Source organism: Salmo salar, chromosome 11, assembly GCF_965601325.2.
Source record: "Salmo salar chromosome 11, fSalSal1, whole genome shotgun sequence".
NCBI classification, from domain to species: Eukaryota; Metazoa; Chordata; class Actinopteri; order Salmoniformes; family Salmonidae; genus Salmo; species Salmo salar.
Genome location: NC_138301.1, coordinates 2,031,940 through 2,092,887, shown reverse-complemented (window position 1 = coordinate 2,092,887; position 60,948 = coordinate 2,031,940). Strand labels below are relative to the sequence as shown.

The following is a 60,948-nucleotide window of genomic DNA, read 5'->3' as shown; positions in this document are numbered from 1 at the left end:
GTACTAGGTACCGGTATGTTAGCAAGCTACCTAACGTCAGTTGGTACTAATACATCGAACTTGCCAGTATATTAACTATATGATATCTAACTATGTACCCAACGTTTATTAACTTGATTATTCAAGTCATTCTTAGCTAAGTGGTTTCTAGCTAAGAGGTATAGTGCGTTCTCAATGGACATAAATCGCTGTGTGCCAGAGCGCAGCATAACTGACGAATTTACGAATGCTCAACACAAGTTGAATATGTCCGGTGTCAGTAAATTTAGGGGGAAAAAAACAAATTACGTTTTTGCCAGCAGCACCGTTACAGTCACCAACGCTCTGGATAACATGAAAACAGCCTAAGCAGCTCTGATAGGGCCAGTAAAATTGTCATTGAGATGTTCTATCATTTGTGTCGAAGTAGCTAACCATTTAGCTTGTGATGGTCAGAATGCTCGGATCAATCCTACTCCTCCGCCAGAGCGTCCAGTGTGGGCTCTGAACGCTCCAAGGGGGAAACGCTCTGAATTTATGAACGGACAATCTGACAACGCTGTGAATTTACGAACGCCCAGATCGCACTCTGGCACTCAAGATTAAATTTACAAACACATGTAAAATGTCTAGCTAGTAATTTCTTACGCTAACAAGCTAGCAAGAGGTTGCATAGCAACAGCATCAATTTCCGGTAGAAAGGCTTAACGCTAGTATGCTCAACTGAAAGGATACTGTTATTTTATAGTATACTAAAATGAACTCATTAAGTATGTCGTATACAGTATGTTATTATGGGTATTCGCACACATTTTGTACTCTTTATTCGTCATTGAATACATACATCCGCCCATTTTCCACAATTTTAATTATAACCACGCCCCAAAAATCTCACAGTAACCAATGAAAAGTCTCAAACTGATGCCCCAACGCGCCTGCTCTGTGGGCAATAAACACGTGGTTCTTGGCAACCCACGCAGACATTGGTTCAATAATGGCGGCTGATGGAGGTAGTTTTTCGTTGGGGCTACCCTGTGTTTTTTCTCCAAAATCACGTCAATACCTTGCTTTATGTGCTCAGGATGGCAGACTTCGTATTTGGAACACAGATATTAAAACACTTAATCAAGAATACGTGCCTTCAGCCCACTTGAGTGCCACTTGTACCTGCATATCTTGGGGACCATGCCGAAAGGCCAAGGTATGTGTCGGGGGAGGCATAGGCCCAGGCGTTCCTGCTAAAACAACTTTCTGATAACTTAATAAAATAAATGCTTTTAGACTTACGTTATTATATCTACTTGTGATGGAATTAAACTTTAAGTCGTTTACATTCCTGCTGTGTGGTGTGCTGTATTTGCCACGTTTAGCTTGTTGAAACTAACGTTAGCTACCTCCTGTCCTGCAGGACGCACATGTTTGTTGCACATGGTGGTAGTCCCAAATTGCCACGAGTTCCTTGAATGTGTCTTGATTCAGACTAAGAACGACTAATAAATCAAACAAATGCATATAGTAAGACCAGTTCATTTCAAATACTAACACAAATGTAATTAGCGAACCGTAAAGGGTTAGCTAGCTAGATTAGAACAGCTAGCTAACGTTAGCTAGCTATTACCATGTGACGCAGATTTTGATTTTCAAATCCAATTTTGTAATGTTATTTTCCGTACACCTCTAACGTATAAGAACAATACGACTGCGGAGTTGTTTGCGTAGTCTAACTTTTTTTATATCACTGAATTTGACCACAGTAATGCGTTTGTCTCGACCACGTTTTACCACCTTTAACTAGCTATCGTTTCCTATACGTGTCAGATGGGGAAACGCACTTCACGCCACTTCGATACCGAAGTGACTTTTTCGTAGTAGGTTAGGGTAAGTAACGTAGCAGGTTGGGAAGCCGCTTTGTTTGGAAAGAGGGTAGGGTTATCGAAAACGCTCGCCTTACCTGCTACGAAAATCACTTTAAATCGAAGACTTCTGACAAGGGACACTTTTCACGACAATCTGTAACCTTACTCCCTTTAATATGAATCTAGATAACACCCTTTTTACTTTAAACGTGTAGCTAAGTAGGGGGATGGCTACTCAAGTGACATGGTTTGAAGTGTCACAATAAGAAACAGTTTTGACAACTTAGTGATTTTGCAGTTGCCTTTCTTGTGGTCTAGTTACTATGATTTCGGCTTCCTGTCAATGCAAGGGTTACCTGTAAGCGATGTCGACGATAACACCCATGAAGGTCCGACTCAAACTTCCATTTGACAGCTCTGCAAGCCTTCATTGTCAAAATAAGTTTGATACTAACCAAATATGGAATTTCCCCGAGCAACTATTATAATTTACTCCTGTTACAACTGACATGTACTTTAAAAAAAGTCTAGATACAAATTTACAAGCAACCGAAAAAGGACGTTTCGGCACATCCCAATGGAAATCACTCACCATGCACAGGTCAAATCAAATTTTATTGGTCCTATGCAGGTGTTAATGCTAGTGTAGCGAAATGCTTGTGCTTCTAGTTCTGACATTGCAGTAATATCTAACAATTCCCTAACAACTATCTAATACAGACAAATATAAATGGGTGAATGAGAATATGTACGTATAGGGTTGAGCGATGACCAAGTAGCATAGGCAAGGTGCAGTAGATGGTATAAAATACAGTATATACATCTAATGTAAGATATGTAAACATTATTGTGTAATTGTTTAAAGTGACTAGTGATCCATTTTTATTAAAGTGTCCAGTGATTGTCTCAATGTAGGCAGCATCCTCTGAGTTACTGATTGTTGTTTAGAAGTCTGATGGCCTTGCAATAGAAGCCGTTTTTCAGTCTCTCTGTCCCAGCTTTGATGCACCTGTACTGACCTGGCCATTTGAATGGTAGCGGAGTGAACAGGCAGTGGCTCGGGTGGTTGATGACCTTGATCTTTTTGGTCTTCCTGTGACATCGGGTGCTGTAGGTGTCAGGGTTTTTAAATGTAACATTTTTTTTATTAAACCTTTATTTAACTTGGCAAATCAGTTAAGATTAAATTCTTATTTACAGTGATGGCCTATGAACAGTGGCTTTAACTGCCTTGTTCAGGGGCAGAACTAGAGATTTTTACGTTGTCAGCTCGGGGATTCGATCTAGCTACCTTTCGGTTACTGGCCAACACTCTAACCATTAGGCTACCTGCTGGCCCATTTTGGGTGACAAATTCCTTAAGCATCCCGAGTTTGAGGCGATTTTGCGCCTTCTTTACGATAACATCTGTGTGGGTGGACCATTTCAGTTTGTCCGTGATGTGTACGCTGAGGAACTTAAAATGTTCCACCTTTTCCACTGCTGTCTCTTTGATAGGGAGGTGCTCCCTCTGCTGTTTCCTGAAGTCCACGATCATCTTTGTTTTGTTGACGTTGAGTGCGAGGTTGGTCAGAAGTCTACAATGGCTCAATACATTGGAAGCACCGAATGCTTTTTATTTTCTTAGTTGCGTGTACATTTATATTTGGACCTTTTTTGGAAGTACATATGGGTAGTAACAGGAGTAAATTTAGGTAGTTGCTAGGTGAAATTCTATATTCTGAGTAACTAATGTATTTTGTTTAATGGGAGTTAGAACCAGAGCTTCTCACATACTCATCAACATTTCTAATGCACAGATACTGGGGTAGCTTCTACCCAAAGTCACTCAACAATCTATACCCCTCTGGTTACATGACCAGCAAAACAGCTCAAGTGTTGCACCAAGGAAAATGGTGTCCTCCTTAGTTTTATCAAGTCAGTTGAAAATGTGAATTTAATAGTTAATATTGACTAATGAGTATTTGTACTACAGGAGGGACCTCAACGGAAGAAGAGGAAATCGGAGGCAGGACAGGTGGAGAATCAGGTGGACCTTTTGGCTCTGGGCACGGCTGCGGGCAGCGTTATCATCTACAGCACAGTGAAGGGAGCACTGCACTGTACACTGGTAAGGAGTGGGATGTCGCGCCTCTGTCTCTGACCATTTGGGCAGTACCAAAAATCATACAATTGGGAACTTCTATTAGACCATATTGACTAGTAAAATAAAAAATGTTGCTTGCGTAATAGAACAAAATGGTTGCCTTATGGTTGGAAGTGTTACTTTTAGGTTTGGGCGGTGACCAGATTGTCGTAACTTCATACTGACCTTATCGACCTTGTTCCATACTGCGATATTTGGTAACACCGCCACTGAACACAAGGGGTGCTGTTTTCAACCCATACTTATACTCTGTAATCAGACATGTTAGCAATGCTAAAATCCCATAGAGAATGTTAAATAAATGCCAATGAATGCATTGCTAACATTTTGTATGGTTTCTGACCTAAATTATAAAAGTAACAAAAATGCTTGTTTCCTGCATGCACAAAACAAATATTAGCCAGTATGGCTGTTAATCCAGCAAGGTATTCTCTGCTGTTACCTAGCGAATGCTTGATTTTGGAAGAAGCTAACCCCATAGCTTGGTAACTATCTACAAAATTGGCTAATCAAATGCACAACTGCAGAGCATTTAGCACATTTTAGACAATTAGCTTAGTAGTTATAAGATATGTAGCTTGCAAACATTTAGTTGGGAATTCCATGCTGTAATTAGATCACCTGGTGCTGTACAACAGTGAGTGACTCACAAGTCACCCAACTGTCGTAGTTGTGTGATTGTAAACAAACACCACTTGACTGGATTACCTTAATCTTCATGTGACAGGTGAAATAAAGAAAATGTGTTTATGTCCTAACGTATTGCACTGCAGGTATTTACTTAAAAAGTAGCTACAAATATTCACATTTATTAAACTTAAACCATCCTCTGGGTTTTCCTAAATACCTGTATGCTACCCAAGCCTAGTACTTTACTCTATGTACTATAATATGCTGCAGTGACATGTCATTTCACAATAATGTTTTTACCCTCAATCGTGCATATCGGATACCATGAAATTAGTGAAACATCTGGTACTGTTTTTATTCCAATTGTGAACCGGATGAATAATTTTTCTTAATGTTCAATCACAGTATCAAAGATCATAGTTGACCTCTGCTCTTTCCCAGGACGGAGGTCACAGTGGCGGGGTGAACTGTGTGCAGTGGCACCCTGAGGACTGCCTGCTATACAGTGGCTCAGACGACACACACATCGTAGAGTGGGACCTACAGACGGGCAAGGCGCGCTGGTGGGTACCGGTGGTGGGGAAATCGAATGTCCCTTTAAAACTGTGGTTTAACCTCTTGGGGCTAGGTGGGACGCTAGCGTGCCACCTGTGGTGCACTCCATCAACAGCAGGTGCATTTCAAGAGCGGCAAATTTGAATCCAAATAAATGTCAAAATTCAAATTTTTCAAAAATACAACTATGTTACACCATTTGAAAGATAAACATCTCCTTAATCTAACCACGTTTTACGATTTCAAAAAGGTTTTACGGCGAAAGCATAAATTTAGAGTATGTTAGGACAGTACATTTACAAGAGTTGTGTGTAATGTTTTGTCAAGTCAAAGACAGGGTCACCAAAACCATAAAACCAGCTAAAATGATACACTAACCTTTTACAATCTCCATCAGATGACACTCCTAGGACATTATGTTAGACAATGCATGCATTTTTAGTTCTATCAAGTTCATATTTATATACAAAAACAGCGTTTTACTATGGCATTGATGTTGAGGAAATCGTTTCCCTCCAATAACCGGCAGTCAAGTCAGCGTCACAAATTAAATAATTAAAATTAGAAAACATTGGTAAAATATTATATTGTCATTTAAAGAATTATAGATTTACATCTTTTGAACGCAATCAACTTGCCAGATTTAAAAATAACCTTACTGGGAAATCACACTTTGCAATAATCTGAGCACTGTGCCCAGAAAAATACGCGTTGCGATACAGACTAGACGTCATGTTGGGGAGATCTAAAATCGAAAATACTATGTAAATAATCCATTACCTTTGATTCTCTTCATCAGATGTCACTTCCAGGTATCACAGGTCCATAACGAATGTAGTTTTGTTCAAAAAAGCTCATCATTTATGTCCAAAAATCTCCGTCTCGTTAGCACATGATGTAAGCCAGCCGGACTTCTCGTCATGAACGAGGGGAAAAAATATATTTCCGTTCGTTCAAACATGTCAAACGTTGTATAGCATAAATCATTAGGGCCTTTTTTAACCAGAACATGAATAATATTCAAGGTGGACGAATGCATAGCCTTTTATAACGTATTGGAACGAGGGTACCCAACATGAAGTAGCGCGCCAGGTGTCTAATGGGACATCACCGTTCCATGGCTCTTGTTCGGTCAGATCTCCCTCCAGAAGACTCAAAACACTTTGTAAAGGCTGGTGACATCTAGTGGAAGCAATAGGAAGTGCCAAAATATTCCTAAACCCCTGTGTTTTTCAATGGGATAGGTTTAAAGTCAATACAACACATCAGGTATCCACTTCCTGTCAGAAAATGTCCTCAGGGTTTTGCCTGCCAAATGAGTTCTGTTATACTCACAGACACCATTCAAACAGTTTTGGAAACTTTAGAGTGTTTTCTATCCATATATAATAAGTATATGCATATTCTAGTTACTGGGTAGGATTAGTAACCAGATTAAATCGGGTACATTTTTTTTATCCAGACGTGCAAATGCTGCCCCCTAGACCCAACAGGTTAAACCAAAAAGGGTTTACTCTGCGACAGTCCTCCATGGCTCAGCAGTAACACCTTTTCTGGTGATGAAAGGTCGGTTTTGCACCACGGATTTCTCTCGCTGTAGGAATGTTACATTCACAATCCAATGTGCATTTCAAGTCTGATGGCGCTTCAACCTGATTTACAGATAAGTAGGTAGCCAGACTTGCATGAGCCTTGGCATAACGGCTCATAGGCGCAGGATAATTTCGATAGAAAATGGTGGTCCTACCACAAGCTTTTTGACCTGGTTAAAACTTAAATTCACTGGTTGTTGATTGAAGTCTCAGCAGTATTGTCAGGAATAAGTATTGTTGACCAATTAGGCCACTCATTGCTATATAGTGGCTTTTGGCAGATGTGGTCCTACTCATGCTCACACACTTGTCAGATGGAATTTGGTGGAAAGTATAGAGGTCAGTGTATATCTGCAATACAAATCTCGGGGGGGGGGGGGGGGGGCGGGTGGAATTACATGCATCCTACAACAGAAGCATGTCCTAATTATATTCCCAAATAAATGCTTTTTTTTTTTGTGTGTATTGTTGTGTGCACTGAACTGACATGCACAATTGCTGACACGCCAATGTTCAGATGAAGGGAATTAACGTTTCTGGGAAGGGGGTTCTGCTAGCGGAACACCTGGCATACAGCCAGTGAAATTGCAGGGCGCCAAATTCAAACAACAAAAATCTCATAATTAAAATTCCTCAAACATACAAGTATTATACACCATTTTAAAGGATAATGTTCTCGTGTTAACTCCAACCACACTGTCCGATTTCAAAAAGGCTTTACGCCGAAAGCATAGCATTAGATTATGTTAGGACGGCACCTAGACAAGAAAAACCACACAGCCATTTTCCAAGCAGGGAGAGGCGTCACAACCAGAAATACAGCTAAAGTTAATCACTAACCTTTGATCTTCAACAGATGGCACTCATAGGACTTCATGTTACACAATGCATGCATGTTTTGTTCGATAAAGTTCATATTTATATCCAAAAACCCCATTTTACATTGGCGTGTAATGTTCAGAAATGTTTGGCCTCCAACTTCCGGTGAATGAGCACATCAATTTACAGAAATACTAATCATAAACGTTGATAAAATATACAACTGTTATTCAAAGAATTATAGATACACTTCTCTTTAACCTCTTACATCTAGACGTTATGCTATCGGAACACCGCTCCAATATCCAATGAGGGGGCGTGGCGCGAAATACTAAAATCCGGAAACTTCCATTTTTCAAACATATGACTATTTTACACCATTTTAAAGACAAGACTCTCCTTTATCTAACCACAAAACATTAGATTATGTCAGCAGAGTACCCAGCCAGAAATAATCACACCAGTTTTTCAAGCAAGCATATAATGTCACAAAAAACAAAACCACAGCTAAATGCAGCACTAACCTTTGATCTTCATCAGATGACACTCCTAGGACATTATGTTATACAATACATGCATGTTTTGTTCAATCAAGTTCATATTTATATCTAAAAACAGCTTTTTACATTAGCATGTGACGTTCAGAACTAGCATTCCCCCCACAACACTTCCGGGGAATGTACTAACAATTTACTAAATTACTCACGATAAACGTTCACAAAAAACATAACAATTATTGTAAGAATTATAGATGCAGAACTCCTTCAAGCAATCGCGGTGTCCGATTTTAAAATGGCTTTTCGGTGAAAGCACATTTTGCAATATTCTGAGTAGATAGCCCGGCCATCACAGGCTAGCTATTTTGACACCCACCAAGTTTGGTACTCGCCAAAGTCAGATTTACTATAAGAAAAATTGGATTACCTTTTGCTGTTCTTCGTCAGAATGCACTCCCAGGACTTCTACTTCAATAACAAATGTTGGTTTGGTTCCAAATAATCCATAGTTATATCCAAATAGCGGCGTTTTGTTCGTGCGTTCAAGACACTATCCGAAGGGTGACGCGCCGGCGCTTTTCGTTACAAAAAAATTCTAAATATTCAATTTCCGTACTTCGAAGCATGTCAAACGCTATTTAAAATCAATTTTTATGCGTTTTTTTCTCGTAAAATAGCAATAATATTCCGACCGGGAGTCGTTGTTTTCGTTCAGACTGAAAATGTAAAATGGACTCTTCACGTGCATGTGCCCGTCTCATTGTTCTCAGATCGACCACCATCCAAATGCGCTACTGTTTTTCAGCCAGAGACTGCAGAGTAATCATTCAACATTCTGGCGCCTTCTGAGACCCTTAGAAAGTGTCACGTTACAGCAGAGATCCTCTGTTTTGGATAGAGATGACAAAGAAGGCCAAGAAATGGTCAGACGGGGTACTTCCTGTACAGAATCTTCTCAGGTTTTGGCCTGCCATTTGAGTTCTGTTATACAGACACCATTCAAACAGTTTAACCTGTTAGGGCTAGGGGGCAGTATTTGCACGGCTGGATAAAAAAAATGTACCCGATTTAATCTGGTTACTAATCCTACCCAGTAACTAGAATATGCATATACTTATTATATATGGATAGAAAATACCCTAAAGTTTCTAAAACTGTTTGAATGGTGTCTGTGTATAACAGACCTCATTTGGCAGGCAAAACCCTGAGACAGATTCTGACAGGAAGTGGATACCTGATGTGTTGTATTACCTTTAAGCCTATGCCATTGAAAAACACAGGGGCTGAGGAATATTTTGGCACTTCCTATTGCTTCCACTAGATGTCACCAGCCTTTACAAAGTGTTTTGAGTCTTCTGGAGGGAGATCTGACCGAACAAGAGCCATGGAACGATGATGGCCCATTAGACACCTGGCGCGCGAGTTCATGTTGGGTACCCTCGTTCCAATACGTTATAAAAGAGAATGCATTCGTCCACCTTGAATATTATTCATGTTCTGGTTAAAAAAGGCCCTAATGATTTATGCTATACAACGTTTGACATGTTTGAACGAACGTAAATATATTTTTTCCCCTCGTTCATGAAGTGAAGTCCGGCGGGCTTAGATCATGTGCTAACAAGACGGAGATTTTTGGACATAAATGATGAGCTTTTTTGAACAGAACTACATTCGTTATGGACCTGTGATACCTGGAGGTGACATCTGATGAAGAGAATCAAAGGTAATGGATTATTTACATAGTATTTTCGATTTTAGATCTCCCCAACATGGCGGCTAGTCTATATCGCAACGCGTATTTTTCTGGGCGCAGTGCTCAGATTATTGCAAAGTGTGATTTCCCAGTAAGGTTATTTTTAAATCTGGCAAGTTGATTGCGTTCAAGAGATGTAAATCTATAATTCTTTAAATGACAATATAATATTTTACCAATGTTTTCTAATTTTAATTATTTAATTTGTGGTGCTGACTTGAATGCCGGTTATTGGAGGGAAACGATTTCCTGAACATCAACGCCACAGTAAAACGCTGTTTTTGGATATAAATATGAACTTGATAGAACTAAAAATGCATGCATTGTCTAACATAATGTCCTAGGAGTGTCATCTGTTGGAGATTGTAAAAGGTTAGTGCATAATTTTAGCTGATTTTATGGTTTTGGTGACGCCTGTCTTTGAATTGGCACAACATTACACACAACTCTTGTAAATGTACTGTCCTAACATACTCTAAATTTATGCTTTCGCCGTAAAACCTTTTTGAAATCGGAAAATGTGGTTAGATTAAGGAGATGTTTATCTTTCAAAGGCTGTAAAATAGTTGTATGTTTGAAAAATTTGAATTTTGACATTTATTTGGATTCAAATTTGCCGCTCTTGAAATGCACCTGCTGTTGATGGAGTGCACCACGGGTGGGACGTTTGCGTCCCACCTAGCCCATAGAGGTTAAGAAACTTGAGTGTTTTCTATCCAAAGCTACTAATTATATGCATATTTTAGTTTCTGGGCAGGAGTAATAACCAGATTAAATCGGGTACGTTTTTTTATTTGGCTGTGAAAATACTGCCCCCTATCCATAACAAGTTAATGCAACCGCTGTGTCAGATTTCAAAAGCTTTTCGGTTAAAGCACACTTTGCAATAATCTGAGTACAGCGCTCAGTCACAAAACCAAACCCGCCATTTTGTGGAAGTCAACAAAACTCAGAAATAGCATTATAAATATTCACAAAACTTTGATCTTCATCGGAATGCACTCCCAGGTATCCCAGCTCCACAATAAATGTTTTGTTTCGATAAGTCCATATTTATGTCCAAATACCTCCTTTTTGTTTGCGTTTAGTCCAGTAATCCAAATGCACAAAGCGCGGGCACAAAGTCTGGACGAAAAGTCAAAAAAGTTCCATTTGAGTTTGTAGAAACATGTCAAACGATGTTTCTAATAAATCCTTAGGGTGTTTTTATCATAAATATTCAATAATGTTTCAACCGCACAATATTGTTTTCATTAGAAAGGAAAGGGAACGGAGCTCGCGCTCATGGCCACGCACGTGACTAAACTAAAGGCTTTCAGCCAAGCCATCTGCTCTGAGTGCTATCTGCTCTGAGTGCTCTTATTCGCTCCCCTTTCACAATAGAAGCCTGACACAACTTCTAAAGACTGTTGACATCTAGTGGAAGCCTTAGGGAGTGCATTCTGACCCCACAGACACTGGATATTCGATAGGCTTAAACTACAAACCTCAGAATTCCCACTTCCTGGTTGGATTTTTCTCAGGCGTTCGCCTGCCATATCAGTTCTGTTATACTTACAGACATTATTTTAACAGTTTTGGAAACTTTGGAGTGTTTTCTATCCAAATCTACTAATGATATGCATATTCTAGCTTCTGGGCCTGAGTAACAGGCAGTTTACTCTGGGCATGCTTTTCATCCAAACTTCCCAATGCTGCCCTTATCCCTAAAAGGTTAAAATGCCCACCACCGTGGCGATCAACTCGGTGTGTAGCCTACTCTAGCAACTGGCAAAGTAATTCAAAGCCTATAGTTAGATGCAACTTTCCAGTGTTGCCTTTTTTGCCATGTAATGTTAAAACAAAATCCGACAATCCCATAGTTGAACAGTTTAACTATTTGCCTTATTGTGTGTTCTGTGAGAAATATTCTTCTCTAGGCGCATTCAAGTTTCAAGAGCTGTAGGGAGGGAAACATGTATTACATTTAAGTTTAATTATTCATGTATAGTAATAACAATCAGGATGTGTCAATGGGAAAATGCAGTAGATTTTATAGCCACTATGCTGCATCATTTGGGTTACAGCTGATGATTCTTATTGCTTATAGAACATTTATTAATATAGACCAGTGCTCTCCAACACTGTTCCTGGAGCACTACCATCCTGTAGGTTTTCATTCCAACCCTAATCTAGTGCACATGGTTCTATTAATTAGCTATGGTTGGAGTGAACCTACAGGAGGGTAGCTCTCCAGTAACAGGGTTGGAGAGCCCTGCTGTAGACCCTCATATTCAACTCTGGACCCTGAAGCCAGTTCCACAGCTTTTTTTCATCCCAACTCTTTAATCAGGGACTGATTTTTAGACCTGGGATACCAGGTGGATGCAATTAATTCAGGTAGAACCGAAAATCAGAAGGTTCCGGGCCTCGTAGGGTAAGCGTTAAATACCCCTGATATAGACTTCATAGGCTATATGCATGGTCCAATATGTTAAAAGCCATTGTTATTGGTCTCATTTTTGGAGGTGGAAATTGTATTTTACATGGTGTCAGAAACTCTGTTAAATGTACATATGATCCTCTTCCTGAAAAGCAAAATGGTGATCTTGCATGAAAGGGGTGGTCAACTTGGCCCCAGACAATCGATCTGAGATTGATCTAAGTTTCAGTCATCAGATATTTTTTTCCCCCGCACTGTAAATGTTTAGGATAATGTTTGGAGGTGAGTGAAAGTGTTGGAATTTAGGATTTCAACCTCTATTTTAAAGAAGGCCCATAATTTCTTCTTCTCCACAGTAAGTGGAAGGCTGATCGTGCCTCCGTAACCAGTCTGTGTGTGAGTCCGGATGGCAAGCTGCTGCTCTCAGCGGGACATACCATCAAGATGTGGGACCTCGAGACCAAGGAGGTGTACCGGGTAAAAGGCACTGCTTGGTCAATCTGATGTCTGCATTGGCCGTACATCATTTACGGTCATACGGCCTCGGCAGAAGTCAGGGCGTTCATACTACTACTTCTTGTGAAGGAAGCGTGTTTGTACAGGACCTCTCGTCCACACCTGCTGTCAACCAATCATGTCGATATGGAGCCCTCTGCATTGTTACTAAATTTGAGGCACTCAGCCATGGGGTATGGAGCTTGATTTGACCTCACACCCTCCATACAAAACCTCAGACCACATTTTATGATCAAGCATCAATTTCGCTTTTAGTAAGTGGGTCCTTCCCAGACTACATACGCAGCAGTTACGTGGCTGACATTCACATGCATTTGTCTCGGTATTATGCAGGGTAGCTGACAGGCCTAAGGTCCTTACACTTATGTTTCCATGTAGCTGATGCATTTACACCCTCCTAACAGTCAAATTCAAACTGAGATCCATAAGCATGATTAATTGGGTCGTGTTCAGTTGTCACCAAATGGAAGAAAAAAGTAAGCAGCTCAGGTGTAGTTCCTGGACATTGCCAATAAGAGGACCACCTCTTCGTCAGCCTTTTTCATTGTGTCCCCTAATGAACGTGAGCCAGTTCAGTGATAAACTCAGACTCCCCTGTCTTTGGATCAAGATGTTTTCTCCAAACTCACACCTGTTTTCTCCCTCCTCCATCAGAAGTTCACAGGTCACTCCACGGCTGTGACTACCCTGCGCTTCGCCACCACGCGCCCCCCGGATAGTAACGGCCTCTACTTCATCTCCGGCGCAGCCCACGACAGACTCCTCAGCGTGTGGTGAGTACGGAACGCCACAGCTCTTCTCTCAATAGACCCACAATACACAGGGATTGTTTTATTGTTGCATGTGATATGAACTGTCATGTCAAAGTTTCTTACAAAATACTCCCTTACAAAAAAATAAACACCTGTCATCTGTCTTGACAGCCTGATTGAATAAAGAACAAATGTTTTATTTCTAGTGTTCACTTGCTATCAAGAACTCAAGGTTAAATGAACAAAGCAAAGCCAACTGGTTTGTCTTTGGGCTGACTCGTGTGCTGTCTATATGCTACATATGCATGTCCGTCTATCCACCCCTCAGGCAAGTTCGGGAGGACGGCAAGGACAAGAACTCGGTGGTGTCCTTCAACCTGACTGACGAGCCTCACCACATAGACCTCTTCACCTCCAACAGCAAGGAAGAGGTGAGACGACTGCTTCACTGGAGGTTATTTGGAGTAGGGTGCCAGTTTTGCCTAAACAAGTGCCAGCTGAAGTTAGCCAAACATTCCCCAGTGATAAACAGTATCGCGCTTAGGAGCACTGGCTGTGGAAGGCTCTCGTTTTATCTCACTGTCTGAATCTCTCCACTCATCTTAATCCTCCCATCGTCAGCACGGTGTGACCTGGCCAAATGACTAAGATAAGACCTAAGGGGACCAATGACCCTATGAATTGTTAGAGGGGAGGTAGTGGTTTACCAAGCTTGGTCTCTTGTGCCTCCCTTGGTTCAAGACATTCCTGAATAACTGGGTGTGCAGGTTGTCTAAGACAATGGTGTGGGGGCTGATTTGGGACTGGACCTCTAAGAAACATGCCTAATCCAATTTCTCCTTCTCTTAGGCGGTGAGGCTAGCGGTGGTGTGTAGAGACGGCCAGCTTCATCTCTTTGAGCATTTTTTGAACGGGTGAGTCTAAAAACCCTCATCCTCGTGTTCAAAGTTGATTTACTGGCACATATTACCCTGTCACTGGGCAAGGCGCTGTCTGTCTTATGGCACTGAGTCTTATATCTGGCAGGGGAAGAGTGAACAAGTCCATGTTCATCCCAGTCATCTCTATTCAGTGAGGATAAAGGCTGGTTCATGCTATGGGCACAGACTTATGACAATTGGCTACTTTAGTGATGTAGGGTGAAGAGAACAATCTATCACTCTTGAATCCCATCAATTGGCGACATACCATTACTTAAATACACCTTATTTTTTTCATTTAACCTTTATTTAACCTCTCTGGTGTAGGTGGGGCGCAAGCGTCGCACTCGCCAACAGTCAGTGAAATAGCAGGGCGCCAAGTTCAAAACAACAAATCTCATAATTCAAATTTCTCAAACATACAACTATTATACACCGTTTTAAAGATATTCTTCTCGTTAATCCAACCACATTTCCGATTTCAAAAAGGCTTTACTGCGAAAGCATAGCATTAGATTATGTTAGGACAGCACCTAGACAAGAAAAACCACAGCCATTTTCCAAGCAAGGAGAGGCGTCACAAAAACCCGAAATGCAGCTAAAATTAATCACTAACCTTTGATGATCTTCATCAGATGGCACTCAAAGGACTTCATGTTACACAATACATGTATGTTTTGTTCGATAAATTTCATATTTATATTCGTAAACAGCATTTTACGTTGGCGTGTAATGTTAAGAAATGTTTTGCCTCCAAAACGTCCGGTGAATGAGCACATCAATTTACAGAAGTACTCATCATAAACGTTGATAAAATATACAACTGTCATTCAAAGAATTATAGATACACTTCTCCTTAACCTCTATGGGCTAGGCGGGACGAATTCGTCCCACCTACGTAACAGCCACTTGAAGCCTGTGGCGCGATTTTCAAAACGTTAAAAATCCTATTACTTCAATTTCTCAAACATATGACTATTTTACAGCTATTTAAAGACAAGACTCTCGTTAATCTAACCACACTGTCCGATTTCAAAAAGGCTTTACAACGAAAGCAAAACATTAGATTATGTCAGCAGAGTACCAAGCCAGAAATAATCAGACACCCATTTTTCAAGCTAGCATATGTCACCAAAACCCAGAAGACAGCTAAATGCAGCACTCACCTTTGATGATCTTCATCAGATGACAACCCTAGGACATTATGTTATACAATACATGCATGTTTTGTTCAATCAAGTTCATATTTATATCAAAAACCAGCTTTTTACATTAGCATGTGACGTTCAGAACTAGCATACCCCCCGCAAACTTCCGGGGAATTCGCTAACATTTTACTAAATTACTCACGATAAACGTTCACAAAAAGCATAACAATTATTTTAAGAATTAAAGATACAGAACTCCTCTATGCACTCGATATGTCCGATTTTAAATAGCTTTTTGGTGAAAGCACATTTTGCAATATTCTAAGTACATAGCCCAGGCATCACGGGCTAGCTATTTAGACACCCGGCAAGTTTAGCACTCACCATAATCATATTTACTATTATAAAAGTTTCATTACCTTTTGTTGTCTTCGTCAGAATGCACTCCCAGGACTGCTACTTCAATAACAAATGTTGGTTTGGTCCAAAATAATCCATCGTTATATCCGAATAGCGGCGTTTTGTTTGTGCGTTCCAGACACTATCCGAAATGGTAAAGAAGGGTCGTGCGCATGGCGCAATTCGTGACAAAAAAATTCTAAATATTCCATTACCGTACTTCGAAGCATGTCAACCGCTGTTTAAAATAAATTTTTACGCCATTTTTCTCGTAGAAAAGCGATAATATTCCGACAGGGAATCTCCTTTTCGGCAAACAGAGGAAAAAATCACAAAGGCGGGGGGTGGTCGGGTCACGCGCCTAAGCCCAGAGTCCCTTGATCGGCCACTTGAGAAAGGCGATAATGTGTTTCAGCCTGGGGCTGGGATGACGACATTCTGTTTTTTCCCGGGCTCTGAGCGCCTATGGACGACGTAGGAAGTGTCACGTTAGAGCAGAGATTCTTAGTAAAAGATAGAGATGGAAAAGAAGTTAGAGAAATGGTCAGTAAAGGAAAGGAAAGGATTCCTGTAAAGGAATCTCTCAGGTTTTGACCTGCCATTTGAGTTCTGTTATACTCACAGACACCATTCAAACAGTTTTAGAAACTTTAGGGTATTTTCTATCCATATGTAATAAGTATATGCATATTCTAGTTACTGGGTAGGAGTGGTAACCAGATTAAATCGGGTATGTTTTTTATCCAGCCGTGTCAATACTGCCCCCTAGCCCTAACAGGTTAACCTCTCTCAGGCAGGTGGGAAGCAATCGTCCCACCCACGGTTCACACTATTCAACAGCCAGTGAAAAATCTGAGCGCCAAATTCAAAACCACAAAATGTCATAATTCAAAGTTCTCAAACAGGACTATTTTACACCATTTTATAGATACACTTCTCCTGAATCAAACCATGTTGTCCGATTTCAAAAAGGCTTTTCAGCGAAAGCAAAACATTAGATTATGTTAGGAGAGTACATAGACACAAATAACCACACAGCCATTTTCCTAGCAACTGGATGCATCATAAATACCCAAAACACAGCTAAATGAAGCACTAACCTTTGACGATCTTAATCAGATGACACTCCTAGGACATCATGTTACACAATACATGCATTTTTTTTGTTCAATCAATTTCATATTTATATCCAAAAACAGCCATTTTACATTGGCGCGTGATGTTCAGAAAATATTTTGCCTCCAATACTGCCGGTGAATCAGCACTACAATTTACAAAAATACTCTTCATAAATGTTGATAAAATATTAAATTAATTCAAAGAATTATAGATGAAGATCTCCTATATGCTAACGCTGTGAAAGATTTCAAATTAACTTTACTGGGAAAGCATACTTTGCAATAATCTGAGTACTGCGTGCAGGAAAATACACTAGGCAATACATATACCTGTCATTTTGGAGTCATCTAAAATATTTAAAAGCATTATAAATATTCACTTACCTTTGATCTCCATCAGAAGGCACTTCCAGGGATCCCAGGTCCACAATAAATGTTCTTTTGTTCGATAAAGTTTATAATTTATGTCCAAATAGCTGCCTGTTTTTCGCGTTCAGTTCAGCTACTCCAAATGTAGGAAGCGTGCAAAAAATGTCACGAAGAAAAGTACAAAAGAAAGTTACTATTTACGTTCATTCAAACATGTCAAATGTTGTAAAGCATCAATCTTTAGGGCCTTTAGAACGTGAAAATTCAGTAATATTCCAACCGGACGATGCCAGTGTCTTGAAAAACGTTTTGGAACAGAGCTACCTCGCGTGAACGCGAGCCAATGAACTGATATCCTTCCATGGGTCACCAACTTCCCAGCCTTCTTGTTCGGTCTCTGTTCATCATAGACGCCTCAAACAACTTTCTAAAGACTGTTGACATCTAGTGGAAGCCCTAGGAAGTGCAAAATGAACACTAACTCACTGTTTGATTGGCAATGACTTGAAAGGACTACAAGCACCAGAATTCTCACTTCCTGGTTAGATTTTTCTCAGGTTTTTGCCTGCCATATGAGTTCTGTTATACTCACAGACATCATTCAAACAGTTTTAGAAACTTTGTTTTCTATCCAGATCTACTAATAATATGCATATTCTAGTTCCTGGGCCCGAGTAGTAGGCCGTTTTAATTTGGGTACGTTTTTCGTCCGGCCGTGAAAATACTGCCCCCTACCCTAGAAGTTAATGCAACCGTTGTCAGATTTCTAGAAAGCTTTACAGTGAAAGCACACTTTGCAATCTGAGTACAGCGCTCAGACAACAAGCCATACAGATACCTGCCATGTTGGAGTCAACAAAATTCAGAAATGGCATTATAAATATTCACTTAACTTTGATCTTCATCGGAATGCACTCCGAGAAATCCCAGTTCCACAATAAATGTTCGTTTTGTTTCGATAAAGTCCATATTTATGTCCAAATACCTCCTTTTTGTTTGTTTAGTCCAGCATTCCAAATTCACTAAGCGTGCAAGTTTAGTCCAGATGAAAAGTCAAAATAGTTATATTACAGGTCATAGAAACATGTCAAACGATGTATAGAATCAATCTTTAGATGTTTTTATCATAAATATTCAATAATATTCGACCCGGACAATTCCATTGTCTTCCTAAATGAAAAGGAACTCGGCTCGCGCTCTCGGTTGCGCACGTGACTGAGCTCATGCCTTATTTTGGGACACCTGATACCATCAGCTGTTATTCTCTCCCCATTCACAGTAGAAGCATGAAACAAGGTTCTAAAGACTTGACATCTAGTGGAAGCCTTAGGAAGTGCAATATGCCTATTTACACTGTTGGATAGGCAATCACTTGAAAAACTACAAACCTCAGGTTTCCACACTCCCTGGTTGGATTTTTCTCAGGTTTTAGCCTGCCATATGAGTTGTGTTACACTCAGACATCATTCAAACAGGTTTAGAAACGTCAGTGTTTTCTATCCAAATCAACTAATCTTAGCATATCTTAGCTTCTGGGCCTGAGTAGCAGGCAGTTTACGGGCACGCTTTTCATCCGGATGTCAAAATACTGCCCCCTACCCCAAAGAAGTTAACTAGGCAAGTCAGTTAAGAACAAATTCTTATTTACGACAGCCAAACCGCGCCGACGCTGGGCCAATTGTGTGCCGCCCTATTCACAATCACGGCCGGTTGTGATACAGCCTGGATTCGAACCAGGGCGTCTCTATCACTGAGATGCAGTGCCTTACACCACTGCGCCACTCGGGAGCCCATATTATTCACACAGCGGGTGTTATTCATTGATCAAGCTTAATTTTAACATTTTCAGTGCAGTATTTATAAATTATTAGGTAGTACTGACAACTGATACATTGTTCTAGTTCTGTAATTATAGTATTGGTACACATTACATGGTACACTTCTTTGATACCTATCATGTTCATTAATGAACATAATTGTTTCCTCTGTAGGCCCTGTAAGAAGCCCCTGTCCCCGTTGTGTACAGTGCAGATAACTGGGGTGGAGGACAGCCCCGTTCCCGTTCCCCTGTTGGCCGCGGCCCTCACCACAGACACACACAGCCTGCTGCTGGCCTACGGCAACCACTTGCAGCCTGTCATGGAAAGAGTGGTGAGTGGTGCACAGTTCAATTCAATACATGTGTTGTATACTTCAGTGCGCAATTATTCTAACCTTTCAAAAATGACTTTCACAGTTGAACGTTCTAGCTAGTAAATGGTTCTAGGCTGATGACAAAACTCTAGCAATGTCCCTGACTTGAGCGTCATATTGGCTTTTCAATATACAGCGACCACTTTAGGAATGTTTTTGATTTGTACACTTCGCCACTAATTTTTAGGTTAGAGGCGAAGTGTGAGTAGGTAGACATGATGGAATATTCTGCAAAATGCTTCCTGTTCAGAGGGGTGGGGTTAAATGCAGAAGACACATTTCAGTAGTTCAACTGACTAGGTATCCCCCTGTCTCTTTCTGCCATTACGCACAGACATTGTCTTACTCGGTCAGTAGTATGAAGAAGTATCGCTTCACTCCTTCCTTAGGGCAAGTGTTGTCCTGTGCCTCACCCAGTCAACGGAGGAGTGAAAATGTAACACAGCAGATATAATTATAGAAATGTATAGTGCTTTATTTCAATTATTTTTACCTTAACTGACTGTCCCCTCCCTTCTCCCCTCCTTAAGGAGGTGAACACGGCAGAGAGACATGTTTGCCTGACCCGTGATGTCCACACCACCCTCTCCCTCACCATGGCAACCACAGTCTCCAAGGTAATTCCCAGCGGCAGCCATTTAGTTTTATTTACTGTTATGAGCAACTGAACCAGTGGTATGGCACATTCCTGTTGTGTTGCTCAATTAACTTAGTGAAAATATCAGAGCATGAGTTTAAACACACCCCTGATCCCTGAAAGCTTGCTATTTTCCAAGAATTTACATATTGATTGGGGAATGGGTCATTGAAGTTGAGTGGGTTGTTACAGTGAGGGGAAGTAAGTATTTGATCCCCTGCTAATTTTGTATGTTTGCCCACTGACAAAGAAATGATCAGTCTATAATTTTAATGGTAGGTTTATTTGAACAGTGAGACAGAATACCAACAAAAAAATCCAGAAAAACGAATGTCAAAAATGTTAACTTGATGTGCGTTTTAATGAGGGAAATAAGTATATGACCCCCTCTCAATCAGAAAGATTTCTGGCTCCCAAGTGTCTTTTATACAGGTAACAAGCTGGGATTAGGAGCACACTCCTAAAGGGAGTGCTCCTAATCTTAGTTTGTTACCTGTATAAAAGACAACTGTCCACAGAATCAATCAATCAGATTCCAAACTCTCCACCACAGCCAAGACCAAAGAGATCTCCAAGGATGTCAGGGACAAGATTGTAGAGCTACAGAAGGCTGGAATGGGCTACAAGACCATCACCAAGCAGCTTGGTGAGAAGGTGACAACAGTTGGTGCGATTATTCGCAAATGGAAGAAACACAAAAGAACTGTCAATCTCCCTCGGCCTGGGGCTCCATGCAAGATCTCACCTCGTGGAGTTGCAATGATCTTGAGAACGGTGAGGAATCAGCCCAGAACTACACGGGAGGATCTTGTCGAATGATCTCAAGGCAGCTGGGACCATAGTCACCAAGAAAACAATTGGTAACACACTACGCCGTGAAGGACTGAAATCCTGCAGTGCCTGCAAGGTCCCCCTGCTCAAGAAAGCCCATATACATGCCCGTCTGAACATCTGAATGATTCAGAGGACAACTGGGGGAAAGTGTTGTGGTCAGATGAGACCAAAATGGAGCTCTTTGGCATCAACTCAACTCGCCATGTTTGGAGGACGAGGAATGCTGCCTATGACCCCAAGAACACCGTCCCCACCGTCAAACGTGGAGGTGGAAACATTATGCTTTGGGGGTGTTTTTCTGCTAAGGGGACAGGACAACTTCACCGCATCAAAGGGACGATGGATGGGGCCATGTACCGTCAAATCTTGGGTGAGAACCTCCTCCCTCAGCCAGGGCATTGAAAATGGGTATTCCAGCATGACAATGACCCAAAACACACGGCCAAGGCAACAAAGGAGTAGCTCAAGAAGAAGCACATTAAGGTCCTGGAGTGGCCTAGCCAGTCTCCAGACCTTAATCCCATAGAAAATCTGTGGAGGGAGCTGAAGGTTTGAGTTGCCTAACGTCAGCCTCGAAACCTTAATGACTTGGAGAAGATCTGCAAAGAGGAGTGGGACAAAATCCCTCCTGAGATGTGTGCAAACCTGGTGGCCAACTACAAGAAACGTCTGACCTCTGTGATTGCCAACAAGGGTTTTGCCACCAAGTACTAAGTCATGTTTTGCAGAGGGGTCAAATACTTATTTCCCTCATTAAAATGCAAATCAATTTATAACATTTTTGACATGTGTTTTTCTGTATTTTTGGGGGAGGGGGTCTCTTTCACTGTTCAAATAAACGTACCGTTAAAATTAGACTGATCATTTCTTTGTCAGTTGGCAAACGTACAAAATCAGCAGGGATCATACTTTATTCCCTCATTGTAGGTAAAAATGGAAAAACAGTCACATACTCTCTTGTTACAGGTGAAAACCCCAGTAGCTAACCCCAAGGGCAAAGTTCTAGTCCCTGGACTTCCCGGTCACCAAGCGCCGGTCAAAGGATCCCTGGGATCCGAGAAGAGAAAGGGCACAGATGCCAAAGAGGTATATTGTCTTGCATAAACCTCAACCAAGTCCAACTAGGCCTGTCAAGGTTGAACACTGAGTGTTTCTTGCTCGCAAAAATGCGTGGATCCAACTTGCCCCTCAACTCTATTGATAATAATAGCCATAAACCTTAACTTAAGATTAATATTTGAAGTCATCTCTAAAACCCAGAACTTATATCTTATGTAATTGTGTCAATTGCTCGATAAAGTTCTGGGGGCAGGTGTCTTTTGAAGGTACTAGAACGAGAAGCGGAAGCAGGGCGTTAGCTCCATCGTGTCTCTTTGCAAGTCTATGGGCCAAATGTACCCTCAATTTCAGAAATTCGAAAGATGCAAACACCTGCAGAATTGTGGTTTTGTACTAATGATCACCGAGGTTAAATCTGCACACGACAGCAGTTCCTCGTTAAAGCATCTGCATACTTCAGTTCGGTTGGCTCCTAACCAAACGAGTGTGCTCGCAGACTCCATTAAGAACTGTGCTTGGAAAAACTAGAAAAATAGCTGTTACGGTACAGTTTGTCCATTTGAGATGCCGTAGCCAGCATACATTTCCTCAAAATAGTCAGAATTTACTCAAGTCTCATTCATTGACATTTTTACCTAGGAGATCATAGGAGTGCAATTTTACATTTAACTAAAATGTTTGCACTATTCAATGTAAAAATGTGCATCGAAATGAGTCTTGTTGAATGACGACTTTATTATGAATCCCTAATGTTTACCAATCACCGACTTAATCTAGTGATTTAACCTACTGACTTCAGCTTGCCTCCAGAACAAATTGTGCCTGAACAGCTAAAAAAAAATAAATCACTGTAGCCCAAAATGGACAATGCCAATGTATTTTTCAGCCTCTGGTTCTGAAATCGCCATCACCCACTAATTGGGATGTCATTTTGAATGTTTGAGCATGTAATGTATCAATATTTATTATTTACAAATTAGTTATGACATAGCCAATGAGTATATAGCGCAACTTTGGATTTCACCCGCATCTCAAAATCAAATGGTTTTGAAGTTTAGTGAACTTCTTTTCCCCTCCTGCCATGGCTATGCAGTGTGCCTTCCGAAGTGAATGCTGTCCTCGTTATGAAATTATCAACTTAACCCTGTATCTAAAAATGGCCCTATACTCTTTGTTTAAAGCAAAACTACCAAAGCTATTGCTGATGGTGAACCTGAGAAATCTAAATAAAATCTATTGTAAGCCCTGTTCAGCAGGTAGGGTAAGAGTACCTCTTAAGGCCAGCTTACAATTGGCTCATTCATCCCTCCTCTCCCCTGTAACTATTCCCCAGGTTGTTGCTGTAAATGAGAACGTGTTCTCAGTGAACTTGCCTGATAAAATAAAAGGCCACGTACACAATAAGCCCAATTTTGTTTTTGGATTGAAATAAAAAAAAAAAAAATCTGCTTTCAACCAAATTATTAGGTAATATCTTTGGTTTAGAATAAATTGATTTATTAACCTGTCTGGGCTTGGTGGGACGTCACCGTCCCACCCTATTCAGCAGCCAGTGCAACAGCGTGGTGCGAAATACAAAACCTCAAATGCAATAATTTCAATTTTTCAAACATAGGACTTTTACACCACTTTAAAGATAAGACTACTTAATCCAACCACATTGTCCGATTTCAAAAAGGCTTTACAGCGAAAGCAAAACATTAGATTATATTAGGAGAGGACATAGCCCAAAATAACCACACAGCCATTTTCCAAGCAAGCATATATGTCACAGAAACCCAAAACACAGCTAAATGAAGCACCAACCTTTGATCTTCATCAGATGACACTCCTAAGACATTATGGTATACAACACATGCATGTTTTGTTCAATCAAGTTCATATTTATATAAAAAAAACAGCTTTTTACATGGGTGTGTGTGATCAGAAAATGTATCCCCACCGAACACTTCCGGTGAATTTACTAAATTACTCACGATAAACGTTCACAAAAAGCATAATTATTTTAAGAATTATAGATACAGAACTCCTCTATGCACTCGATATGTCCGATTTTAAAATAGCTTTTCGGTGAAAGCACATTTTGCAATATTCTCAGTACATAGCCCGGCATCACAGGGCTAGCTATTTAGACACCCAGCAGGTTTAGCACTCATCAAAGTCAGATTTACTATAAGAAAAATGTTATTACCTTTGCTGTTCTTTGTCAGAATGCACTCCCAGGACTTCTACTTCAATAACAAATGTTGGTTTGGTCCCAAATAATCCATTGTTATATCCAAATAGCGGCGTTTTGTTCGTGCGTTCAAGACACTATCCGAAAGGGTAAATAAGGGTGACGAGCATGGCGCATTTCGTGACAAAAAATGTCTAAATATTCCATTACCGTCAACCGCTGTTTAAAATCAATTTTTATGCCATTTTTCTCGTAAAAAAGCGATAATATTCCGACCGGGAATCTGCGTTTAGGTAAAAAGAGGAAAGAAAATTAAGCGCGGGGTCGACTCGTGCATGCGCCTAAGCCCATTGTCCTCTGATCAGCCACTTGCCAAACGCGATAATGTGTTTCAGCCAGAGGCTGCCTCGATATCATTCAGCTTTTTCCCGGGCTCTGAGAGCCTATGGGAGCCGTAGGAAGTGTCACGTTACAGCAAAGATCCTCAGTCTTCAATAAAAAGAGCCAAGATGAAAAACAACTTGTCAGACAGGCCACTTCCTGTACGGAATCTTCTCAGGTTTTTGCCTGCCATATGAGTTCTGTTATACTCACAGACACCATTCAAACAGTTTTAGAAACTTTAGGGTGTTTTCTATCCAAAGCCAATAATTATATGCATATTCTAGTTACTGGGCAGGAGTAGTAACCAGATTAAATCGGGTACGTTTTTTTATCCGGCCGTGTCAATACTGCCCCCTAGCCCTAACAGGTTAAGGGTGAGCGCTGTCCTGTGCCTTACCCAGTCAATGGAGGAGTGAATACATTGTAGCACAGCAAAAACAATACTATATTGCTCTTCCCTCATATATGTTAGCTGCAGACTGCTGCTGAGTTGCCACCCTCATTTAACCTGTTAGGGCTAGGGGCAGTATTGACACGGCTGGATAAAAAAACATACCCGATTTAATCTGGTTACCACTCCTACCCAGTAACTAGAATATGCATATACTTATTACATATGGATAGAAAACACCCTACATTTTCTAAAACTGTTTGAATGGTGTCTGTGAGTATAACAGAACTCATTTGGCAGGCAAAACCCTGAGACATTTTCTGACAGGAAGTGGATACCTGATGTGTTGTATTACCTTTAAACCTATGCCATTGAAAAACACAGGGGCTGAGGAATATTTTGGCACTTCCTATTGCTTCCACTAGATGTCACCAGCCTTTACAAAGTGTTTTGAGTCTTCTGGAGGGAGATCTGACCGAACAAGAGCCATGGAACGATGATGGCCCATTAGACACCTGGCGCGCGAGTTCATGTTGGGTACCCTCGTTCCAATACGTTATAAAAGAGAATGCATTCGTCCACCTTGAATATTATTCATGTTCTGGTTAAAAAAGGCCCTAATGATTTATGCTATACAACGTTTGACATGTTTGAACGAACGTAAATATATTTTTTCCCCTCGTTCATAACGAGAAGTCCGGCTGGCTTAGATCATGTGCTAACGAGACGGAGATTTTTGGACATAAATGATGAGCTTTTTTGAACAAAACTACATTCGTTATGGACCTGTGATACCTGGAAGTGACATCTGATGAAGAGAATCAAAGGTAATGGATTATTTACATAGTATTTTCGATTTTAGATCTCCCCAACATGACGGCTAGTCTGTATCGCAACGCGTATTTTTCTGGGCGCAGTGCTCAGATTATTGCAAAGTGTGATTTCCCAGTAAGGTTATTTTTAAATCTGGCAAGTTGATTGCGTTCAAGAGATGTAAATCTATAATTCTTTAAATGACAATATAATATTTTACCAATGTTTTCTAATTTTAATTATTTAATTTGTGACGCTGACTTGACTGCCGGTTATTGGAGGGAAACGATTTCCTCAACATCAATGCCATAGTAAAACGCTGTTTTTGGATATAAATATGAACTTGATAGAACTAAAAATGCATGCATTGTCTAACATAATGTCCTAGGAGTGTCATCTGATGGAGCTTGTAAAAGGTTAGTGCATCATTTTAGCTGGTTTTATGGTTTTGGTGACCCTGTCTTTGAATTGACAAAACATTACACACAACTCTTGTAAATGTACTGTCCTAACATACTCTAAATTTATGCTTTTGCCGTAAAACCTTTTTGAAATCGTAAAACGTGGTTAGATTAAGGAGATGTTTATCTTTCAAAGGGTGTAAAATAGTTGTATGTTTGAAAAATGTGAATTTTGACATTTATTTGGATTCAAATTTGCCGCTCTTGAAATGCACCTGCTGTTGATGGAGTGCACCACGGGTGGCACGCTAGCGTCCCACCTAGCCCATAGAGGTTAACTAGGTTTACTCTATCACTGCTACTCATCCTTTCCTTCTTCAGATGTCAATAGAGGAGCGACTGGGCAAGATTCAGATGTCACCTGAGAAGGGTGTCAAGGGGGCCCCTTCTCTGCAGATGGACAACTTTGCGGTGCTGCTGGTGCAGGGTCTGGAGAGCAAGGACGCCAACATCCTCAATGTGAGTGTACCCTTTTTTGTGTATACAGTTGAAGTCGGAAGTTTACATACACCTTAGCCAAATGCATTTAAACTCAGTTTTTCACAGTTCCTGACATTTAATCTTAGTCTTAGGTCAGTTAGGATCACTACTTTATTTCTATGATGTGACATGTCAATAGTAGAGAATCTATTTCAGCTTTTATTTATTTCATCACATTCCCAGTGGGTCAGTTTACATACTCAATTAGTATTTGCTAGCATTGCCCTAAAATATATATTCAATATATATTGAAATACCTTAGAAATGCTATTACTTCAATTTCTCAAACATATGACTATTTTACACCATTTTAAAGACAAGACTCTCGTTAATCTAACCACACTGTCCGATTTCAAAAAGGCTTTACAACGAAAGTAAAACGTTAGATTGTCAGCAGAGTACCCAGCCAGAAATAATCAGACACCCATTTTTCAAGCTAGCATATGTCACAAAAACCAAAACCACAGCTAAATGCAGCACTAACCATTGATGCTTCATCAGATGACACTCCTAGGACATTATGTTATACAATACATGCATGTTTTGTTCAATCAAGTTCATATTTATATCAAAAACCAGCTTTTTACATTAGCATGTGACTAGCATTCCCACCGAACACTTCCGGTGAATTTACTAAATTACTCACGATAAACGTTCACAAAAAACATAATTATTTTAAGAATTATAGATACAGAACTCCTTTATGCTATCGCGGTGTCCGATTTTAAAATAGCTCTTTGGTGAAATCACATTTTGCAATATTCTGAGTAGATAGCCCGGCCATCACAGGCTAGCTATTTTGACACCCACCAAGTTTGGTACTCACCAAACTCAGATTTACTATAATAAAAATTGGATTACCTTTGCTGTTCATCAGAATGCACTCCCAGGACTTCTACTTCAACAACAAATGTTGTTTTGGATCCAAATAATCCAGTTATATTCAAATAGCTCCGTTTTGTTTGTGCGTTCAAGTCACTATCCAAAGGGTGACGCGCCGGCGCATTTCGTGACACAAAATTACAAAATATTCCATTACCGTACTTCGAAGCATGTCAAACGCTGTTTAAAATAAATTTTTATTCTATTTTTCTCGTAAAATAGCGATAATATTCCAACCGGGCGACGTTGTATTCGTTCAAACACTGAAAGAAAAAAATGGAGTCGTCTCGTGCATGCACACTCCAGTGTCATTGTTCTCAGCAGGACCACTCAAACTCCTGCTGTTTTTCGCCCAGAGACTGAAGAGCTCTCATTCCACTTTCTGGCGCCTTCTGAGAGCCAATGAAAGCCTTAAATGTCACGGTAAAGCAGAGATGCTGTATTTTTTATAGAGATGCAACAGAAGGACAACAAATTGTCAGACAGGGCACTTGTATGGAATCTTCTCAGGTTTTGGCCTGCCATATGAGTTCTGTTATATTCAGACACCATTCAAACAGTTTTAGAAACTTTAGGGTGTTTTCTGTCCAAATCTACTAATTATAGGCATATTCTAGTTTCTGGGCAGGAGTAGTAACCAGATTAAATCGGGTACGGTTTTTATCCGGCCGTGAAAATACTACCCCCTATTCCAAACAGGTTAAGAAGGAAAGAAATTCCACAAAACAACTGTTAACAAGGCACACCTGTTTATTGAAATGCATTCCAGGTGACTCCCTCATGAAGCTGGTTGAGAGAATGCCAAGTGTGCAAAGCTGTCATCAAGGCAAAGGGTGTCTACTTTGAAGAATCTCAAATATAAAATGTGTTTTTATCTAACAATCTATTTTTGGTTACTACATTATTCCGTATGTGTGTTTTCCTAGTTTTGGTGTCTTAACGATTATTCTACAATGTAGAAAATAGTGAAATGTAATAACCCTTGAATGAGTGTTTTGAACTTTTGGCCTTTACTCTACATGTTGGTTATTTTGCTCAATCAATCAAATTTATAAAGGCATTCTTATATCAGCTTAGATCTCAAAGTGCTGTACAGAAACCCAGCCTAAAACCTCAAATAGCAAGCAATGCAGGTGTAGAAGCACAGTGGCTAGGAACAACTCCCTAGAAAGGCCAGAACCTAGGAAGAATCCTAGAGGAACCAGGCTATGAGGGGTGGCCAGTCCTCTTCTGGTTGTGCCGGGTGGAGATTATAACAGAACATGGCCAAGATGTTCAAATGTTCATAGATGACCAGCAGGGTCTAATAATAATAATAATAATAATAATCATAATCATCATCACAGTGGTTGTAGAGGGTGCAACAGGTCAGCACCTCAAGAGTAAATGTCAGTTAGCTTTTCATAGCCGATCATTGAGAGTATCTCTACCGCTCCTGTTGTCTCTAGAGAGTTGAAAACAGCAGGTCTGGGACAGGTAGCATGTCCGGTGAACAGGTCAGGGTTCAATAGCCGCAGGCAGAACAGTTGAAACTGGAGAAGCAGCACGGCCAGGTGGACTGGGGACAGCAAGGAGTCATCAGGCCAGGTTGTCCTGAGGCATGGTCCTAGGGCTCAGGTCCTCAGAAAAAGATTTAGAGAGCATACTTAAATTCACACCGGATAAGACAGGAGAAATACTCAAGATATAACAGACTGACCCTAGCTCCCCGACACAAACTACTGAAAGCTGAGACAGGAGGGGTTGGGTATTAGACACCCTCTAGGACTCCCACAAGGCTGTTATGAAGGTCCCCCGGTACCAGTCAAATGCTAATGGGAGTATACAGTATATGGAGACTGATTTAGGGACCAAAATAAGTGGTTAAATACATGTCAAACTCCAATGTGTCCTGATCTTATCTCTCAGATATTGGCTAGACTTTTTTTTGGGGGTGTGAGGTGCTATCTGTCCCATGTAGTGAATCTGTTATTCAATGCTTTTGGCAGTAAGGCCAAATATTTATTTACATCAAATGTGTCTTTGTTTTAAAATTCATTATCAAGTAACATGATCCTTTGTTTGACCTTAAAACAATTCATTAAATCTTAGGTTATTGGACTCTACGATCCAAGACAGCTCTGCCTCCTTATTGTAATTGACATCCATTTAGAATTGACATTCTTAATAGCACTTCTAACTATTGCTCTCTGTCCCTTCTGACATTGGTCTCTCCTCCGCCCCACAGAAAGTGTTTCAGAACCGGAAGGACTTCTTCATAAAGACAACGATTGCACGGTTACCCCTACCTGCCGTCTTGCCATTGGTGGAGGAGATCACCAAGAGAATGCAAGGGCATCCATACACGTAAGTGACCACCTTCGAATCTCTTATCAGATATGGTCAGAACTCAATATCAGCGTTCACATGATGAATTTTAATATTTCTCTACATTGATGCTAAAAGTAAGAGTATCAATTTTGTGGTGCAAAATGTATATTTTGAGTCAGGAATTCATCTAATTCCAATTTTGTTCAATATCTTTAACTTTACGTCAATATTACCTTTTGGGCCATTTTAGTCAAATCATTTGGACGTCATTTCTATATCCCCTGATCTTGTTGCCTAAAGTGTACCTAACTGCACCCTTAAATCCTCTCCTCTTCCCTTTTGTATGACAGGGCAGTGCTGATGGTGCGATGGCTCAAGGCTGTTCTCATGCAGCACACCTCCTACTTAGCCTCTGTGAGTTTATCTATGGGTGTCTTTGTGTAGCGCCTTCAAGCTTCGGGTCTAAAGCATGGCTTGACCAGCAGAATGAATAGCAGCAATACTGTTACACTCTGCAGGTAGAAAATAAGGGAAAGCCGCACACTCTAAGAGCTCAGATGCAAAAATGTAATAATCAACGTTTCGACAGCAAAGCTGTCTTCATCAGGGTATCATCACAAACACTGGGAGATGAGTCATTTATATAGTGTCAAGAGACACACAGGTGTTTGTAATCATGGCCAAGTGTGGCCTAATATCATTGGTTAACTCAAATATATATATATAAAAAAAGGCATACAAAAAGAAAAACAAATGGAAAGCATACGATCGTAGTCTAAAATGTATCTAACAAACAATTACAAATGCAAAATCACAATAATGGCTTCAGATCAAAGTCTATGTTGAGACCGAAGGGAGCAAGGGTCTTTAAATTAAAGATCCAGGCAGCCTCTCGTTTTAACAATAAATTATCAAGGTCACCCCCTCTCCTCGGGAGGGTGACATGTTCGATGCCAATATAACGCAGAGACGAAATCGAATGGTTTGCTTCCAAAAAGTGGGCCGCAACTGGGTAAGTCAAGTTTTTGCACCTAATGGTGCTACGATGCTCTGAGATACGTACTTTTAATTCACGCTTAGTTTTACCCACAATTTTTACCACAAGGACAAGTTATAAGATAAATAACTGCCTTTGTGGAACACGTAATAACACCTTTAATTGGGATAGATTTCCCTGTTTGGGGGTGTTTGAAGGATCTACATTTATAAGTGCCATTGCATTGAGCACAGCCATTACACTTGTAATTTCCATCCAGTATGGGCGCAACTAGACGTTGTTCAGGAATATCTTGGGGTGGTAAATCAGTGTACCAATTGGTCTCTGAGATTTCTGCCCCGCGAGAATACGACCAGGGGAAGGTCAGAAAACACATTACCGAGACTATCATCCTATTTTAGAATGTGCCAATGTTTGTGAACGATTCCTTTAATTTGTTCAGAGCACTTTGAATAGCAGGTAGTGAGAACGCAAGAATGCCTCTTTCTGCGAGACTGACCTTGAAAAAGGTCATGTCTCGTTTTGTTTTGAATTTTCTCAATGGCAATATTAATCTGATCATTGTTGTACCCCCTCTCCTTGAACTTATCCTGCGTCTCAGCCATATTTCTGTCGAAATCTGATTGTTTTATACAAATTGTTTTATACAAATTCTTTTGATTCGACAGAATTGGCTGTAGGGCAAACTATTTTTCAAGGGAAGTGGGTGACAACTATCAGCCCTCAACAAACTGTTACGATCAGTAGGTTTCCTGTAAAGATCAGTGTATAGAACATTATCTTCACACAAGATCAGAAGATCCAGAAAACTGATTTGACGTGTATCAGATTGCATAGTAAATCTCAAATGTTCAGAACAGGAGTTAAGAAAAGCATGGAATGCCTGGAGCTTTTCTGCATCACCCCTCCATAGAACAAAAATATCGTCAATATACCGTTTCCAAATAATGATGTTAGGCAAGAAAACATTTGAGAGGGTTGAAAATGGATTGTTTCTCCATGTAACCCACATACAAATTAGCATAGTTAGGAGCCATGGGGGATCCCATAGCAGTACCCTTCGTCTGAATAAAGAAATCATTTAGAAACATGAAATAGTTGTGTGAGTACTATTTCAGCCAATGTTATAATGCAGGCACTGGAAGGTAGTTCATTAGGGTCACGTTGCAGAAGAAAATGTTCCATGGCTTCAATACCGCCCTCGTGTGGAATATTTGTGTATAACGATTCAACATCAAAAGTAACTAACAAGGTGTTCTCAGGGAGAGGCTCAAGAGATTCAATGATAGAGATCATACTGCTGGTGTCCTTTACAAAGGAGGGGAGCTGTTCTGCGAGTGGTCTAATAAAAAAAGTCAACAAAAGTAGATAGAGGGGCCGTTACTGCATCAATGCCCGCTACAATAGGGTGCCCTGGAGGGTTTGTAACATTCTTGTGTAATTTCGGCAAAGTATAGAAAGTGGCAATTTTAGGGTGTTGAATGGCCAGAAAACCAAAAAAGAATATGACTTTCTGACCAGAATTTAAATAACCATCTAGGACAGTAAAGATAGTATTCTGAAATTGGGAAGTAGGGTCACTTCTGAGTTTCTTGTAAAAGGTGTTGTCAAGCAGTTGTCTATGACACTCATTTACATAAGCTGTCCTATCCATGAGTACAACCGACACACCCTTATCAGCAGGACGAATAAGGACTGACGTATCGGATTGTAAATCAAGCAAAGCTTGTTTTTCATCCTTAGATAAATTATGGAAAGATTTGAACTCCTGTTTATTCTTGAGTAAGCTACTGGTTCAATAGAAATGTCAGGATTAGGGGAGCTAAAGTATTCCCTTCAACGGATGTTTCTAAAAAACTTGATGCGCGTGCCTGCGGCCAACTGCGCCCTTCCGTTGGCCCAGTCTCTCGTTGGCCGCAGGCACGCGCATCGACGAGATGCCGCACCTGACGGGGTAAGAAGAAACGACTAGCAGAGGAGACCGTTCACACGGTCCTAGAACCCACGGGACTGAGTGTCTTTAATTTATCAAGCAAGATATTGAGCCCTGCCCATGTCTCTTTGCTTAATAAAGGGTTATCTTTTGTGCCTACAAGACAGTAACGGTTTTGAAGTTAAGGTAGACATGTTCAAATTCAAATTGCCACTTTCTATACTTTGCCGAAATTACACAAGAATGTTACAAACCCTCCAGGGCACCCTATTGTAGCGGGCATTGATGCAGTAACGGCCCCTCTATCTACTTTTGTTGACTTTTTTTATTAGACCACTCGCAGAACAGCTCCCCTCCTTTGTAAAGGACACCAGCAGTATGATCTCTATCATTGAATCTCTTGAGCCTCTCCCTGAGAACACCTTGTTAGTTACTTTTGATGTTGAATCGTTATACACAAATATTCCACACGAGGGCGGTATTGAAGCCATGGAACATTTTCTTCTGCAACGTGACCCTAATGAACTACCTTCCAGTGCCTGCATTATAACATTGGCTGAAATAGTACTCACACAACTATTTCATGTTTCTAAATGATTTCTTTATTCAGACGAAGGGTACTGCTATGGGATCCCCCATGGCTCCTAACTATGCTAATTTGTATGTGGGTTACATGGAGAAACAATCCATTTTCAACCCTCTCAAATGTTTTCTTGCCTAACATCATTATTTGGAAACGGTATATTGACGATATTTTTGTTCTATGGAGGGGTGATGCAGAAAAGCTCCAGGCATTCCATGCTTTTCTTAACTCCTGTTCTGAACATTTGAGATTTACTATGCAATCTGATACACGTCAAATCAGTTTTCTGGATCTTCTGATCTTGTGTGAAGATAATGTTCTATACACTGATCTTTACAGGAAACCTACTGATCGTAACAGTTTGTTGAGGGCTGATAGTTGTCACCCACTTCCCTTGAAAAATAGTTTGCCCTACAGCCAATTCTGTCGAATCAAAAGAATTTGTATAAAACAATGTGTCGTATAAAACAATCAGATTTCGACAGAAATATGGCTGAGACGCAGGATAAGTTCAAGGAGAGGGGGTACAACAATGATCAGATTAATATTGCCATTGAGAAAATTCAAAACAAAACGAGACATGACCTTTTTCAAGGTCAGTCTCGCAGAAAGAGGCATTCTTGCGTTCTCACTACCTGCTATTCAAAGTGCTCTGAACAAATTAAAGGAATCGTTCACAAACATTGGCACATTCTAAAATAGGATGATAGTCTCGGTAATGTGTTTTCTGACCTTCCCCTGGTCGTATTCTCGCGGGGCAGAAATCTCAGAGACCAATTGGTACACTGATTTACCACCCCAAGATATTCCTGAACAACGTCTAGTTGCGCCCATACTGGATGGAAATTACAAGTGTAATGGCTGTGCTCAATGCAATGGCACTTATAAATGTAGATCCTTCAAACACCCCCAAACAGGGAAATCTATCCCAATTAAAGGTGTTATTACGTGTTCCACAAAGGCAGTTATTTATCTTATAACTTGTCCTTGTGGTAAAAATTTGTGGGTAAAACTAAGCGTGAATTAAAAGTACGTATCTCAGAGCATCGTAGCACCATTAGGTGCAAAAACTTGACTTACCCAGTTGCGGCCCACTTTTTGGAAGCAAACCATTCGATTTCGTCTCTGCGTTATATTGGCATCGAACATGTCACCCTCCCGAGGAGAGGGGGTGACCTTGATAATTTATTGTTAAAACGAGAGGCTGCCTGGATCTTTAATTTAAAGACCCTTGCTCCCTTCGGTCTCAACATAGACTTTGATCTGAAGCCATTATTGTGATTTTGCATTTGTAATTGTTTGTTAGATACATTTTAGACTACGATCGTATGCTTTCCATTTGTTTTTCTTTTTGTATGCCTTTTTTTATATATATATTTGAGTTAACCAATGATATTAGGCCACACTTGGCCATGATTACAAACACCTGTGTGTCTCTTGACACTATATAAATGACTCATCTCGCAGTGTTTGTGATACCCTGATGAAGACAGCTTTGCTGTCAACGTTGGTTATTACATTTTTGCATCTGAGCTCTTAGAGTGTGCGGCTTTCCCTTATTTTCTAGTTTTCTACTCCGCTAGCCAGCACCTCGCCTTTATAGGTATGCATCTCTTTTTTCTAGAACACTCTGCAGGTAGCCTAGTGGCTAGAGCGTTGGGCCAGTAACAAAGGTTGCTGGATCGAATACCTGCGCTGACATGGTACAAATCTGTCTTTCTGCCCTTGAACAAGGCAGTTAACCCACTGTTCCCCGGTAGGCCGTCAATGTAAATAAGTATTTGTACATAACTGACTTGCCTAGTTAAAGGTTACATTTTGAAAATAACCAGTAGCCCTCAAATCATAGGGGATTTGAGTTTTGAATTCCTTGCTCTTGAGAAATTAGTTATACTCAGATTGTTATTGACAGAATGACAGGCCAACATTTAATCTTCATTTTAACAAATCCAAGGAATAATGCTTTCATAAATGCTGATTTGTGTGTTCCATCCTCTGTACCAGTTGCCAGACCTGGTGTTTCAGCTGGGAGTGCTGTACCACATGATTGAGAGTAGAGTCAAGATGTTCCACAAGCTGACCAAGCTGCACGGCAAGCTCTATCTGCTCATGACACAGGTACGTCTCAGCAGTTGTAGCAAAATAGTTCATCTTTCACAAATGTATTATTTGATTGCCAGTGCCATTCCCATTACTCTACACACAGATGGGTCCCGAAACTTGGCCCACTTATTCTAGGGCTGTGATTCGTTGACCAGTTCATTCAGGTGTGTTAATGCTGGAATAACTCATAAGTGGAACTGGTTGGGGGCACTCGAGTAGAGGTTTGGTGAAACTGTTTGAGATGGATGAGACACTGAAACCACTACTACCCTATATCAAAAGTGACTGACCCTTTGATGGCCGGGTCATTGATACTACAGGAACAGTGAAGAGAGCCTTTCCCTGTGTTTGATGTGCCCTTTGTCCCTACCAAACCCTGGTTCTCAGAATAAAAAAACAAATGTTTTAAAGTTTATTGGACAGATCTGGTGTGCCAGTAGGATTGGGCAATGTCAACGTTTGTCCTATTGTGATTATGTACCCATAAAACATTTGATATACGATGCTATCACCCCTATTGGGTAGGGGGAGATGTATCAAACAATAAATCAACTCCCCAAAAGTGTCAAATTGAAGGCAATGGGTGGCTCATGATAGATGACAATGTTGAAAGCCTGGGCAGAGACTAAATGCAAGCAATGTAAAATATTTTCTAATATTCCTTTCTAGTGGAGGATAAGAAGTTTGTGCCTGTCTGTGGTGCGCACATGATGGAGCGGTTACTGAAGAATGGGCTTACAGTCGTTATCTAGTTTATAGGCCTTCATCATGGGTTGGATAGAAGCAGTCTAGTCTTCAGAACTGGGTAATAATTGCTACATGACCAAAAGTATGTGGACACGTGCTCGTTTAACTTCTCATTCTAAAATCATGGCTATTAATATGAAGGCCCCCCCTTTGCTGCCATAGCAGCCTCCACTCTTCTGGTAAGGCTTTCCACTATACAGTGCATTCGGAAAGTATTGAGACCCCGTGACTTAATCCACATTTTGTTACATTGCAACCTTAATCTAAAATGTATGAAATACATTTTTTCCCCCCCCTCAATCTACACACACTACCCCATAATGACAGTGGGAAAATGTTTTTTTTTGTGTGTGTTTGAAGATGTATACAAAAAATAAACAACTTACTTACGAGTATTCAGACTCTGGCGCTGACAGATGGTCGCCTTGCTTCAGGTCCTTAAGAAATAATACGAAGTACATAAAAAAACGGTAAGTTTCCTATGTTAGCCCAAGAAATGTCAAGTGTTATTACATACAGCCGGGAAGAGCGATTGGACATGAAAGCGATGACAACTTACCAACATTACGACCAGGAATATGTCTTTCCGAAAGCAAATCCTTTGTTTGGACCTCCACCTTGGACATGGGATCTTATCCCAGCGGCCTACTGCAGGAGAGGCAGACTTGGCGGCCTACTGCAGGAGAGACAGACTTGGCGGCCTACTGCAGGAGAGGCAGAATTTAGGGCAAGAGTTGCCTTCTAGAGAGACATCAGATTGTAACATTCTGTTTCACGGAAACATGGCTCACTCGGGATATGTTGTTGGAGTAGGTACAGCCACCGGGTTTCTTCATGCATCGCACGACAAACATCTCTCTGGTAAGAAGAGCGAGGGTGTATGCCTTATGATTACCGACGCATGGTGTATCCACAACATACAGGAACTCAAGTCCTTTTGTTTACCTGACATAGAATTCCTTACAATCAAATGCCCACAGCATTATCTATCAAGAGAATTCTCTTCAATTAGTCACATCTGTGTATACCCCCCCACCCCCCCCAAAAAGCAGATACCTCTTTGGCCCTGAAAGAACTTCACTGGACTGTATGTAAACTGTATCCTGAGGCAGCATTTATTGTAGCCGGGGATTTTAACAAAGCTAACCGGAGAACGAGACTCTCTAAATTCTATCAGCATATTGAATGCGCGACATGGGCTGCTAGCATTCTGGATCATTGCTACTTGAACTTCAGCGACGCATACAAAGCCCTCCCCCGCCCTAGGGCAAATCTGACCATAACTCCATTTTGTTGCTCACAGTCAAAAGACTAAAACCGGAAACACCTGTGCTCAGGTCTGTCCAACGCTGGTCTGACCAATTGTATTCCACGGTTCAGAATTGCTTTGATCACGTGGACTGGAATGTGTTCTGGATAGCCTGAGACAACGCTGACTCGGTGAGCGGGTTTATTCGCAAGTTCATCGGCGACGTCGTACTCACTGTGACCATTTAACCTTCTCTAACCAGAAACTGTGGATTGATGGCAGCATTCGCACAAAACTGAAAGCATGAACCACCGCTTTTAATCATGGCAAGGTGACTGGAAACATGACCGAATACAAACAGTGTAGCTATTCCAGCCAAGGCAATCAAACAAGCAAAGCGTCAGTTTAGAGAAAGTGGAGCCGCAATTCTGCTCAAACACGAGACTTATGTGGCAGGGTCTACAGTCAACCACGGATTACAAAAAGAAAACCAGTCCCGTCGCGGACGTCATCTTGCTCCCAGACATATTAAACAATTTCTTTGCACACTTTGAGGACAATACAGTGCCACTGACACGGCCCGCTACCAAAGCCTGTGGGCTTTCATCTGTGGCCAACGTGAGAAACATTTAAACGCATTAACCCTCGCAAGGCTGCTGGCCCAGATGGCATCCCTAGCTGCGTCCTCAGGGCATGCACAGACTGGCTGGTGTGTTTACGGACTTACTCAACCAATTCCTATCCCATTCTGTTGTCCCCACATACTTCAAGATGGCCACCTTTGTCCCTGTTCCCAAGAAAGCTAAGGTAACTGAACTAAATGACTATCACCCCATTGCACTCGCTTCTGTCATCATGAAGTGCTTTCAAGGATCATATTACCTCCAACCCTACCTGATACGCTAGACCCACTCCAATTTGCTTATCGCCCCAATAAGTCAACAGATGCAATCGCCATCACACTGCCCTATCCCATCTGGACAGTGTGTGGTGTCAGGAAAATAACCTCTCAACGTCAACAAAACAAAGGATCGTGGATTTCAGGAAACAGCAGAGGGAGCACATCCACATCGATGGGACAGTAGTGAAGTGGGATAAGTTAAGTTCCTCGGCGTATACATCACAGACGAATTGAAATGGTCCACCCACACAGACAGCGTAGTGAAGGCGCAGCAGCGCCTCTTCAACCTCAGGAGGCTGAAGAAACTTGGCTTGTCACCAAAAACACTCACAAACTTTTACAGATGCACAATTGATAGCATCCTGTCGGGCTGTATCACCGCTTGGTACGGCAACTGCACCGCCCTCAACCGCTAGGCTCTCCAGACGGTCGTGTGGTCTGCACAATGCATCACCGGGGGCAAACTACCTGCCCTCCAGGACACCTACACCACCCGATGTCACAGGAAGGCCAAAAAAATCAAGGACAACAACCACCTGAGCCACTGCCTGTTCACCCCGCTATCATCCAGAAGGCGAGGTCAGTACAGGTGCATCAAAGCTGGGACTGAGAGACTGAAAAACAGCTTCTTTCTCAAAGCCATCAGACTGTTAACCTCTTACATCTAGACGTTCCGCTAGCGGAACACCTGCTCCATTATCCAATGATGGGCGTGGCGCGAAATACAAACTCCTAAAATACAAAAACTTCCATTTTTCAAACATATGACTATTTCACAGCATTTTAAAGAAGACTCTCCTTTATCTAACCACACTGTCCGATTTCAAAAAGGCTTTACAACGAAAGCAAAACATTAGATTATGTCAGCAGAGTACCAAGCCAGAAATAATCAGACACCCATTTTTCAAGCTAGCATATAATGTCACCAAAACCCAGAAGACAGCTAAATGCAGCACTCACCTTTGATCTTCATCAGATGACAACCCTAGGACATTATGTTATACAATACATGCATGTTTTGTTCAATCAAGTTCATATTTATATCAAAAACCAGCTTTTTACATTAGCATGTGACGTTCAGAACTAGCATACCCCCCGCAAACTTCCGGGGAATTCGCTAACATTTTACTAAATTACTCACGATAAACGTTCACAAAAAGCATAACAATTATTTTAAGAATTATAGATACAGACCTCCTCTATGCACTCGATATGTCCGATTTTAAAATAGCTTTTTGGTGAAAGCACATTTTGCAATATTCTAAGTACATAGCCCAGGCATCACGGGCTAGCTATTTAGACACCCGGCAAGTTTAGCACTCACCAATATCAGCTTTACTATTATAAAAGTTTCATTACCTTTTGTTGTCTTCATCAGAATGCACTCCCAGGACTGCTACTTCAATAACAAATGTTGGTTTGGTCCAAAATAATCCATCGTTATATCCGAATAGCGGCGTTTTGTTCGTGCGTCCCAGACACTATCTGAAATGGTAAATCAGGGTCGCGCGCGTGGCGCAATTCGTGACAAAAAAAATCGAAATATTCCATTACCGTACTTCGAAGCATGTCAACCGCTGTTTAAAATCCATTTTTATGCCATTTTTCTTGTAAAAAAGCGATAATATTCCGACCGGGAATCTCCTTTTAGCTAAACAGAGGAAAGAAAACAAAGCATTCGGTCGACGCGGGCACGCGCCTGAGTCTCACAGTACTGTAACCAGCCACTACCCAAACACGCTACTTTGTTTCAGCCAGAGCCTGCAAAGCCACGATTCAGCTTTTTACCTCCTTCTGAGACCCTATGGCAGCCGTAGGAAGTGTCACGGGACAGCTAAGATCCTCACTCTTCAATAAACAGAGACAAGAAGAACGACACCTTGTCAGACAGGCCACTTCCTGCCTGAAACCTTGTCAGGTTTTTGCCTGCCAAATTAGTTCTGTTATACTCACAGACACCATTCAAACAGTTTTAGAAACTTTAGGGTATTTTCTATCCATATGTAATAAGTATATGCATATTCTAGTTACTGGGTAGGAGTGGTAACCAGATTAAATCGGGCACGTTTTTTATCCAGCCGTGAAAATACTGCCCCCTAGCCATAACAGGTTAAACAGCCATCACTAACATTGAGGCTGCTGCCAACATGGACTCAAATCTCTGGCCACTTAAATAAACGGACTTAAAGGTATCACTAGTCATTATAAATAACGCCACTTTAATGTTTACATGTTTCCCCACTTGTGGCAACCCCTGCCTTTAAATAATTTCTTCCCTCCACCAGGTGGCGACAAGCGACAGCGGCAACGAAGTCAAAGACGTGGACCACACGGCTAAGCTTGTCTATGAAGAGGGTAATGGCCACACTGCCCACTTTCTGTTTCTTTTTTCCATTTTCTCTTCATACATTCACTATCACTCTGTGCATTTCAGTTCCTTTTATATCCTTCACTTCATTGACACTGATTTGAAAGCGCAGGAGAGCAATTTAATGTTAGCGCAAATTAAGAAATTTTAATGCACCATTTGTCCCTTTTTTTTTATATAGCTGGGCAACGGCACACATTTCAACAAATAAACTCCCGGTCTAAATGTGTTTGCATGGTTACTATTAATTACCATGACTTGTTTACCAGGTTTGTCTGATTTGTTACATTAAATAGTTTAGTAATGACTAAAACAATTTATGGCAATCATTCGTTTTTAATCGCTAATAAAACTGCTAGCCATTGGCTGCGAGAAGCTGAGAACTGCTAGCTAACTGGCAAACAGTAAACTTCAGGACAACAGACTCCAAGAAATTGGCAGATGGCCTTCTTGTGGCGAAAGTAAGAACTAGAAAATCCAGGATTTTTTTATAGACGATTACTAAGAGGAAAGAAAAGGTAAGAATTTGTAAATAACAGTTTATTGTATTAAAATGCTAAAATTCTGCAAACACCATATGCATTAAGGGAAAAGATGCTGGCTCAAATAGAAGCCTGTCTTTAATCACCTGTTTCCAGTGATTTTAAGCATATAAACGCTGGGGCTATTAAAGGAAGATTTACGGTAATGGATTGACACCAATGGTAGAGACATTGTATTTGATATACGCAAAGGATCTCCTCTGACTAAGCTGTCTCTTTTACTGTACCATGTTGCATTGTTATTCCTAGCTCTTTCTCTTCTCTAATTGCTGGCATTCCAGGACATTTGCATATCCTTAGTCAGACTGGCTAATACACAGCAGGGCACGCCAAACTATGATTACTCCTGATACTGGGTGACCGACGCCACAGTGGTGGCGTTCAATTCAAAGCCCCCCACACGTCTTTTCAGTGAACAACACTCGACACTGTCTCTAATTATAGCGCTGTATACCATGGTTTATTGAACCGCATGGAATGTATTTTCATGACCTAATTAGACGCGTTCCATTACTCCTGCCGACGGTATGGTTTGGCTTCATAAGTTCATAAGTATTGTTGATCAGGTGGCTGTGCTCTGAAGCCTGTTGCTGCGGGTTGGGGATGGAGTGTGTGGAGCCAGTGAGGAAAGCCCTGGATGGGCTGGGTAAGGCTGCAACAGGTTGCCGTTTTGTAGATTATCAGGGCACTCAGTTGTAGGGGATGTTCATATTTGCATTTCTGGTTTGGAAAGCAGGCTTCATTTATTTATTTTATTTTTTACTACTGAGTGGCTGCAGATGCTATTCAGATTTTTCTGGTCCCTTCTGCCCGACAGCTGAAGGTCCCTAAGCTTCTCCACAGGTAGTGGTTTCTCTTCTTTACGCTCACTCTGCTCTACTCATAGAGAACAGGCTACTTGGGTGACGGGTGCTTGTTGTATCAAAGCTGAATTAATGTTGGCAAGATTCCATATTGATGGTGTTCTACGTAACAAAGTGAATATAATAGCGTATAGGGATTTAACGATTAACTTTAAGGTATAGGGGGCAGTATTTTCGATTTCGGATTAAGAGCGTGCCCACAGTAGGCTGCCTAATACTCGGGCCCATAGTCAAATATTTGCATATTAGTAGATTTGGATAGAAAACACTAAAGTTTCTAAAACTTTGAATGATGTCTGTGTATAACAGAACTCATATGGCAGGCAAAAACCTGAGAAAAATCCGACCAGGAAGTGGGAAATCTGATGCTTGTAGTCTTAAAGTCATTGCCTATCTAACACACGGTGACTTGGGGTTCATTTTGCACTTCCTAAGGCTTCCACTAGATGTCAACCGTCTTTAGAACCTTGTTTCAGGATTTTGCAGTGAACAGAGAGCGAACAAGAAGGCCGGGAAGTTGGTGACTCAGAAAATGACATGAGTTCATGTGATGAGGTAGCTATGTTCCATAGCGTTTTTCAAGACATTGGAATCGTCCGGTTGGAATATTATTGAAGTTATGTTAAAAAGGCCCTAAAGATTGATGCTATACAACATTTGACATGTTTCTACGAACGTAAATATAACTTTTTGACTTTTCGTCGTGAAATATTTGGCGCGCTTCCTACATTTGGAGAAGCTTACTGAACGCGCAAACAATGAGGTATTTGGACATAAATTATGGACTTTATCGAACAAAACAACATTTATTGTGGACCTGGGATTCCTGGAAGTGCCTTCTGATGATCATCAAAGGTAAGTGAATATTTCTAATGCTATTTATGATTTTAGGTGACTCAAATGGCGGGTATCTGTATTGCCTGATGTATTTTTCTGAGCGTAGTACTCAGATTATTGCAAAGTGTGCTTTCCCAGTAAAGTTATTTTGAAATATTTCACAGCGTTAGCATAAAGGAGATGTTCATCTATAATTCTTTGAATGACAGTTTAATATTTTATCAACGTTTATGAAGAGTATTTTTGTAAATTGTAGTGCTGTTTTGGAGGCAAAATATTTTATCAACGTCACGCGCCAATGTAAAATGCTGTTTTTAGATATAAATATGAACTTGATTGAACAAAAAAATGCATGTATTGTGTAACATGATGTCCTAGGAGTGTCATCTGATGAAGATCATCAAAGGTTAGTGCTTCATTTAGCTGTGTTTTGGGTATTTGTGATGCATGCTAGTTGCTTGGAAATGGCTGTGGTTATTTGTCTATGTACTCCTAACATAATCTGTTTTGCTTTCGCTGTAAAGCCTTTTTGAAATCGGACAGTGTGGTTAGATTAACGAGAGTCTTGTCTTTAAAATGGTGTAAAATAGTCATATGTTTCAGAATTATGACATTTTGTGGTTTTGAATTTGGCGCTCAGATTTCACTGGCTGTTGAATAGCGTGGGACGATTGCGTCCCACCTACCCTAGAGAGGTTAAAGCAACACTACCAAAACTATTTCTTAATGGAACAATCTAAATAAAATCTGAATGATTGAAAACTTGTATCCACTCTGGTAGGCTACACAACTGTTACAACCACAATTTTCCACACTAATAATGACCCAGCATTTAACATTGGTTGTCACTCAACTAATTAAGCTTATTCGACATTGCAAAAGCCTTTTTACAAACGTGCAAAAGCCTTTTTACAAACGTGCGAATGCCGACTGTGCCATGTGGAAGTATGACTAGCCTATTAGAGCAGGACATGCCTACCCCTGAGCAGCTGTCTCCAGCACTGGGCACACAGTTATCTGACAGTAATACGCAGTTACATGCGTGACAGTTTGTTAGGCTACTGAACTGAAGGAGAGGGCTCATCAATTGTCACAACAGGTAAGGGTTGTTTTTTTTAAATAAAAATTTCAGTAAATAAACAATCGTAGACTTTTTGTTTAGGTTCTCTGACTTATGCGTGCTTAATTTGGATCTGTTTTTGCTCCCGCGGACCGGTGCACTCATCTTTAACATTTGAACCGGGGACAAATGCTTATCGGTGAATTGTTACAACCCTAATAGTATAACATTACTGTAAGACAAACGGCACCTAATTTCTTAGGAGATTTTAGGATTGTGTGACTGGTTACATTTGTCTCGTGGCAAACTCAACAGCATGCACCACTAGGCAAAATATGCATTAGTTGAAACTAAGCACTGGGAGGCTATATGCTACAGTTAACACAATCTGCTCACGGTACAAAATTCAAAACACAAACGCTAGATCTAAATGCATATCCCCATGGAACTGACAGATCCAATGGGTATGCAGATTAGTGCTCACCCCAAATTGTCTTTCTTTGGTTGTTAGGCAGTTGCTCGATCGAGATTGTTTTAGGTGAGTTTATATATGTACAGTGCCTTCGGAAAGTATTCGGATCCCTTGACTTTTCCCGCGTTTTGTTACGTTACAGCCTTACTCTAAAATAGATTTTTTTTTACTCCATCAATCTACAGAAAATACCCCATAATGACAGTGTAAACGGGTTTAGAGTTTTTTGCGTCCTGTTTCCATTGATCATCCTTGACGTTTCTACAACTTGATTGGAGTACACGTGGTAAATGCAATTGATTGGACATGATTTGGAAAGGCGCACACCTGTCTATATAAGGTCCCCACAGTTGACAGTGCATGACAAAAGAAAAAAACAAGCCGTGGGGTCAAAGGAATTGACCGTAACGCTCCGAGACATGATTCTCGGCACAGATTTGAAGGGTACCAACATTTATTTTTGCAGTATTTGTATCTATTGTCATACAGTTGAAGTTGGCAGTTTACGTACACTTGGGTTGGAGTCTAACTCTTTTCAACCACTCCAAGTTTCTTGTTAACCTCTCTTGGGCAGGTGGGCCACCCACGGTTCACACTATTCAACAGCCAGTGAAAAATCAGAGCGCCACATTCAAAACCACAATGTCATAATTCAAAGTTCTCAAACATAGGACTATTTTACACCATTTTAAAGATGCGTCTCCTTAATGTAACCATGTTGTCCGATTTCAAAAAGGCTTTACGGGGAAAGCATAAAGTTGGATTATGTTAGGACATTTCCAACACAAGAAAAACCACACAGCCATTTTCCTAGCAAGGATAGTTGTCACATACCAGAAATTCAGCAAAAATTATGCATTAACCTTTGACGATCTTCATCAGATAACACTCTTAGGACATGTTACACAATACATGCATTTTTTTTGTTCGATCAAGTTGACATTTATATCCAAAAACAGCCTTTTTTACATTGGCGCGTGATGTTCAGAAAATATTTTGCCTCCAATACTGCCGGTGAATCAGCACTACAATTTATAAAAATACTCATCCTAAAAGTTGCTAAAATATTAAACTGTTATTCAAAGAATTATAGATGAACATCTCCTTTATGCAAACGCTGTGACAGATTTAAACAAGCTTCACGAGGAAAGCACACTTTGCAATAATCTGAGTACTGCGCTCAGAAAAATACACTAGGCAATACAGATACCTGCCATTTTGGAGTAATCTGAAATCATAAATAGCATTAGAAATATTCACTTACCTTTGATCTTCATCAGAAGGCACTTCCAGGAATCCCAGGTCCACAATAAATGTTCTTTTGTTCGATAAAGTTTCTAATTTATGTCAATTTCACATTAAAATAAAATGATCCTAACTGAACTAAAATGGGATTTTTACTAGGATTACATGTCAGGAATTGTGAAAAACTGAGTTTAAATGTATTTGGCTAAGGTTTATGTAAACTTCCGAATTCAACTATGTTAATCAGGGGTCCGAAACTGGTGGCCCCCTTTTTGAAGGCGCTCGAATCAATTTTCCAGAAACAAAAACGCACACAGTGCCCTCCACTAATATTGGCACCCTTGGTAAAGATGAGTACAACCGGCTGTACTCGGTCTTGCATTGAAATTTTCACAAAACTAACTTTTAAAGTAAAATAATTAAATGAAAAAACATCTTAACATGTGTGCCACAATTATTGGCACTCCTTCATTTAATACTGTGTGCAACCTTCCTTTGCCAAGATGTCATCTCCTATAATGTGTAATGAGGTTGGAAAACACATGGCAGGGGATCTGAGACCATTCCGCCATACAGAATCTCTCCAGATCCTTTAGTTCGGAGGTCCATGCTTGTGGACTCTCCTCTTCAGCTCATCCCACAGGTTTTCTATGGGGTTTAGGCCAGTGGACTGGGAAGGGCATGGCAACCTTGATTCTGTGGTCAGGGAACCATTTTTGTGTTAAGTTTGAGGTGTGCTTTGGTTCATTTTCCTGCTGGAAGATCCAACCAAGGCCCAGTTTAAGCTTCCTAGAAGAGGCAGTCGGGTTTTGATTTAAAATCTGCTGGTTCTTGGAGTCCATGATACTATGTATCCTAATAAGTTGTCCAGGGCCTTTGGAAGAAAAACAGTCCCAAAACATCAAAGATACTTCACGGTGGGGATGAGGTACTTTTCTGCATGATTATTTTTCTGGCTATGCCAATCCCACCTCTGGTGTTTGTTTCCAGAAAGCTCTTATTTTGGTCTCATCTGACTGTTAAACCCGGTCCCATTGAAAGTTCCAGTAACGTTTGGCCAACTATAGGCTCTTGAGTTTGACAGCACAGGCAATTTTATGGCAAACCTCCCAAACATCTTGTGGTTACATAGTCTCCAAAACTTCCAGACACCACCTTTCTGACCCAACTAACATCTACAATTCTCCAGCTGTGATCCTTGGAGATTATTTTTGCCACTCTAACCGTCCTCCTCACTGTGCGTGGGGTTAAGAGACACGTGTCCTCTTCCAGGCTGATTGTTAACCTTTTCCAGTTGCTTTAAACTTCTTAATTATTGCCTTGATAGTGGAAATGGGCATTTTCAATCGTTGAGCTATATTCTCATAGCCATTTCCTGATTTGTGCATGTCAACAACAATTGTCGCACAGCATTACTGTATTCTCGTGTGTTTCCCATAGTGATGGTTGACTATGGGAACTTGGCCTGTATGTCGCCTCATTTATATCCCAGTGAAACAGGAAGTCATGGCTTACCACTTCAATCACTCAGGTGAACTTAAACATGTAAAATATGCATGGGAAATATACTTACATTTTACTCAAGAATTTCTAGGGGTTCCAATTGTGGCACATGTTTCGGAGAATAATATTTATTTCATTTAATTAAAGGTTAGGTATTTTGAAAGACCAAGAGGATAAAAAGCAGACATTTTTTACAGCAAGTTTTGCTCATATTTACCAAGGGTGCCAATATAAGTGGAGGGCACTGTGTGTGCGCGCCTACATGCATACAGTGCCAGTCAAAAGTTTGGACACCTACACATTCCAGGGTTTTTCTTAATTTGTATTTTCTACTTTGTAGATAAATAGTGAAGACAAACTATAAAATAGCATGGGAATTATGTAGTAACCCAATAAGTTTTAAACAAATCAAAATATATTTGGTTCTTTAAAGTAGCCATACATTGCTTTGACAGCTTTGCACACTCTGGGAATTCTCTCAACCATCGTCATGCGGTAGTCACCTGGAATGCATTTCAATTAACAGGTGTGCTTTAAGGTCTATCAATCTGTAAAATGTCAAGAACTTTGAATGTTTCTTCAAGTGCAGTTGCAAAAACCATCAAGCGCTATGATGAAACTGGCTCATGTCGACCACCACAGGAAAGGAAGACCCAGAGTAACCTCTGCTGCAGAGTATAACTATATTAGTTACCAGCATCAGACATTGCAGCCCAAATAAATGCTTCAGTTCAAGTAAGACACGTCAAGTGTTCAGAGGAGACTGTGTGAATCAGGCCTTCATGGTCTAAAGGACACCAACATGTAGAATTCAATGCTGCAATACGCCACTGGGTCTGGCTTGCGCTTAGCTCCACTTTTTTTTCACAGGACAATGACCCAACATGCCTCCAGGATGTGTAATGGCTATTTGACCGAGAGGGGTAGGGTGGTGCATTAGATGACCTGGCCCCCTACAATCACTCGACCTCGACCCAGTTGAGATGGTTTGGGATGAGTTGGACCGCCGAGTGAAGGAAAAGCAGCCAACAAGTGCTCAGCATATGTGGGAACTCCTTCAAGACTGTTGGAAAAGCATTCCAGGTGAAGCTGGTTGAGAGAATGCCAAGAGTGCAAAGCTGTCAAGGCCAAGGGTGGCTACTTTGAGAATCTCCCATATAAAATGTATCACTTTTTTGGTTACTACGATTCCCTACGTGTCATTTCATTCTACAATGTAGAAAATAGTAAAAATAAATAATCCTGGAATGAGTAGGTGTTAGCTTTTGACTGCTACTGTATATTTAGGATGTCAATCGGAGTTTCAATTTACTGTTGAGCGTTAGAATAGTAGAATACACAAGGTGCAATTTTTGAAATTTTTGGTTGTGCATCAACTGTTTCTCACTGATTGCCAGTCAATTATCCCATGTCAGCTAAGATTTTTTATATATCTCAAATCAAATTTATTTATATAGCCCTTCTTACATCAGCTGATATCACAAAGTGCTGTACAGAAACCCAGCCTAAAACCCCAAACAGCAAGCAATGCAGGTGTAGAAGCACGGTGGCTAGGAAAAACTCCCTAGAAAGGCAAAAACCTAGGAAGAAACCTAGAGAGGAACCAGGCTGAGGGGTGTCGAGCATTGCTGCTTATCCCTAAGCAAATCTCCTACAGCTGTATGTCCCAAGCTCACTGGCTCGGAAAACTCCTGAGGTCCCCGAAATATTTTATACAATGTTGCAAGTTCATTGGCTAAACATGACATGTCTGCAATGTGATTTATAGCAAATGTTTGTATCGGGATATTTTCTACCTGCCGGCTGTTTTTATTTGTTGGCTTTATGTAGGCTATTTTTACATGGTTGGCAATGTCAATAGAAGTTACTTTGTATTTTCTTTTGGATAGAGTTGTGATGTAACTACATGACAATGATTTTGAGATGAGGTTACTATAAATGAAATGTAACTCGCTAATGTGCATGTGAAAACCATAACTGCAATCCAGATTGGTAAAAATTGTAAGGTAAATTGACATTCCACATGAATGGTAGCAGACTCCTCATGAAGCCTATTACCGGCATCTTCAGGAGAATGACAGAATCTGCTAAAACCAGGAGGAGAATAGTCAGGTCAAGTTTACATTTTCTGTTTTATCTAGATCTCTGGTGCCCTCGAGGCATTCGTCTTTTTTCATCAAACCGTAAGCTTAAAGCATCAGACAAGCTCGACGCATGTAGTTGATTTTTATTAAAACATAGGTGTCTATAAATGTCAAAAATGTATTGGTCAAAAGAACAGACTACGTTTGGTCGACCGAGACTGTCGGGACAGCCCTAATGCAGATGCTGTATGGACTTTCCTGTCCTTTTTAACTTGCCACTTTATATTTCTTTGAGGTCACATGTACCCCAGACATAAAACAAGGTCCTTATGTACCTCAGATTATCAAAATCGTATCAAATTCTAAATCTGATCATGCAGAATTTCTTTGAAGACGCCCTAAAGGATTACACCCTCACGGTGGCCATTCTGTTGAAGTGTATTCTCCAGAGGGTTCAGTGTTTGCAGCTGCACCTCTCCATTTGTGGTTATGTAGAAGTGAAAATAATAAATCCGTTCTGTATTCAAACACAATTCTCTGCTTAGCTGCCAAACAAACCCTGAACTTTGCCGCCACACACACCATCCTCCCTCTGTATTTCTCTTTACTATGAGTAGTGATAACTAAATAAATACTGCTACTCTATACAATATAGCTGACTTCCTGTTTGCATTTGCTTTCGCTACGAATTACATTAAGCAATCAGTCAAGACCCCAGTGTCACAGCACAGCCGCAGTTTTATTTGGGGGGGGGGGGGGGAATTCAAATGCAAATAAGGATGTTTCCCCAACAGCATTCGAGAGGATGTGTGCACTTCAACACAGGGCTTTGTTGAACAGTTTATTCTCCTCACGTAACTCTTATTTTCCCTCTTTCAGTGTGTTCTCGGTCTTTCTCTTCCTCTATTTCTCTGGTGGTCTCCTCTTTCTCTGTTCTGACTAATCAATATACACTGACAAATTGAAATGCAACATGTAAAGTGTTGGTCCCATGTTTTATGAGCAGCAGTGTTCCATACGCACAGTTTATTTCTCTCAAATTTTGTACATATTTGTTTACATCTTGTTAGTGAGCATTTCTCCTTTGCCAAGATAATCGTTCCACCTGACAGGTGTGACAAATCAAGAAGCTGATTAAACAGCATGAATATTACACAGGTGCACCTTGTGCTGTGCACAATAAAAGGCCACTTTTAAAATGTGTGGTTTTCACTACACATACCACAGATGTCTAAAGTTGAGGGCATGTGCAATTGTCATGCTGACTGCAAAAATGTCCAAAAGAGCTGTTGCCAGAGAATTGAGTGTTCATTTCTCTACCAACATTTCAGATTTGTCAGTACGTCCAACTGGACTCACCACAGCTTCTTTACCTGCATGATCATCTGAGGTGGGGGTGGGGGTATTTCTGTCTAATAAAGCCGTTTTTGTTGGAAAAACTCATTCTGCACCCCTGCCCAGTCATGATCCATAGATTAGGGCCTAATATGTTTTTTAAATTGACTGCTTTTCCTTTGAGTTGTAACTCAGTAATTTCTTTGAAATTGTTTATTTTTGTTCAATATAATAAAGCTGTAAAGTGTCTGGACTGTGGCTTTATGACTGACGGCTTTGTTTTGTCTTCACTTTAGAGTCCTCTGACGAAGACGATGCTTCAGGTGACGAAGGTCTTCCAGATGAGGATTCTGATGTAGGTGGTTCTGATGACCCAAAGGGGCTGTGGGTGGGATGGAATACAGATGGATTGTTAAACGCTTTATCAAGTAAATATGAAGGTTTCCCAATCCTTGTTCTGTGGACCCCAATGGGTGCGTGCATATTTTTTACCCTAGCACTAACACTCGATTCAACTCTTCACCAAGCCTTTGCTTAAGTTGGAAACAGTTGGTAAAAAAACAATATAATGTGCACCCCTATGGGTCCATAGGACTAGTGATGTTTTTGGGTGGAAAGGAATATTATACAGTGATGTGTTGTAAAGTGTACTTTTGCTCTTGAACCAACACATTCTCACTGACATTGCGTTTATTGGAAGGTTGACGTATGATGAAGCGTGAAGTGTCTCACTGTTGTGCGTTTCTGGTCTGTGCAGAACTGGGAGGAGGATGAGACTATGGATGATGAGGCGGAAGGCATGAGGATGGAATCAAAAGTGAATGGCGATTCTGACATAGAACCGGGGAACGAGAGCGAGGAAGAGTGACAAGCGAAGGAAACCAATTTAACAAAATAAACTACAAATGGACCTGAGATTTATATGTACTTTCATTTATTTTTATGCTTTGATTTTATCAGAACAATGGTTTTACAAAAAAAAATGGGCAGGCAGTGGTATGGCGGTGAGGCCACAACCAGGGACCTCCACTATGGAGGCGGTGTTAAATACCCCCCCCACCAACCTGAAAGCCCCATATTTTGAAGCTGTACGAGGGTCAAGTGACATGCTTCTCCCCCAATCGCCGCCTTTCTCTACTTGATCTGTGGTTCTGGGTGTAAACCATGTGTATGTGACCATCGTCCGCACTGCTTGTTCCAGAGAAAAGGTGTACTTGTTGCCAGACACGGGCTGCATATTTCCTGCATAGGACTCTGGTCAAAAGTAGCTCACTATGCGCCCTTGTTCTAAGTATTTAACTATACAGGGTTCCATTTGGGATGTAACCATGACTAACTAATAGGTCATGTCCCCAGTCAATGTAAATCAGTATGAACAGTAGTGTTTTGAGTCCCCCTCTTTCCTGAGCTACCCACCCCTCCCCCAGGTTTCTTGGTATTAAATAAAATTCTTCTATAAAGTCTCCAAATGAAATTTTTTATTTTCTGAATGTGTTTTTGGGGTCCTTAACTCCTTTTGTGTAATGATTTTTTTGGGGGGGGGGGGCTTGGCAGTCAGTGTCCACTGCCTTTTAATCATAGCTGGAGGGGAGACTGGAGAAAATAGATGTGAACTCTGCTCGATTTAGATGAATAAATGGGTGGTCAAAGGGTACTTAAAAAAATAAAATAAAAAATTATTAGGCAAACGTGTAGAATGCTGTTTCGGATGCTAGTTTACTTCTTGAGTAAACTGACTGACTGTTCTTTGATTTAGTTTAACATTCACACTGATTTTCTTCAAGTAAACTAGTATCCAAATCAAGAGCAGGTCGAAAAACGGGGGATGGGTACACTGGCCCCGTTCGACAATACCCTCGAACAGAGCCAACCAGGCAGGATATTACCCCACCCACTTTGCCAAAGCACAGCCCCCACTCCACTAGTGATAGCAACAGACCAACCTACAACCCTGACAAGTCGGAGTGTAGCCCACGAAGATCTCCACTGCACGAGCTTGAAGGGGTGCAAAACTGGACAGGAAGATCACGTACGGCACTTAAATGATGCGTTCCTAGGTTCGTCATGGAAGAGTACTAGTAAGCCAGTGACTCAGCCCCCATAATACGGTTAGAGGCAGAGAATCCCAGTGGAGAGAGGGGAGCCGGCCAGTCAGACAGCAAGGGTGGTTCATCAGTCCGGTCCCTTGCTGTTCGCCTTCGCACCCCTGGGCCAGACTGCGCTCTATCATAGCACCGACTGAAGAGATGAGTCTTCAGTAAAGACTTAATGGTCGAGTCTGCGTCTCACGTGGATAGGCAGACCATTCCATAAAAATTGAGCTCTATAGGAGAAAGCTGTATCTGGGTGTTTACTTAGAAATTCTAGGGAAAATAAGGAGGCCTGCGTCTTGTGACCTGTCGTGGCAATTCACAACTAAGGACTCAAGGTAAATGAAGCAGTCTTTATTAAGTTGTGGAGATTTTCACAAATGAAATACAAACCAGATGAAACTCCAAAGGGGAGGTTCCCTTTCAGTCCTTTTGTACTGCTACACAAGTCATATAAGCATGGTTGGTTCCTGTATTTGACTGACTGATACAACACCAGGCTTCTTACCTTAAAACTGAGATACTTGTTCCCAGGGCAATGTTCTGGGCGTACTTACAAATTGCTAATGAGTGATAGTGTGGTTTACTCCTTTGTGCAGACAACCCACAAGAACATTTCCATCACTGACGTAGCGTACATGTAGGTACAGTGCATTCAAAGTATTCTGACCCCTTCCGTTTCCCCACATTTTGTTACGATACAGCCTTATTCTAAAATTGATTAAATTGTTTTCCTCATCAATCTGCACACCGCATAATGACAAAGCAAAAACAGGTTTTATACATTTTAAGCAAATGTATAAAAAAAAAAAAACTTTCCTTAATGCGTTTGAGCGAATCAGTTGCGACAAGGTAGGGGTGGTATACAGAAGATGGCCCTATTTGGTAAAATACCAAGTCCATATTATGGCAACAACAGCTCAAATAAGCAGAGAGAAACTACAGTCCTTCATTACTTTAATGAAGTCAATCCAGAAAATGTCAAGAACTTTGAAAGTCTGGAAACAGGATGCACCTGAGCTCAATTTCGAGTCTCATAGGAAAGGGTCTGAATAATTAAGTAAATAAGGTAAGAAATTCCACAAATTAACTTTTAACAAGGCGCACCTGTTAATAAAATGCATTCTAGGTGACCACCTCATGAAGCTGGTTGAGAGAATGCCAAGATTGTGCAAAGCTGTCATCAAGGAAAGGGGTGCCTATTTGAAGAATCTCAAATTATAAAATATATTTTGAGTAGTTTGAAAAAATGTAGTTTACTACATGATTCCATATGTGCTATTTCATAGTTTTGATGTCTTCACTATTATAATTCAATGTAGAAAATAGCTAAAATAAAGAAAAACCCTTGAATGAATAGGTCCAAACTTTTGACTGGTTTTGTGTGTGTGTGTGTGTGTGTGTGTGTGTGTGTGTGTGTGTGTGTGTGTGTGTGTGTGTGTGTGTGTGTGTGTGTATATATATATATATATATATATATATATATACAGTTGAAGTCAGAAGTTTACATACACTTAGGTTGGAGTCATTAAAACTATTTTTTTCAACCCCTCTACAAATTTCTTGTTAACAAACTATAGTTTTGGCAAGTTGGTTAGGACATCTACTTTGTGCATGACACAAGTAATTTTTCCAACAATTGTTTACAGACAGATTATTTAACTTATTCACTGTATCACAATTCCAGTGGGTCAGAAGTTTACATACACGAAGTTGACTGTGCCTTTAAACTGCTTGGAAAATTCCAGAAAATGATGTCATGGCTTTAGAAGCTTCTGATAGGCTAATTGACATAATTTGAGTCAATTGGAGGTGTACCTGTGGATGTATTTCAAGGTCTACCTTCAAACTCAGTGCCTCTTTGCTTGACATCACGGGAAAATCAAAATAAATCAGCCAAGACCTCAGAAAAAAAATGTAGACCTCCACAAGTCCGGTTCTTATAACCCCTCCCCTTCTATTAATACAACATAAGCATAATCAATTATTATAATACATCAAACATTTGGTACAGCCCCTATCATAACCCCAAGGTGAACCCGACAATCCCTAATTAAGAAAAAAGTGAACTAGGCCTATGGGGGCTGTGTTTACACAGGCAGCCCAATTCAGATTTCTTTTTTTTCACAAATTTGTCTTTTGACCAACCAAATCCAGATATTTTTCAGAGCTGATCTGAAAAAAGATCAGAATTGGGCTGTCTGTATAAACAGCCTATGTAAGATATAAAAAAGAGTTAGTGGCCTAGGATACTTTTAAAAAGTAATCAAAATCAATGCCCCTTGTGATTAACTTTAAGTAATTTATTTTATTGGCAAATTAATACATTGAATAGTCTTAATTTACCCACTAAAGAAAGGCTTTCCCCTTATTCCGACATGAGTGTCTTGGACAGGGGCTCTTTCTCATTTCTGAAGAGGATTTCAGTTCCTCGTTCAACAGATCAGACTTTGTAGACATAGCTCTGCACGGGCCATTCCCACACTTTAGATCAACTAGGGTCCTAGTGCAATCAACGGCAAATAAAGGAAACCCCACTGTGGATTCACTCTGAAGTATTTGGCTATATGGCCACACAGAGATGCATGAACACAGATGAAATCGTATATGTATAGCGGATGGAGATGTGTGAAACTTAATCCACATTTGAGCCGCTCAATAGCTAGCTTTTGAGTGGCGCGTCTGTTAGATGCTTGAGGGAGGATGGTCATGTGTGTTTGTGAAGCAGATGTCCCAGGTTCGAGCCAAGTATGTGCCGAATCGGGAGGAAGTGGTATAATAAGCAATGTCCTTTAGGGGAGAGTAGGGTAAGTTGAGACATTTTTTACATTCAGCATCACTTTGTCAAGGGAAATATATTATTATTTCTAACAAAGATATCTACATATATTTCAGGATGTGTTTCCCTAGAAATAATAAGAATTGAATGTAAACATTAAAGTTTTGAAAACAGCTTGTCCAAAAACAGTGTTCTCTTGGCACAACTTATTGTCGTATTACCACTGCCTATTTACAACCATGTCTATCTTTATTTCCCAATCACAATTCAACACAATCACAATTGCATCATTTAAAAAAAAATGTATTAAGCATCTTTTAACACCGGCTTAACACCTAACAAGCACTTTGTACTTTTTTAAACACTTTTAACATAGGCCAGGCCCTGTTGTTACCTCATACCTCAGCGATAATGCCTTGCATTACTCCTGGGAAGAAAACACTTCAATTTGCTCAATTTGCCATTGGCTCAACTTACCCCAAGGCAAACATTTTGACCATATTAACCCACACAGCTACAACAATGCACTTTCATGCTAGGTTTAGGACCTCATATTAAAGCTATAGAGAACCCCAACTAATGTATAGAACAATCTTAAAATGATCTACTTTGGTTTAGATACAAGCTTAACACAAAATAAAATTGGACCTAACTTGCTTACTACTTTTTACATGTGATTTCTTAATTCATAGAATCCATGAAATGATCACCTCTTCCTAAATATTTGGGGAAATTATTAATTTTGTGTATGGTTTCCGAGAAACAAGGGTGGTTTAACTTACCCTTTTGGCTCAACTTACCCCAGTCTCCATATCCTACTAGATTTGAAAAACCAATGGCTAGGCATAGACAATAGTGTAAAAAGCAAATTCTAAGTTCTAAATCATCTTTAACCGAATGAGTTAACGCTTACCTTTGCAACATTTTAAAGCTGTAATATATTTATATAAATAGTTGTAGTGAATATAGCAAAATAACTCTAACATGTTTGAAACGCTAACTCATGGTTGTAGGTTTACAGTGATGCAATATCATGAATCATTTCTTTTTAAAAACATAGTGGAAGCAATTCCCTTTGACCCTGACATAACAGCACTTTTCCAAAAAGTTTGACATCTTTTTCCCAATAAGAAATAAAATAGAACCTGTGCCTCTTTGAAAGTACACTCCACTAGGCACACACTGGTTGAATCAACGTTGTTTCCATGTAATTTCAATGAAATAACGTTGAACCAACGTGGAAAAGATGTTGAATTGACATCTGTGCCCAGTGGGATGTGCCGTAGAAATTGGCCTGTATAAGTGACATTTTGAAATGGACCATCTGGCGTTCTGACACTAAAATGATATAATTTCACTGTGATTGCACACTCACCACCCTCCCTATCATTCACCTTGAGGCACAGAGAGGGATGACATTACTCTGAGAATGGCGGCAGTGTGACACGCAAAATGAGAGCCCGCGCTTTAAATTTTGATTTATCCTGAGCACAGCTGGATACAATTGTTAATCGTAGGTCTTCTGAGATCTCTATTTAATGATGTATTCAATATGGACAAGAAAAATACAATTTGTGTGTTATTAGTTTGAGCGCACTGTGTTTTCCCATTGTTGTGACTTAAATGAAGATAACATTTTATGACCAATTTATGCAGAAATCCCGGTAATTCCAAAGGGTTCACATACTTTTTCTTGCCACTGTAAGTAGCCTAATGCAGGCGCTCCACTTAGATGCTAAAGGTGGTACTATGCATATTAGCCAACCTGGGAGTTTGAGTCATCAGCCTTCTAGAGAAATCACTTGGGCACAGATGTAGTGAATCCAGATTGTATTTCCTTTATTCCACAATTCCCCTCTCCTCGGCTCCTAATCAAAACACATTGGAGGAGACGTGATCGACCAAAGTCCAACAGCTAACTGGAGCTACCAAAGAGGTTACAGCACTTGCGCTCAACTTGTATCTCATACCTCTTCCCCCAGTGAGATTTTCGGTTCTGGGTCGCCAAGATTATAGGCACCTATACTGGAGGCTGTTCAAAAGGCTGCAACGTTACAAAATGTTCAGAGAGAAAGGTGTTGCATAGATTAGGTATGTGTTTGTCATGTAGAACTGTGAGGGTCATTTGAGCTCTACATACTACACTTCTACCTGCAACATTGGGAACGTTACACTGCACTGAATACACCCTTGTTGGGGCTGGGGGTGGGGTTCCCTCCGCCCAACCAAGTCAGCTGAATACTAATTTATTCCTACAATTTCGTCCAATAGATGTCAAGAGGAATCTGACAATCAAGACAAGCAGCCTATAAAGACACCTAAAAAGTGTTGTGCTTGATTTTTATTTGGTTCATTTAGTATGTTGTGCCTAGAATCAGTGTATGTTGTTGCATGTTCGATCAATTATTGGATCATGTTGGAACTTTGGAAACTGAGTGTATGTCACAGTCTGATTATGTGCGAAGTTCAATACACCCATGTGTTGGGGGTTTTGACCATTGATATAGGCCTACTGTCTTAATATGCTTGGGATATTGACCATTGGTATAGTCCTGCTATCTTAATATGTTGGGGGTGTTGACCATTGATATAGGCCTACTGTCTTAATATGTTGGGATATTGACCATTGACATAGACCGACTGTGTTAATATCTTGGGGGTGTTGACCATTGATATAGGCCTACTGTCTTAATATGTTTGGTGTATTGACCATTGGTATAGGCCTACTGTCTTAATATCTTGGGGGTGTTGACCATTGATATAGACCTACTGTCTTAATAAGTTTGGTGTTTTGACCATTAGTATAGGCCTACTGTCTTAATATCTTGGGGGTGTTGACCATTGATATATATAGGCCTACTGTCTTAATATGTTGGTATAGGCCTACTGTCTTAAAATATTGGGGGTGTTGACCATTGATATAGTCCTACTGTGTTAATATCCTGTGGGTGCTGTTTGCCATTGATATTTCTACTGTATGGACTGAGTGTGCTAAATGTAATCTTTGTACAGTGTCTTGACTTTGGATAAACAGAACACAATTAGCATTCTACCTACACCCCATTCCATGCTCAGATTGCTGTGAAACTGCTTTCCAGGTAAAGTTATTAGTGTAACAGAGGTTGGTCACATTGGTGCCTTGACCTTAATGGGTTTCTGCAAGGAGGAGTGTGAAGAGGTCAAAGAGGAATGAAGTGTAACAAGGTGGTAATCGGTTACCATGCTTGTGTGATGAGTAACTTTGCATGCCTAAGAGCTGAACAATTACATTGAATCCGAAAGGTAATGCTTAGTTTGGCATAGCGGGCTATCGCACTCTTAGTGCGCACAGGAAACCTACATTGGGAACGCATTAGCAAACTTCCACAAAAAATTCTCCATATGCGGTGGTGGGACTTTTTAAAATATGTTTAAAAAAATAAATAAACACAAAATGTCCATGTAGTTCTTATTTTCCACTAATTCCTGGATGTTGTTGTTTGGATGTACAGTGCAGTCTTTCCCAGCATGGGTGTGTTGCCCATGATGTTGCATTGCTCAGGGATTAAATTCCCCACTCGCTCAGCTGGTGGACTTGCTTTTTATGATGTGTACTTACTTTGTATATTTGCTGAGGGTGGCGACCTTAAACGCAAGGCCCATATAGCAATATATTTAATAATTGTGTGTTTTCACTTTATTCACTTACAGTGCCTTCAAAAAGCATTCACACACTTTGACTTCTGGCGCCGCACGGCCCGCTGGATGTGAACATGGGAGGCGTCCCAGGTCTCCTCCGTGCACCTGAACCAGTCGTCCACCGCAGGAGCCTCGGTCTGACTCTGATTCCAAGGCACCAGAACTGGCTGGTACCCCAGTACGCACTGGAAGGGCGAGAGGTTAGTGGAGGAGTTGGCGGAGCGAGTTCTGAGCCATCTCGGCCCAGGGCACGAACGCCGTCCACTCCCCCGGCCGGTCCTGACAATAAGACCGCAGAAACCTACCCACATCCTGGTTCACTCTCTCCACCTGCCCAATACTCTCAGGGTGAAAACCCGAGGTAAGGCTGATCGAGACCCCCAGACGTTCCAGGAACGCCCTCCAGACCCTCGAAGTGAACTGGGGACCCCGATCAGACACTATACCCTCACCCACCCCGTAGTGCCGGAAGACGTGTGTAAACAAGGCCTCCGCAGTCTGTAGGGCCGTAGGGAGACTGGGCAGAGGGAGGAGACGGCAGGACTTGGAAAAACGGTCCACAACGACCAGGATCGTGGTGTTACCCTGTGAGGGAGGAAGATCGGTGAGGAAATCGACCGACAGATGCGACCAAGGACGTTGTGGAATGGGTAAGGGGTGTAGCTTACCTCTGGGCAGGTGGCTAGGAGCCTTACACTGGGCACATACCGAGCAGGAGGAAACATAAACCGTCACGTCCTTTGCCAAGGTGGGCCACCAGTACTTCCCACTCAGACAGCACACCGTCCAACCGATGCCTGGATGACCAGAGGAGGGTGATGTGTGGGACCAATAGATCAACCGGTCACGGACAGCAGACGGAACGTACAGACGCCCAGAGGGACACTGGAGGGGTGCGGGCTCTGCATGTAACGCCCGCTCAATGTCCGCGTCCAGCTCCCATACTACCGGCGCCACCAGGCAGGAGGCCGGGAGTATGGGGGTAGGATCCATGGGCCGCTCCTCTGTGTCATACAGCCGGGACAGTGCGTCTGCCTTAACATTCTGGGAACCTGGTCTGAAAGAAAGGGTGAAAACAAAACGGGTAAAAAACATGGCCCACCTTGCCTGACGAGGATTCAGTCTCCTCGCTGCCCGGATATACTCCAGGTTGTGGTGGTCAGTCCAGATGAGAAAAGGGTGTTTAGCCCCCTCAAGCCAATGTCTCCATGCCTTCAATGCCTTGACCACAGCCAACAGCTCCCGGTCCCCCACATCATAGTTCCACTCCACCGGGCTGAGCTTCTTTGAGAAGAAGGCACAGGGGCGGAGCTTCGGCGGCGTACCCGAGCGCTGAGAGAGCATGGCTCCTATCCCAGCCTCGGACGCGTCCACCTCCACCGTGAACGCCAAAGAGGGATCCGGATGCGCCAGCACGGGAGCCGAGGTAAACAGAGCCCTTAGGTGACCAAAAGCCCTGTCCGCCTCAGCTGACCACTGTAAATGCAC

At 41.0% G+C, this 60,948-nt stretch overlaps 1 protein-coding gene across 1 annotated transcript; it reads left to right on the top strand.

The window, feature by feature from the left end:
• Positions 1-925: 925 nt before the first annotated feature.
• wdr43 (WD repeat domain 43) lies at positions 926-52,376 on the top strand. Its single transcript, XM_014126147.3, has 17 exons — positions 926-1,180; positions 3,811-3,945; positions 5,053-5,174; positions 12,606-12,726; positions 13,420-13,538; positions 13,846-13,948; positions 14,367-14,431; positions 19,463-19,622; positions 20,195-20,281; positions 22,102-22,221; positions 26,741-26,878; positions 30,009-30,127; positions 30,442-30,505; positions 35,609-35,722; positions 40,890-40,959; positions 51,210-51,268; positions 51,671-52,376. Exons 1-17 carry the CDS (start codon positions 974-976, stop codon positions 51,779-51,781), a joined length of 1,914 nt encoding a protein of 637 aa, XP_013981622.1. The 5' UTR covers positions 926-973; the 3' UTR covers positions 51,782-52,376.
• Positions 52,377-60,948: the final 8,572 nt, after the last annotated feature.

Bases quoted from the DNA above. Each gene is read 5' to 3' on its own strand.
- wdr43 (XM_014126147.3), top strand. From the start codon at position 974: ATGGCGGCTGATGGAGGTAGTTTTTCGTTGGGGCTACCCTGTGTTTTT. The intron at 26,879-30,008 runs GTGAGTGTACCC...TCCGCCCCACAG, and splicing joins AGGACGCCAACATCCTCAAT to AAAGTGTTTCAGAACCGGAA. The intron at 30,506-35,608 runs GTGAGTTTATCT...CCTCTGTACCAG, and splicing joins ACACCTCCTACTTAGCCTCT to TTGCCAGACCTGGTGTTTCA.